The following is a 72,089-nucleotide window of genomic DNA, read 5'->3' as shown; positions in this document are numbered from 1 at the left end:
GGCGGAGGAGGAGGGGGGGGAGGAGCAGTTTGTCGAGTGCGCCTCTACCGAGGGGCAAACAGGCGACCGCCGCGTCAGGTGTGTCCACTGGCGGACAGCGGGCATCACTTACTGTCCACCCACTTCCTGTCTCCTCTCGCGAACGACGCCAGCAGGGACAGCAGGTGAAAAATGATTTAAGTTGATCATACGCCTGCGGTTTGTATCCTGTAGTGTTGACTTCGTTAGGCCCTGACATAGGCGGTATTTATGTGGTGAGCAGTTTGTTACGTCCACAGTGGAAGCTAACGGGTTGGGACATGGATTTATTACATTAGTCAGGTACAGAAGGGAATTCATACAAATTATGAGAATTAAGTAAAAATATTGCCCTTCATTGTAGTATTTGAATTTAATATCAAATGAAAGAACTAGGTGCACAAACTGCTTGAGTGCAACCTGAGTACTTTTCGGTCTCACTGATTCTCAAGATAATTGTCTTATTGAGGAGCAAAGCTAAGTTGATTGGAGGCTCTGAGCACTATGGGACTTAACAGCTAAGGTCATCAGTCCCCTAGAACTTAGAACTACTTAAACCTAACGACAGCAAACAACACGCAGCCATCACGAGGCAGAGAAAATCCCTGACCCCGCCGGGAATCGAACCCGGGAACCCGGGCGTGGGAAGCGAGAACGCTACCGCACGACCACGAGATGCGGGCAAGTTGATTGGAGCTACACTTTACAATCCTTATTCTGAAACAAATAACTGTCAATCCTAGATTTACAAGGGGAGGCCGCCAATTGTGAAATTCAGATTCGATTCATACTGCGCATAATAAAAGCTCATGACCAGAGGTATAATGTGGCAAAGCACCAAGATGCACTTTTCAGCCGTTGTCGAGAAAATCGACAGTTAAAAGAAACGGTTGCGGTGGAATACTCTCTACGATTACTAATTTTCTACACCGTCGTGGTGCAGCGGTAAGCGGTCGGATTCGTAATCCGAAGGTCGCCGGATCGATTCTCGCGCCATGCTACCTTCTTTTTTTAGTATTTGTATTTTGTAATTCATATATATATATATATATATATATATATAATTCCCGGCAATCAGTTGCAACAATTATGCATATAATAAGTTGTTGAAAGTCGTTTGTCGTGGAAAAACTGGCGACTTCGAACATCATTATGTTTTCCGCAAACAAAGTTGTATTTCACAAATGTTATTAATTATCTTCATAATGTTAACCACGTATAGTTAACGGAAGACGTAGAAACGATATTCCGAAACGAATACGTATAGCGTAAGTCAAACGTTCGAATTAGAATAGAGACCCCACGAACACAAACTTGCTGTGGCAGGTATGAAATATAAACTCCGTTACTCGCTCGTTACACTTGAAGGACAGATGTTGAATGGGCCGAAACGAGCCGCCGCATAACAGCGTAGTTGCCTGCTAACTTCGACAGAAGGTAGATGCGGTCCCTAGCGCAACTTATAACATCGTCGAAAATCAGTGCGGACGGGAGAGCTTTGGTACACCCTGTTAAACAAACGGAAAAATGGAGGCGGTACAATTGGAGAGCGATCCGCCTTCACCAACATGCATAAGCAATTCATTAATAGTTTATATATATATATATATATATATATATATATATATATATATATATATATATATATATATATTTGAATTACAAAAAACTAATAATAAAAAAAATTGCATGGCGCGAGATTCGAACCGGCGACTTTCGAATTACGAACCCGAGCGCTTACCGCTGCGCCACGACGCTGTAGAAAAATTAATAATCGTAGAGAGTATTTCACCGCAACGGTTTCTTTTAATTGTCAATTTTCTCGACAACGGCTGAGAAGTGCATCTTGGTGCTTTGCCACATTACACCTCTGGCCATGAGCTTTTATTATGCGCAGTATGAATCGAATCTGAATTTCACAATTGGCGGCCCCCCCCCCCCCCTTGTTAGATTAAAAACAAGAAAGGAAATTCTCATTGTATTAAGAATACAATCTTTCATGCTCAAAATTTTTCTCAGATGATTCCTTCAAAAGAAGTGTTTTACAGTCAATTTCTACTGCTGTTTCAGTCTGGAGCCGCGCGACCGCTACGGTCGCAGGTTCGAATCCTGCCTCGAGCATGGATGTGGTCGATGTCCTTAGGTTAGTTAGGTTTAAGTAGTTCTAAGTTCTAGGCGACTGATGACCTCAGATGTTCAGTCCCATAGTACTCAGAGCCATTTGAACCATCTACTGCTGTTTCTGAAAATTGCTTCCAATTTGTTCTATCATGTCAGGATTTTTCACAAAATAAGAGTCGTACTTGGATGAGTTAAGTAAATATCAAAGACACAGACATATTAAAGCTAAATGTCAATTAATGTCTAAATTTTTATGATTATTGTTTTATTTTCTAGGCTTATACAGGCTGCTTATAATTAAAATTTTGATACTTGACCCAGTGTAGACGGAAAACTATTTACCATATGGGTACCCAACATTACAGGAATGATGTTCAGACGGTGCGGTGCAAGATCTGCGTTGTTAGTAGTGTTAGTGTCATGACCTGCCAGGTCATGACACTAACACTACAGTATGGGCACGCCGTAGGGTTGAAACACAAACATCTGTATGCGACACAGTTGCCGATATGAGTCGGGGAAAGGTGTGCATAACTTTACCTGTAAACCTTGTTATTTGACATTGTCAAATCGAACGACAGGCGATCTGTAATGTTAAAATATGTGCATAAAAATCCTAGGTCAGTATCGCTAAAATTCCTTTATTGATTATTAGTTTCATCTCACTGATGAGCCATCATCAGATCAATAACAATTATTACTTAATTCAGTGTGAATCAACCACCAGGGATTAAATGCCGTCATAATCTGTTGAGCTGAATCGCTCTTGTTCTCTGGTACGCACTAAAGTAGGGCGCCATGGTTACATAATTTACAACGTTAGCCACTGGAGACACACATGGCTCACGCTGGTTCGAGCGTCCTTGAATACTGCTTCTCCATGCTGATTCTTGCTGTTTTCCACAGTTAGCGCCCTACGACGAGTCATCTGGAACGCTTCAGTGACCTCCATCTGTTGTAACGAGGTTGTAATAGTCGTGCAGGTTGCGTCGTAAGTTGACAAAAAGTGTGGTCTGTTGTGTAGCCACTGACTATGCAGTCCCTTGCCGGCTTGATTTACTTGGCTGTGCCATTGTTTAATCATGACTGTCTTCTGCTGGCTCCAAGACTCGTCTGTAGCTTTGTCCCTTTACACATGTAATGTGGCAGAAGACCAGTGGCCATAAAAAGATCGTAGCTGACAGAGAAAGGATGCATATGTCATGCCTTGTCAATGGCAATTAGTTTAAAATCGCACAGTAATTTCTGTTGCCAGTGACTGCCAGACCATAGTAACTAGTCCCCAAAGTGAAAATTCCGAAGGGAAGTGAAAGGCAATGGACATATGAAGTCCGGTACCTCGCAAAACGTCAGCGGTACTTAAAACAGTGGTAAATAAAATTGCATGTTTTCATTGGGCCAGACAACACAGAAACTGTACAGTAGCTGACTAGAGCCATGTACTTCAGTTTGCCAAGTCGCAATTTTGCGTCATTTGATTCGATACCAGGCACCGAGTGCACCAATGATCCAATGAAGTACGCAGCCGATAGTGTGAGGACGGTTTAATTCAGGTCCGAGGTAGCAGTGTGATCTTTTGGAAGTATTTTGCGTATCGTGGCTTGGGCCCTCTTATTCAGGCTACAGTCAGTATGAATGGGTATAGACCACATATTCGTGATGTGTATGCTGTGGACACCGCCGTCTTCCACCACAACAAGCATCTTCAGAATACATGTCAGGTCTGGTGAATACGCAGGCACTGAATCATATTTCACTGGCGCCAAATCGGTCAAAGCCATACAAAACGGCTGGCAGTATCTGGAATGGTGGGTGAAACGTAACAGTTTTGCAGGTATATGGAGCCAGACATCATCATCAGTGAGTGGCATCAGCTGGATATGGTACACCTGCAAAGTTTTGTGGACTCTTCTTCGGGCCATTGTTAAGCTAGAGGCGATGTTACACCATATGAGCGTGTTATCTCTTGAGGGTGACTAATTTTTGCCCATTATGTTTATTTTGACATATTATATGAAGAATTATTCAAATGAATATGACATCATTGATCATTCACGATGCTTTAAGATTTCACTTGAGACTATCTTACATACGTTTCAGTAGACTGGGTGACTCAGCTGCTCGTATCTAAAGGTTTCTTCCAAATACCAAAGGTAAATTTTCGTATTCTCTCGCTTGCTACTCAAGAACTATTAGCCCTACAGAATAAGTGTACAGGGCCTTTTTGTAGGAAATTTAGTTAAAAAGAAAGTACAGTACCTCAAACGAGTTTTCCTTGAATAACTCGAAAACCATGGCCTCCAGTGAAAATGTATCGGAGCACAAAATTTAACAATATTAAATTTTCTTCAGAAACCTCATTCATTTTTTTTCTGTAGGTCTGATGATTTGTGCATAGTGAGTGGGAGAATAAGTAAATCTCGCACATAGTTTTTGAAGGCGCTGTGGGTTGCATAAAACGCATAGTATAAAGGGCTGCTCAGTCATCCTGTATACAACATATCTTGTTCCCTACGACTTTCACAGAGTAACTGACACTTTCATGCTGTTAAGGTCAGATTTTTTCAATACGCTGGCAGTAACTCGGCTGTCCTGATACTTCATAGTAACCATCCTTTGAAGACATTGGTGCTTGTGCCCGTCTACTCACTTCAGTCACCTCTTGCAAGTAACTTGTGTTCAGCAGCCATAAGTGAGTGAAAGTAGTCTGGAGTTCACATTTGTATAGTTTCACTGATGATATGGCTGTAGATCACTGGTATTTTCTGTGGGGTTAGTATTTTTCCCTGACATCCCTCAAACAGTGTGTTTGGCAATTATTAACAAAAGAGACCTAATAGATACAGGCCCCGAAACAAATGGTTTGCCTGATATGATATAATATGTCTGAGTACATGAACAGCTTATAACACTGTCGCTGAGGACGCAAACTGCAGATATATATTTGAGAACAAACACATCACAACAAATGTTACACAGGGCCACTGTTCATGTGAGTGTAGGCTTCAGCATGTCGCCTTATCGATATCCATACACATATAAAAATCCTAGGTGTATTCTGAATGCACAGACAACCATCCACAGTGTGTTCAGGGTTTCATCGACACTATCAGTAGGGCTGAAATACACCAAAGCTTTTAAATGATCCCACATTACAAAATGTAATGCGTCAAGTTGAGGGACGTGGGATGCGATGTTATCGGTGAGCCATGACCGATTACTTGTTGAATATGCATTTTCCGCATTCCTGAACAGCCACATCAAAGAATGTTGTGCCACATTATGCATGTATGACACATGCGTCTTTTAACTGTAAAGCTGTCCTCACATGGTTGGTGGTCCTCATGATGAAGCACGCCAGACAAGTTGTTCATCGCGGATGCTGCACTCTCTGAAACGATCAACTACATCTCACGGAATGTGCTCCTCATCGTGATTTGCGACCTCAGCAATCTACAGCAATCGTCTGATGCGTCTGTCACTTAAATCACGCAGTGTCTTTACGAAAATGGATGCGCGTAAAATAGCTCCGCTAACTCTTGTCAGGGATTGTCGAATAAACATGGAGGAAATCGCGAAAAAGGTTCTGGGCTCATCGATGGCTTGTACAGCGAATAATGCTGTACATTTACCTCACATACGTACTTGGAAGTTATTTGTTGACTCAATTGAATCTTCATCCAATTTTCGCTTTTAAACTGAGTGTAGTTGAAGGATAGTGTATAATGTCATAATATCCATATTGTCGGTGTTTCATTGAACACCATCACTGATAAGTACATTATTTCATCACATAGATTTCAAGACCGAGATTCATTTCGTAATTGCATTTGAATGGAAGAGGTTTCTTCAAAGCTGCACACCAGCTGCCCACCATCACTGAAAAAGATATTTGCCAGCAAGATACTGATATGCGGCAGTGCAAAAAACCGACATAGTCATACATATATTTTATACGAAGTTTCGTAACAGTAAAACCTTCCAGAGTGTAACAGGTGGTTACTTTCTCACATAGACTGGCAGTAACGTTAAGATTTCTGGCCTATGTGGAAACATTCCAGTCGTTGGCATTTGCAATAAGAGTTTCTGCCAAAGCAAAGGATGGAAAGAAAAGGCTTTGAAGGAGACGGACGCAAACCTACTACCTTTCACTTCAAAGTTCACGACGCTATCATCTATGGTTTCGACATGTCACCCAGGTCTCCATATAGGGTATACAATGTGTAAAGACTGTATCTACAAATGATTTTATTTGAGACTTAGCAAAGGCAAATTACATCAAAACTGCACGCATTTGATAGAGCATCATTGTGTCGTAGCACTGAAATGGCATATTTTCATAACACTTAAGTTATAGCACTAAAAACATCTAATACAGAAAGCCTGTAACTACCGATTTGTAGCTTCCTATCATTTTACCATAAAAAATGTAGCGAAAACGACGCGTTTTTGCGAGATTCTCAGTATTCTGATGTCTCGAAACAGCTTACACTCATAACATATACTGGTGTGCAAAATTAAAGCAACAAATGGAAATGTTGCAAGATTGCGCTTATTTTGCCACAAAAGAATACAAACAGGTGACAGTAAAGTAGAAACAATACAAAGAATACAGAATGTAAAAACTGCAACATGCATAACAGTAGACAAAAAGTTCTTCATTTCTTCCAACTTAACGAATTTGCACACACATTCCGACAACTGATTAATGTGCTGAGTATGAAGCAATACGGGCCTGACAACGACGGAGCATGCCCCGAATGATGTCATCAGTCAATTGTTTGAGACACTAACGCCCATCCTTCTTGCAGAGCTGCACACAAGTCTTGGAGAGAGGTTGGTGGATGCTGACTTGAAGCTGCCCGTCTCCCTACTGCATCACAGACATATTCTTGAGGATTCAAATTGGGAGAGAGAACAGGCCGCGCCATGCGTGCATTATCTTCCGTTTCCAAGGTAACTTCAACCAACTGTGCTCTATGAGGCTGAGCATTATCGTCCATCAATAAGAAGTCTGGGCACACAGCATATCGCAACAACCACATGAGATCCCAAGATCTCGTCACGATACCTGACAGCAGTTAAACCTTGCCAATTCACATGTACAATTTCAGGAAGAGGGGTTCGAGTGGTCAACATAATGCCTGCCAACACCATTAAGGATCCTCCTAGACATTGGTCGTGTTCAACAATGTTTGGGTCCCGAAATCGTGTTCCACGTTCCCTCAAGATTCGAGTCCGTGGAGAATCATTCTCCATAGCAAATCAGGACTCATCTGTGAACAGAACGTTGGGTCACGTTTCGACCGTTCAGGTGGTACGTTGACAGCTCCACTCTAGATGTTCCCTCCTGTGAAGGCGCGTCAGAGGTACACAAGCAGCAGGTCTACGACAATAAAGGCACTCTCCCGAAATCTTATGTACTGCACCGTCTGTGACTGTGTACACACGATGATGGATGTGGGACTACCTGGCAAACGCCACCCCGTTTGATAGGTGCCCTGACATCATCGTTGGTATGATTGTCCGTTGAGTGGAATACCATCTTCCGTGCAGAACATGACTGTATGGACATCTGTTGACAGTTTGTATGGTTATGTCGTGAATTAGTCACAGGGCGGAGAAATAGCGGTTTGTTGCTTAATTTTGGACAGTAGTCTATATACGACGGTAAAGAAAACCCACCAAATACGCTGATTAACTCATTGCAACGTGGTAGCTTCTGAGTTCAGCTTGGGACGTCAAAACGATGTCACATCTCGTTGGCCACGTTCTTCTCCAAGAGTCAAGAATCTGAGATGTCAGATTCATCATTTCAAACTCTGTTGTGTTGTGGAATTTGGAATTCCACGCTGTGATGTCACCTGCTCCACATCCACGTCTTCTCACCGGACGTGAAAACACAAGTGGACGAGAAGCTGGTAAGGTCACAGCGTGGAATTCCAATCTCCACATTGTTTTACGTCAAAGCAGGAAAGAGGAGCTACCATACTATATTGTGTTAAATATCTGTTAAATATCTTATTTGGTGGTTTCCTTTCTCGTAGAGAACATGTTACGAATGTAAGCTATTTCAAGAGACCAGAAAATTGAAGAGCTCTCGAAAACGTGTCGTTTTAGCATGGTTTTTTCTAGTTATAAAATGACGGAAAACTACATATCGGCGGGTAACGGCTTCTCACAGGTGATGCTTTTATTGTTATAACTGGCGTGCTACGAATGTATACAGTTTCAGTGCGTGGTATAATGATTTATCCAAAGCGAGTTTTTTGGTACAATTTGCATATTAAATATGATTTAATGACATTTGAAATGAACATCTGTACACTTTGTATGCCATATACAGGAGCCTCCTTGGCATGGTGAACCTGTATGGCCGGCACAGTAGCTCGGTCAGGGGGCTGGCTGCTCTCTGGATATATACAGGGTGGTCCATTGATAGTAACTGGGCAAAATAGCTCACGAAACAAGCATCAAACGAAAAAACTACAGAGAACGAAACTCGTTTAGCTTGAAGGGGGAAACCAGATGGCCTTATGGTTGGCCCACTAGATGGCGCTGTCATAGGTCAAACGGAAATTAACTGCGTTTTCTTAAATATTTTTTATTAAATATTCGTGTAGTACGTAAAGAAATATGAATGTTTTAGTTGGACCACTTTTTTCGCTTTGTGATAGATGGCGCTGTAATAGTCACAAACGTATAAGTACGTGGTATCACGTAACATTCCGCCAGTGTGGACGGTATTTGCTTCCTGGTACATTACCCGTGTTAAAATGGACCGTTTATCAATTGCGGAAAAGGTCGATTTCGTGCTGATGTATGACTATTGTGATCAAAATACCCAATGGGCGTGTGGTATGCATGCTGCTCGGTATCCTGGACGACATCATCCAAGTGTTAGGACCGTTCGTCGGATAGTTACGTTATTTAAGAAAACAGGAAGTGTTCAGCCACATGTGAAACGTCAACCACGACCTGCAATAAATGATGATGCCCAAGTAGGTGTTTTAGCTGCTGTCGCGGCTAATCCGCACATCAGTAGCAGACCAATTGCGCTAGAATCGGGAACCTCAAAAACGTCGGTATTGAGAATGCTGCAACAACATCGATTGCACCCGTACTATATTTCTACGCACCAGGAATTGCATGGCGACGACTTTGAACGTCGTGTACAGTTCTGCCACTCGGTACATGAGAAATTACGGGACGATGACAGATTTTTTGCACGCGTTCTATTTAACGACGAAGCGTCATTCACCAACAGCGGTAACGTAAACCGGCATAATATGCACTATTGGGCAACGGAAAATCCACGATGGCTGCGACAAGTGGAACATCAGCTACCTTGGCGGGTTAATGTTTGGTGCGGCATTATGGGAGGAAGGATAAGTGGCCCCCATTTTATCGATGGCAATCTAAATGGTGCAATGTATGCTGATTTCCTACGTAATGTTCTACCGATGTTACTACAAGATGTTTCACTGCATGACAGAATGGCGATGTACTTCCAACATGATGGATGTGCATCACATAACTCGCGAGCGGTTGAAGCGGTACTGAATAGCATATTTCATGACAGGTGGATTGGTCGTCGAAGCTCCATACCATGACCCGTACGTTCACCGGATCTGACGTCCCCGGATTTTTTTCTGCGGGGGAACTTGAAGGATATTTGCTATAGTGATCCATCGACAACGTCTGACAACATGCGTCAGCGCATTGTCAATGCATGTACGAACATTACGGAAGGCGACATACTCGCTCATGAGACGAATGTTGTTACATGTATTGCCAAATGCATTGAGGTTGACGGACATCATTTTGAGCATTTATTGCGTTAATGTTGTATTTACAGGTAATCATGCTGTAACAGCATGCGTTCTAAGAAATGATAAGTTCACAATGGTACATGTATCACATTGGAACAACCGAAATAAAATGTTCTAACGTACCTACATTCTGTATTTTAATTTAAAAAAACCTATCTGTTACCAACTGTTCGTCTAAAATTGTGATCCACATGTTTGTGACTATTACAACGCCATCTATCACAAAGCGAAAAACGTGCTCCAACTAAAACATTCATATTTCTTTACGTACTACACGAATATGTAATAAAAATTGGGGTTCCTATTGAAAAAAACGCAGTTGATATCCGTTTGACCTATGGTAGCGCAATCGAGCGGGCAAACCACAGCGCCATCTGGTTTCCCTCTTCAAGCTAGACGAGTTTCGTTCTTTGTAGTTTTTTCGTTTGATGCTTATTTCGTGAGATAATTGGCCCAGTCACTATCAATAGACCATCCTATATATATATATATATATATATATATATATATATATATATATATATATATATATATTCATTTCATTGTTGCCCTTATGGACAGTGTTTGAACTCGAAAATCACAAGATGACACAATTTTCACTTCTTTCCTTTCTTCCTCTTCTCTTCCCAAAATCTCTTCATCCTTTGGCTGTGCTCCTGTTTCCTTTGGTCTGTCCATAATGTTCCTTTCTTCTTTCTCTCCTTTACAATAAATTTTGCACTCCTAACTTTGTTTCTGAAGTATTTCCTGTCTCCTATCATTTGCCTGTTGATCCCTATCTGCCTTAAGTCTTCGTCTATTTCATGATACCAATTTGTTTTCTTGCTTGAGTTGTTTACTACATCAAAAATTTTCTTTGTAAGTCGGTTGTTGTCCATTCTCTGTATGTGCCCATAGAAAGTTAATCTGCGTTTTCTGATCGCGTCTGTTAGTCTGTCAGTGTGCTGGTACAGCTCTTTGGTAGGTCGCTTCATCCATATGCCATCTCTGTGAATTGGTCGAAATATTTTTCTGAGAATTTTGCGTTCTATTTTTTCTGTGTCTATGATGCCTGATGCTCCAATTGTGGTTGTTTCTGACGCGTACAATGCTTCTGGTAATACAACTGTTTTGTAGTGCCTAAGTTTGGCCTGCCTCGATATGCTTTTCTTATTATAATGTGACCATGTGAGTTTGTATGCCTTCTGGAGTTTCTTCGTTCGTTCCATGTTAGCCGCCTTGTTTGATCCTCCGATTTGTATGTACTCCCCGCCTTGTTTGATCCTCCGATTTGTATGTACTCCCCTAAAAACTTAAATTTTTCGACTCTTTCTACGGATCCATATACCGTATGCATGGTGTGTACATTGTTGGTCTGTCGTTCCATATATTGTGTCTTCTCGTAAGATACCTGCAGACCTGTTTTGGCAGCTATTTCATGCAAGCATTCCAGTGCTTCCTTTGCCTCCTGTGTATTATTGCTGAGTGTGGCTATATCATCTGCAAATGCCAGACATTTTATGATTGTTTTGGTTTCACGTGTTCTTCCCAGCTGTATTCCTTTAACTTGTTCCTCCCACTGCTTGATAATTTTGTCTAACACCATGTTGAACAGGATTGGTGAGAGCCCGTCTCCTTGTCGGACACCTGTGTGTATGTGGAAGGGTTCCGAAATTTCTCCCATGAACTTAATCTTGGAGGTAGTGTCTGTAAGCGTCTGTTGTATAAGTGCCCTGGTTTTTCTGTCGATACCATATTCTTCCAGTACGTCAAAGAGTGTCTGTCTGTCTATGGAATCATATGCTTTTTTAAAGTCCACAAAGGTAACTACAGTGTTTCTTGCCTGTCTGACTTTCAAAAGTGTTCTCAAGTTCCAGATCTGTTCGATGCATGATCTCCCTTTTCTGAAGCCTGCCTGGTATTCCCCAATTTGCAGATCTGCTTGTGGTTCTAGTCTGTTTAATAGCACCTTAGAGAAAATTTTGTATGTAACTGGTACTAGCGAAATGCCTCTGTAATTGTTTGGATCTGACTTATCACCCTTTTTATGTAACGGATGGATCAATGCACATTTCCATTCCTCTGGCACTTTCTCTGTGATCCAAATTTCGGAGATAATCTTATGGATTTTTTTGGTGATGTTTTCATCTTGGGGTTTCCAGATCTCGGCGATAATACCATCTTCTCCGGAAGCTCTGTTATTTTGCATTTGTTTTATGATTTCCTCTATCTCTTCTATTGTGGGTGGATCAGAATCGGCATTAGATGTGGTCTTTTGGAATGTTAATTTTCCTGTAGGTTTTTTGCAATTAAGAAGTTTATCAAAGTAATGTTTGAGAATTTTACAGTTTTCTTTTGTGTTTGTTTCCAGGGATCCATCTGTTCTTCGGAAGCAGAGGCTAGGGGGTTGATAGTCCTTAATATTTTCTTTGAAAGTTCTGTAAAAATTTCTTGTGTTATTTCTTTTGAAATCTTCCTCAATTTCTTTTAGTCTGTTATTGTCATATGCTCGTTTTTCCCTTCTGATTTCCTTCGATGCTAGTTTCTGAACTTCGTGAAATTCTTTCCATATTTCTGAATTTCTGTAGCTACTGAACTTGTCCCATGCTTGCTTTCTTCTCTCAATGGCTTCATCACACTTTGCGTTCCACCACCTATGTTTGCGTTTTCTAGGTGGTTGTCCCCAGCACATAGTCTTCTGAACTGCCTTCGCCAGATCTGTCCATGTGTCTATTGAGTGCCTATTGATTTCTTCAACGATTTTATCCCTGTTTATCTTCAAGTATTCCGGATCAGGTTTGACTATTTTGTTTTGCGCTGTCTGTTTCAGTCTTGGGATTGGCCTAATCTTAACTTGTAGCAAATAATGATCAGACTCGAAGACTCCTTTACGTGTTCTGACATTTAGAATTTCCCGCGAATTTTTCTTGGATATGGCCACATGATCAATCTGAAATTCTCCCCACACTGTGTTGGGTGCTTTCCATGTTGTAAGTTTTCGTCTTGGTTTTTGAAATTGTGTTGACATGATTTTGAGGTTAAAGTTTCGACAATATTTTATGAGGTGTTTCCCATTTCTGTTCGTGCGAATATGTACTGAGTATGGGCCTGTTATTTCTCTGAATTTTCTCTCCTTACCAAGCTGCGCATTGAAATCACCCATTACAATTTTCACATGTCTTTCTGGTACGTTGTTAGTTACTTCCTCCATGTCTTCCCAGAAGTCTTCAATTTCTTGTGGCTTCTTTCTGTTATGGTCATTTGTAGGTGCATGTGCGTTGATAATTGTGTATGCTTTATTACCTGATTTGAAGGCCAGTGTCGAGATACGTTCTGATATTGAATTGAAGTCTATGATGTTATCCATGACTAATTTGTGTACTGCAAACCCTGTACCAAGCAATAATGGTGTTCCTCTTCTGACAGCAGGTTTACCTTTGTAAATCCTGTAATGTTCTGTGTCGAAATGGTTTTCATCTACGAAGCGCGTCTCTTGGATGGCAAGAATTTTGATGTGAAATTTATCTAGCATGTCTGTCAGTTGTTTTAGTTTTCCAAGTTTTCTCCTCATGATGTTCCTGGTCCCCCAGAATCCGATGACCAGGAAAGTCCAGTCCGTTGACTGGGGCCTGGGGTAGCGGATTTCTTTCCATTTGTTCCATCATGATTACTTCAAGTTGAAGTTGGTTGTGGTGACCTTCAACAAGATCACGGTAATTGCAGACTTGATATATATATATATATATATATATATATATATATATATATATATATATATACTGGATGAAATATTCAACCATCAACTAGAACAGGAGTCATATAACGTCCACCCCATCAACTGCACAGAAAAACAAGGGAAAAGGGAAAAAAGTAGCGTACGTCGTAGCATTGTGAGCATTTGTCCAATCAAGAATGATGGCAGTAGGTTTGCACCCACTTCCTTCCACTTACTTTTTTCTCACCTTTTGTTCTGGGTGTTTCTTATTCATTTAACAGAAGAATTATCTCAAAAGTCGACATTGTTTATTATAAATAGTTATTTTGTGCAATACTTGTTGCAAAGGCCAACCATTGGAATGTTTCCCCAGTGTCCAGAAAGCTTAACGTTATTGCCAGTCTAAGTCTGACAGGAACTGAAAGGTTTTGCTATTATGAAACTTTTTGTAAAATACGTATACCTATCTCTCGGTTTATGGACTTGTTTATGTTTGTATGCGTCCGGGTGGAGGTTCGAGTCCTCCCTCGGGCATGGGTGTGTGTGTTTGTCCTAAGGATAAAATAGGTTAAGTAGTGTGTAAGCTTAGGGACTGATGACCTTGGCAGTTCAGTCTCATAAGATTTCACACACATGTGAACATGTGTTTGTATGTTGCCGGTAAATATATTTGTCAACGATGGTAAGCTGCTTCCAAAAACTGGTCTTTTGCATTCGACTGAAATTACGAAACGAAAGTCGATCTTGAAGTATATGTGATGAAGCACGTTACTTCAGAGTGTTGGTGGGCAATGCAACATCGGGAATGTGGATATAACGCATGCACAAACTGCCATTGGAAACTATATCGTAACTACATTCAACTTAAACCGACAGTGGGAAGACAATTCAATTTAGCCAATGAATAACTTCCACAAATATGCATATCAGATCTTTGCACAGCATTATGTAGTGTTCCCCTACCAGTAGTTCACTATTCAAGCCATCGACGAGTCCAGAATCAGCTTCGCGATTTTTTCCACTTTCTGTGGACATTGGCTAACAGAGCTAACGCAGCTATTCCACGCGCGACCGTTTTCGTAAAGAAGCAGTGTGGGCTGCGAGCCAAATAAGGCCGACAAAGGCCGCTGGAGAGCGCTGAGAGCGCAAATCACGTTGAACACCTCGTCCCGTGTGCCGACAGTGCTGTCACTAGTTACTCGTCCGCATCTACGTTAACGTAACTGCCTCGCCCCGGGTGAGGCGGCTTAAGGAACGACACCCATACATAGCCTTAAGACATTAAATGTTGTAACATTGGCTGGATATCGGTTGTTTATACGTCGTATCGGAGGAGCTGTTGGCTTCTGCTTCTAATTGTATTAGAATTATTTGCTCGTTTCATTGTCCTATAGCCGCTGCTTTCGGTGTGTCTATAACAGTAAAAGCCCTGTAGGATCCCCTTGAGTTAACACGTTATTTTTCTAGGCGATACAGCCGTGCAATGGCGAGTGAACTTCTGCACTGTTAACCGCATTCGCCAGGAGACGGTGGCAGGCAATACGATGACGGGGGTGCCGCCAAAGCATGCGCTGGCCGACTTTTCGAAACGGGTCTGTGCTGCTCTGGTGTGAGTGCGTGCGTGGGCGGCTGCGTGCGGCCAGGCTAGCCTCGCAGCGGGTGCCGAGAGCGTTCTCGTGTTCGCGCCGCCCTAATGGCCTAATCCGGCTGGAGCCGGCGCCCAGGCGGACCCGCGGCGCTGGAGGCTGGAGCTGGAGCCGACTCTGCGGGGCGCCGCCGGGCCCTCCAGGAAGGCCGCGGGCGCCTCGCCGGCAGTCGTCAGCTTTTTGCGACTTGTTTCACCTGCCCCTGAGGCCGTAGCGGTCCAGATAACTGGCTGCAGCCACCAGACAGTCACACCACTCCAGAAGCTGGTTCTCCCTCCTGGAGGGTCCATATTCTACAATATCAAGGTATACCGTCAAGGGAAGCGGTAAAACGTCAGAAGTGCTTCGATTTTTAAAAAAAATTACACTGCCTGACAAACAAGTGAAGCGCTCCCAAGGGGAGGAGGAAACGAAATGAAACTTCGCGCGATGTGAGAGTAGACGACGTTACTTCAGAGATTAAGAAATGGAGTCAAATTTTCAAAGAGCTGAGCTGTATGAGCCCATCTGTGAGTAAGATGTTGCACCCCTCTGGCCATTTGCGGCTTACAGTGAGAGCTGTTCGAATTAGGGAAACCGGCTGGTGTACGGGGATGCAGCTGGCCTAACCGTGTCGCACTCTAGATGGCTGAATAGCGAACTAATATTCAGTATGTGTTGGGCAGCCTTCGTGACAGCGTGCGTTCTCTGTGGAAATTTGAGGAGATTCAATATGGACATATGTTTGTGCTGGAACTACTAGCCCCCCTCCCCCCATCCCCCTCCCATGTAAATTGTCCAGCTGAGTGCTTCTACACATTTCCTGTTCTCATTTGGTTGAGAGAACATCGATTGACAAAGGTGTCCTAAAGCTGTTGTATCCTCTCCAAAGACAAGTTGGCCTTCAAATGGTCCTTGATATCTTGGATACTGACATTGAGATGGAGTTAACATCCAAGTGGGTGTCACACTGATTCAATTCGGGACAGACACGGCCACCGTTTTGGTCAGAGGAGTATTCAACATCATCAGAGGAGTATTCAGCAACATGCAGACGGCTCATAGAGACGTGTGCCTTTATGAACGATCATTGTCCTGTTGAAAATGAGAGGTAACACATGACGACAGAGGATACGCATGTCGCATTTGAAGTATTGTGCACGCAGAATGCTTCCAAAAGATCAGAAGTAGGTAAACTTACCTTATAGAACAAGTTAACTTCCAATCCAAACAGTCTGCTGTTTCTCATGCAGTGCAACAAAAGAAAATAAACGCTCTCCAGAAATTCTTCATAGTAATGTGAAGGAAAAGTTCATCACACACAGCTGTTCTCCAACAAAACGAGAACAGAGTCTTTAGAACATAGATTACATTCTCTTCACCAATGAAAAGTCTGCCTTCAGAATAAAGTAGATACTCAAAGTTCTATCTCACGAGCAACACGACTTGCTAACGGTGCGGAACAGCAAGGCTCTGAGCACAGGTCGTGGAAGTGCAGCCGTCTGGGTGGCGACGTCCAACCCGAGGCGGTATCCAAACGGTGATGGTACACCAGTCGCTGGCAGGCGAAGACAGAACTGGCTCTAGCAGGCTCTGAATGGGGAGAGGAACTCGCGCAGCGAAAGGTATCAATTTTCATTTTGGCTATAGAAGTTGTGATGGATGCAGCAAGAGGTGTATGTCTGAAGTGACCCCTGTTGCTGTCTGCTACGCCGTCTGACTTCTTACCGGGAAGTCCTCTGTAGGATGAGCCAGGTACCATGGAAACCAGCCTGGACGCATGGATTGACCTGACAATAGTGCGCTAAGAACAGATGCATTGCAGGTTGGAGGCCTAAGTCTGGAGCTGAGAGGACGCCAGTACTAATACGCCACCAGAGTTCCGTCACTCACTACCAGCCATGACCTGTTCATACCCCATGATTCCCCACACCACCCCACACCAGCAGTAACATTGTTGTGCCTCTATAAAACATGAGAAGGATGGGATCTTTCTCCAGCTCTCCACTGTACACGACAGAGATGGTCATCCTGGATATTGATAAACACAATGTGACGCCATTTATTGGCATTCCATGCTTCCCAGTCATGACACCACTCCAAACTTAACAATTTATGTTGTGATGTTAATGGTATGCTACTCATGGGTTCAGCTGTTGCTAGTCTCCGACTAAACGTGCGGGATGACGCAGAGCGTCGCAGATAGTTTATTACGTGTTTATGGCAGGTGCACATGTAAAGAAGGTACGATTTTCTTGATGTACGATACGGCGGTTGCCCCTTATGGTGATCAGGCACGGCCGACTGGAACCCAGATGACTAGCTGTAATGTATGAACTTTCTTCACCAGAATAGGTTTTGTTATTTTAAATTAGTTTGTGAGAGTAAAAATGTTATTGTAGGAAGGATACATTACTACATTGGCAACAGGGAAAGAAACATATAATCATAAAACTGCCAAGAAATATTGGCTTTCTTAATCTTTTCTTAAGCTATGAAATGACTTGTAGGAATTTACTTTCATTGTAATGCAAAGAATCAGCGCCAAGCGGTCGTGAAGGTGATGCGAAACCATGTTATTCTTAACCAGTAATGCAAAAAGTTTATTTTGTATGATAATAATAATCACAACTGGACTTCGTTATAAATACACGCTGCAAGTTCGACTTACAAATGTTGAAATGTGAAGACAATAACATGCTTATGCCATGCAATCATCGAGTCACCGTACTGACTACTTATAACTAATTTACAGTCCACAAGTTATACAAAACAAACTTCATTAATGTGAGAACACAGGGTTTTGTATTATGTTACCAAAACAAAGAGGAAATAATTCAAACAACATTATTATTTAACAAAAAATGCTAGTTACAGGAGTGATACAACCTTATATCACTGATGCTCAAAGAAAAAGAAAAAAGGAGTATCATTTCTATTATTTCAACAAAAAAGGATCGAAAAACTCTGTCACAGATAATTGAAATACAAAGGTACCACACACCGCTCGTCTGAGACTAGCAAGGGTTGGAGTAGAAAATTACCATCCCATGACCAAGAGCAGCACAGTGGGCATGATTTTTTCAGTCATAAATTACCATAGATAACATAACTAATGAGGAGGTATTGAATAGAATTGGGGAGAAGAGGAGCTTGTGGCACAACTTCACTAGAAGAAGGGATCGGTTGGTAGGACATGTTCTGAGACATCGAGGGATCACCAATTTAGTATTGGAGGGCAGCGTGGAGGGTAAAAATCGTAGAGGGAGACCAAGAGATGAATACACTAAGCAGATTGAGAAGGATGAAGGCTGCAGTAGGTACTGGGAGATGAAGAAGCTTGCACAGGATAGAGTAGCATGGAGAGCTGCATCAAACCAGTGGCTCAGGACTGAAGACCACAACAACAACAAATTACCATAATCAAAAATGATAGTTATCGCTTGAAATTAAAAGCATAGAACACCTGAGTGAATATGATCCGACCAGGCCACCTTCTTGCCCATAAATTACAGTAAATATCGTGACAGTTATTGCCTATTAATTATGGCCTACATAAACAAAACGTGTGTCCAAGTGGAAAATCTGTTTGCATAATTATTATTAAATTAAACTAGTGTGAAGTGGCTGGTTTCTTTGCTTTAGGAGAACGATGCTCCCATATGGCAAAAACCGTTCTTGTCCCCTCACTCCTTCGAACCGATAATGCTGGCTGTAGGAATTTTTGATAGATCCCATAAAAGCTGTAAAAGCAAAAATTTGGCAGTTAGAAAAATTCCTATGGGCATAATTTTATGGAAAGGAAGTATGTTTAGCGCTGAGTAGAACGCAAATGTTTTATTTTCTAGGAAAAACTTCAGTAGTTGGTAGTTGTCCGCCGCGCTGATGTGGCCGCCCGGTTAGAGGCGCCATGTCACGGATTACGCGGCCCCTCCCACCGGATGTTCGAGTCCTCCATTGGGCGTGTGTGTGTGTGTTGCTCTTAGAATACGTTAGTTTAAGTTGTGTGTAAGTCTACGGACCGATGAACTCAGCAGTTTGGTCACTTAGGAATTCACACACACTTTTTGGTAGTTGCCCAAATGGGATGGTAGGGAGCAGTGTAATGTTTCATTCTGTAATCGGTCTGCAATCATTGTATTTACACATGCACCAAGAAGGTGTCATTTGTTTGTCTGAAAAAGCTCATCATGTTCACTGATCTTTTGTTACGTCCTTGCTGACAGACAGAATGCATCAGATAGTTATGGGGCAGCTGAAATTTAACTGAAAATATACAATATTTTTAAAAGTATATAAATTAAACGATAATTTTTAACTGCGCTGTTGGGATATTTACTGTTATTTTCAAGTTTAGTATTTATTTGGCGTTTGTTCTAACGAATAATTTTAAATAGTTTTCTGTATTAAGATCTGCTATATTCTTTTTCTTGTGCCTTTGTCCCCTGTTGATGCAGGATTGCCATGGTTTTGAACTGGTTTGGAATGGTTAATTTAAGGCGGAGACGGATGTTCTTCTTGCTGCACCACAGCTGCCCCTGTTCTGCTCCTGGAATAGAGTACATGTACCGTAAATGTATTGACTTAGTGTTATTTATGCGAAAGTGAGCGATGGTTTTCTAAATGTTTGTGAATCGTGTAACTGAGTCAGGACTTGGGTACCAGCCCAGTATTTATCTAGTAGGATGTGGGAAACCGCCTAAAAACCATATCCAGGAGTGCTAGCCTGCACACTAACCTCATTATTAATCATCTGGCCGGATTATATCAGGAGCTGGCGCACGTCCCAGGCCTATAAATGTCGTTTTAACATGCACACCTATGTTGGTGGGTCAGTATCAAGAGGTGCTATATGACATAGAATTTAATGATACTTTTGGCTTGTAAAGACATAGTTTCATGAAGTAATGTTGCCTAATGGCTATTCAGTTTTCTTTTTATAAAAAATATTTTAGTAGACACCAACTTCAGTGTGTAATTTTTACTCTGTGTCTAACAATCTTCCTGCAAAAATGGCAAATAATTTAACACATTGTGGGGCGGCGGGTGGAATTATGTCAATTTTATGTTGTTTATATAAATGTTAGGTTCGTAGAATGTTAAACCAGTTCCTATTATTTAGAATGTTATTTATGCTGTCTTTTGCCGTTCTCAACACTGGCCCTCTTAACTACAACATTGGCAACCAGAAAGCGATTAGCAAAACGTGAAGACTGTAATTAGAATTCCTAGTGCCCACTTCACCTGAGAATACACTTATAGTTACAGCTTACAGCTCTGATGAATTTGGAGATTGTCTGGGATTTATAATCAAAAACGGTCGTGAAAAAACGTTCTGTATTCTGAAAGTCACAGATGAAAACAAAAGAATCCATACAATCTAACTAACAGAGCAGTTCAGAGTCTAATGCGCTCATGCAACTATAAATGTCCAAATTAAATGTTTAAATGAATGCTCGCCACAATTTGATGATTAGGTTCATCAAACGCCACGCTAAATAATGGTAGAATGTTTGTCCCACGGCGGCACGTGAAAATACGACAATACGCAAACTGAAGATCGATAATTAAAGTCATACCAGGATTAACACTTCACTCGGAAATGATTTCATCGTTACGCATATCCCGAGTAACTTAATACGGCATCCGAAGCTGTTTGTAGCAATGATACCGACGCGACGCGACTACCGACACAGATGGCGTGCTATTCAGCGTCTGGAGAGAACTGGGGCCTTTTCCTCTCTCGCGCAGCGTTCTTGTATATAAAGCCGCGGTGCGGACGACTAAGGGAACGCCTGATCAAATCGGCTCTCCCGACTAGCCGCTGGGCTAGTAATGCACCACACTAAGTTATTGAATAAATCATAGCTGCTTTTGCTGAAGGCAAATGAAGCTCTCAATTTAAATGTGCATTCAGCACACAGGTAAGCAATCATAATAAAAGTTTGACGTGGCTAAGTTAAATATTTTGGGCGTGAGAATTAATTTAATTACACAGCATGCAGTAGACGAGCTCTGAACTTGCCCTTTGGAGATACGCTATCGCTATAGTTTTACAGTTATTCAAATGAAACGTCTCACATCTTTATGATCATAGCGGATCTCCATTCTACTTAAATATAAACATCCTAGCCTTATTTATTAGCCTACTTAATCTATCTTGCTTCCTTAAGTTTTAAGACAAAAACCAGAAAATTATGAATTTCAACTAAAATCTTAATTTGTGAGATCCAAAGTACTGTTTCTATTAAATTATTATTGAAAAGGAATCTAAGTATAAATTTTTAAATCTCTAGCTCTTTTCTGTTGCGCCAATGATTTTTACAGAAAAAAATCCAAATTTCGAAAATGGTTAAAGTTATTGAACTGATATTCAACAGATAGTAATTTAGTATTACTCCTGACATGCTAGAAACATTTTAGGTTATTTACTTGATTTTTAAAGTATTACGCAACATTTATGATGTCAGAGCTAGTTACAGCGGACTGGCTGGCACACAATGGAAAGACTGATGCGCATTTATTACGGCGTGAGTAGGCTGCTTCCCTGCAACATGATATTCTCTGCATGGTCGTAACTGCATCACTAAGTGTACTACTCGTGTCAGTATAGACTTACTGTCTTGCATGGCAGCCTGAGTGGCCGAGCGGTTCTAGGCGCTACAGTCTGGAGCCGCGCGACCGCTACGGTCGCAGGTTCGAATCTTGCCTCAGGCATGGATGTGTGTGATGTCCTTTGGTTACTTAGGTTTAAATCGTTCTAAGTTCTAGGGGACTGATGACCACAGCAGTTAAGTCCCATAGTGCTCAGAGCCATTTCAGCCATTTTTGAACTGTCTTGCATCCACGTGTCCACACGTCAATATCTGCGATACTACACAGGGGAAAATATTAATGGCTCGCTCATGCCACGTGAACTTGACAGTGTTAACGAACCTAAAACACACTACTCGTAATAGTATAATTATTAGTACGCAAGTGATATAAACACAGTCCTGTCACCAACGAAAGTGTCTTTACTTACACCACTAACACCCTATATAACCTGTGTAATACTGCTCTCAGTTTCACTGGCAGTTATTGCTCTGTCGTGGCCTAGACATTTTTCAGATCTTTACGTCTCCCGTACTGCACGGTATTCTTTTTTATGGACGACTGTTTAACATCATTCGTTTGGCGAGTTTTTTTATGTGCATTGCAGCTGGCGAAACCTGTATCAAGACACTCTGTGGTTATCTTGTCTTCATTTAGTCGTATTGGCAAAAATTTTTCATTTTTTCTTAAGTTTGACTGAACTTTTGGATGATGGGATAGCAAATTAATGACCGAGGTTTTAAGATGCGAAGAGATTTTCTGTGGGCCAAATTGAAAGCTCTATATTTCACACTCAATAATGGAGTCCACCTAGGTCTGTATTGTCAAATTTCAGGTGATTCTAACTTATTGTCTTATAAGACTATCTCTGTGCTATAACAGGAATTACTGGACACTGTTGCAACGAGGGAAGTTCGTACAGACAAAATAAAAAACGTGAACAGAGCACGTTCAAACTTAAAATTGCGAACAGGGGCATCGTATTGTCATCTCAAATAATACAGTGTTTTGCACTATAGAAAAAAAAAATGGTTCAAATGGCTCTGAGCACTCTGGGACTTAACATATGAGGTCATCAGTTCCCTAGAACTAGTTAAACCTAACTAACCTAAGGACATCCCTCACATCCGTGCCCGAGGCAGGATTCGAACCTGCGACTGTAGCGGTCGCGCGGTTCCAGTCTTGCACTATAGATAACTAACATTTCCACTATGTGTTCTGTTACCTAACCATAATTTCTCCATATCTCCTCAGGTGTGACTCCATCTACTAACATGTTTGTAGTAATGAAAAATATTTCTTTGATACAACTGTCTTGCAATTTCTGCACATCCATCTGCAAGCACAAATATGTGGCACACATGGGTTTGTTTTACGTCTACATCTACAATAATACTCCGCAAGCACCGTACGGTGCGTAGCGGAAGGTATTCTGTACCCCTACTGTATAGTCATCTCCTTTCCTATTTCACTCGTAAATAGAGTGAGGCGAAAGAGACTGTCTATTTGCCTCCGTATGAGCCCTAATTTTCTTATCTTATATTCGTGCTCTTTTCGTGAACTGTACAGAATCGTTCTGCAGCTTGAAATTCCGGTTCTTTCAATTTTCTCAGCAGTCCTCTTCCCTCCAAGGATTTCCATTTGAGTTCCCAAAGCATCTCGGTAACGCTTGCACATTGTTCGAACCCACCGGTAACAAATCTAGCAACTCACCTCTGAATTGCTTCGATGTCTTCTTTCAAACCGACCTGGTGCGAACCCAAACACTCGAGCAGTAATGAAGAAAAGGTCGCACTAGCGTACTATATGCGATCTGCTTTACGGATGTATCACACTTTCCCAAAATTCTCCCAATGAGACAAAGTCGAACATTCGCCTTCCATATCACAATTCTCACAGACTCATTCCATTCCACATCGGTTTGCAACGTTACACCCAACTATTTAATCAGTGTGGCTGTGTCAAGCGGGACGCTACTAATGCTGTCGTCGAACATTACGGGTCTGTTGTTCCTACTCATCAGCATTAACTTACATTTTTCTAAGCTTAGACCTAACTGCCATTTATCACAGCAACTAGAAATTTTGTGCAAGTAATCTTGTATCCTCCTACAGTCATTCAGCTTCGACACCTTACTGTACACCAGGGCACCATCAGCAAACAGCCGCAGATTGCTATCTACCCAGTCCGCCAGATCATTTATGTATACAAAAAATAATAACAGTTCTGTGATACTTCCCTGGGGCACTACTGAGGACACTTTTGTCTCTCCTGAACACTCGCCGTGGAGGACAGCATACTGGATTCTGTAACTTAACAAGTCTTCGAGCCACTCACTTATCTGAGAACCTATTCCGTATGGACGTAGCTCCGTTAACAGTCTATAGCGGGGCAGCGTGTGAATTGCTTTCCGGAAATTTAGAAATTTTATCACGCGAGAAAAGGGCAAGCTGAGTTTCGCACGAACGATGCTTTCTAAAACAGTACCGATTCGTAGACTTAAGCATCTCGATCTCAAAAAAATTGTTATATGGGAATTGAAAATATATTCAAGGACTCTGCAGCAAAGCGATGTTAGGGATATTGGTCTGTAATTTTGCCGGTCCGTTCTTTTATCCCTCATAATTACAGGAGTTGCCTGCGCTTTTTTTTCCAGTCACTTGGAACTTTGCGCTGATCGAGAGATTCGCGATAAACGTAGACTAAGTAGGGGGCCACTGCTGTAGAGTCCTCTTGGTAAAACCGGATTGGGGTGGGGTGGCATTCAGACTTGGCGACGTATTTGTTTTTAACCCTTTCAGTTGTTTCTCTACGCTTGCGATGCTTATTACTAAGTCGTCCATGCGGGAGTCTGTTCGATGGTCAAAAGAGGATATTTATACGATTCTTCTGCGCGAACAATTTCTTAAACACGAAATTTAAAACTTCGTCTCTCGTTTTGCTACCTTCAACTGCCGCACCAAACTGGTCAACGAGCTACTTTATGAGAGTCTTAGACCTGGTTTCTGATTTTACATACGATCAGAATTTTCTCGGATTCTCGACCACATCTTTACTAACGTATGATGGTGGTAGTTGTATTTTCGCTCATAGATCTTTTCACAGACGCACGAATCTGTACCAGCCTTTGCCCGTTATTATTTGCGGTTTCGGTTTCGAACCTAGAGTGCAATAAACTTTGCTTCCTCAGGTTTTTAAGAATTTCGTTGTTAAATCATGGTAGGTCTTCCTCATCCTTAATGCATTTACTGAGCAAATAGTTCTCCAGAAAAGATTTGCAATCTGTTTAAACTTGCCCATAATTCCTTTGCGTCCATATCACTGGAAGTAAGTGATGAAAATTCACTATGTGAGTTGCTAACAACTGCTTATCTGCTCTTTCTAGCAGAAACACTCTACTAGCCTTCTTGACTGATTTATTAACTTTCGTAACCATAGTTGCTATAGTGACATCCACGTCACTATACTGACGCTGTCGATGAGGTCGAGCCTGTTTGCAGCTACAACGTCTAAGATACTTTCTTTGCGTGTGGGCTGCCGATCTAGGTTCTCAGGACAGTTTTGAGAAAACGTGTTGAAAGGTATTTCGCAAGAATGTCTGCCTGTACTCTCTGCAATGAATGCGTAGCCATCCCAATCTCTAATCGGTCTTCTCTGTCCATACTCGGTGTGTGTCATGAAAGTAGCACTGAAACAGTTTCATTATAAGCTGCTGACATGGCGTGTATTTGTTGGAGCGAACAGATCAACGCTACTGCGGACATTTAGTGTACCACGTTTTCTTCCTTAACTCGTGGGATACTGGTCTCGTTCACTGTTCCAATTCCAGACTGCACACACTATTAACGCCGTTGACGCACAAGTTCTTACGCAGACTGCTATGCAATGAGATGAGACGAGCCTCTGAAAACACACACACACACACACACACACACACACACACACACACACACACTGACGTCCAAAAACATTACGACATTGTCCACCACGACACGTGACGCGATAAGGAAAGTCTATAAACGAGCAGAGACGAATGAGAAATCATTCTTGCGACGATATTGGCCAGAAAAGGGCTGACATGAGCGACTTAGACGAACGGCAGATCGCTAACGGTCCAGCGCCTAGGAACGGAGAAGCTGTTCAGCTGTTTGGTGCTTTTATCGTAATCATCTATGGAGTAGGTGGCAACGGGTTGGACATTCACATGTCATCAGAGAATGTGTAGGTCAGAGGCTTACTGGTGTTGTCTTGGCTACCAAATTCGCCCACGGCTAGGACGCCATCTGGCGCTAGCTTCACACCCACAAACCTCCGGCCTGTAATTTACGGGAACAGAAGTGTTTTATCGTCTTTGATCTTTAGAGTGTATAAGAAACTTTGAAGAAAACAAGTCTCTCTCTAACACAGTAGATGTCGTGGGCGTTGGGGAGCTACACCTGTGAAAGTGGATCTGCGATGAGACAAATGTTACGCCTCGAATTGTTTTTTGTACGATGCTTGTAGCCTGTTCAGAATGGAGATTCGTCTGCATCCATCTTCTAATCAGTGTAATGGTGCAGTCCAATGCATAATCTTGGAGACACTGGTTTAGCTCACCCTAAATATCGAGCTTATGAGGCGAAACTGACATCCTCCGATGGCTGGTCGTTAGCTGTTAAGCAGTGACCTGACAAACTGAGTGTTACTGGATTCTTTTATACTGGTAACGGAGATCAAATCACGTGTTTCCGTTTCTGGTGGAGGGTAGGAGCGTTGAGAAAGAACGCAGAATCCATATGGTGAACATGCTGGTTCTTGCGAAGGATAAAGATTGTATAAGTAATATTTGTCAGAAGAAAGATGGAATAATCACTACAAAAGATGTAAATAGGATCAAACTACCATAAAATCTTCTGAAAGCTGACGCAGTTGTTATCCTGAATGCGACATCAGAGCAACATTTGACTGTGAGACCTTTAAATAATGCTCGCCGTTTAAAATTTGCTTCCAGAAAGAAGTGGAGTGTTCTTCCTTCCGTGTCTGCGTACTGCAGCTCGCATTAAATGTGCATCTCGTCTTTCCTAATGTGCTGTGTGTTGTAAACCTGTTACAGGTACAGCAACAGCATTTGTGACAAAACAGCAGTTATGCAAGAAGTTCTGTTACTTTATTATACACTTTTACACATTGTTAATCTACATTGTAGAAAATTAAGCGCTGTCATTAAAATGTATTCAGTACTGTTATCCTATATCTACCACATTTAGGTCAATTCTTGATATGATAACTGCGATTACACCATGATCTTAACACATCCTTCAGGGAAGATAAAGCTGTCCAGCATTAAAGAATCCTGATTTCAGTATCAAACAGTAGAACTGTCAGACAGGACCACTGCTCTTTGTTGTGGACAGTCTCCCATAGGCTTAAAAACCTCCATTTTATTTCCCACAGTACTATTGTCAAGACATTTAGGCCTTTACAACGTACTTCCATATCACCGTCTATTAATAAGTGCTTTTCAGTGCGAAAATAATACAGAATTCAGACTGGTTTCAACACAATTGCCCCACACTCCAGCCGAGATGGGCTCTCATGATTGGTAGACAGCAACTAGCATAAGGAGGGACTACGTGTATATAAGCCTACCAGTTCACTTACTCGTCAGTGTTATGTTGCTGTTCTGAAGTATGTTTTGTTTGACCAGTTGTGGATGACAAATGTCAATGTTGGAATTTCATCAGACGTTGAATCTGAAGTAGTAACTGAGGTAAATAATGTATTACATCATAGGTAGGTTCAGATCATTCAAATAGAGTGGGAATGCGTGTGAAACAGATTATCATACATCGGGAGCAGTCATCTAAGTGCCTTGATAGTTAATATACTTGGTTGTACAGCACTTAAACTACTTGCCTGGGAGGCGATGCATAGTATATTGTTAAAAAGACTGAGTCATAAACTTCCAGAAGTTTTACGATGTGATGTGCTTTGTTGTTGTCCAAATATATCAGGCAAGTGCAAATGTGAAAAATATATTCAACGACACTGAGAGAAGTATAATACAATATCACCTACGTGTGGGTTCTGAGTATTTCATAGCTACACATGGCAAAGATTACATATACGCTCAATTTAAAGTTTGTGAAAACGGTTAGTAAACAGTATTGTCACATGACAAACGGCTCTTATGAAAGAGGAAGGAAAATGGACATATATTAAAAGTTTGTACATATGAAAAAAGTAATAAATTATTATAAAACAATAGAAAATCCAGGAGTGAATAATGGCAATATGTCTGTGTATGAGTTGCATTTGCAAGATGTGTATGCTGTCTAATTCAGAAAAAGGTCTTTTTCTGAAAGCTTACTTGTTAAGCACTCTCCTTGTTGTGCCTGCCTGCGACTCTTCATCTGCACTATATGGTGAGTAGTAGTAAATTATAATTACTGTTTTAAAAGTTACGACGTCTGTGTAACTTTCTATTACACATACTACTATACTTTTCCCAAGAACAGATGTAATTAATTCATACCTTTTGTTTACAGATACAGTTTCTAGCCCTAATAAACCTTCCAGTCAGTGAGGATTAAGGAAAACCTATAAACTGTGCTCTGTCCGTTTATAGCTGTAATTACTTCCCTGTAAGCCACGTGGAAATCTATGTCACACGCCCGATTTTATTGTTATGCTGGAGTACTGACTATTCTTTGTAGGCAAATTGCATTTCAATGTCATGAGAATGGATGCTGGAAGCTTATATGCCATATAAGACTATAGTTTTAATGGGATATCCATTAATGGTGTGAGGCAGTACCACACAGCGATAATGACGTCACGTACTTCTACTTTAATAGAGGGAGAAGACTAAACATTCTAGAGACATTGTGCAATGATAAACGATACTACAGCATTAAGAGCCATATTAGGAGAAACTGGTATGCAGGCAGCAGTAATTATTTCAAAGAAATGTTATTAATCAATATAAAGTGAAATTAGCTTATGTTAAAGTGGACTATTTCATTATAGGTGACTATTAGCTTATGGATTCGGATACTGCGCAAGTTAGGTATCACTACCTAACATCAAACCTCGACTACTGTCTGTGGAAGGGGAAGACTACCAGTGTTATAGCATTGATGATGTAAACAACAATAAGCCCATTACATCTTACTCCACTAGAGAACATGGTTTTAAGCTGTGATTTATAACTATGGAATAAATTATTCGAGTTTGATCCTGTGAACAACTATCTAAATGTATTAAATGCTAGCAATACAGAAGTGTTATATTGAATGAGGAGAAACATATTTTGCATCACGTTACCATTAAATATAAATACTACCGAATCATGATTGACTCCTATAACAAAAGTTCTTCCGCAAATTTAAAGGAAAAGAACCAGTGTGTAGAACAGACTTAAGCCTCACCATATTAAAAGATTTAGAATATAGAAACTTTTGTATCACTGCAGAGATATCTTGATTATCCTGTAGCAGTCGGAAAGAAACAGACATATGGTATCATTGGGGTAGCGAGTGACAGTGCGTTTACAGTGGTAAGCAGAGTGTATGCGGCCTCTCTTTAATAGATTTCTTGCAACCTCTAAGTATTCTGGCAACAAAACACTTCTGCACTGTATGGCAATACACACACAGTGGACTACATTATAGTTCAGATATGGGAGATAACTATACGTTTTGGGTACTCTGTATTAGAGATAGACAATTATAGACACTATAACAGAATTAGAATGAAATGATGTATAATTATATATATCCATGGGATGTAGCTGTTTTTCTGTTAACGTGATACATCAAAAGTTCATATTGAGACACTATACCTAGATACACCAATTATTAATTTGATTTCATCATTGTCCTAACATTCCCATCGAAAGAACTGACCTTACTACAAACACTGTTCTATATCACTCATTATCAAGTGTGGTTTGCAATGTTGGTAATAGCATGGCAAATTCAATTAATCCACTCCGCTAAGCTGTATCATAGTGTACTGTAAGAAAAAAATCGGTTTCGTTAATATATGTTACATGGCTATTACAGTTCATTGCCTACTCATATACGTCACATTATATTGACATATAGATACATGTAGAAAAGAGGGAGTTTAAATTTCTAACAAAACAGGAGAAGCTTTTTTAATATGTAAATGCTCCATATAATGGGGTATGACATCATTTATGTGTACTTTAGTAGGCAGATGACAGAGCATTTTAAACACCACAATAATTTTAACAGGAAAGAGGAAGGCTTGAAGTTAGATAAGATATGGCGATCGACTTTGTACCAAAGATGTGACAATCGATTACCTTCGATCGAGAGTAATGACTCCAGCTAGAGATAGTTTTACTGTTGACAACACGTGACGAGTGGTGGCGCCCTCTACGCGCTCTATATAAACAGGACCTCCACGGCCTAGCAGCCAGTCGTAGACTCACCTCAGATGATGTTGCCCACAGCTGGCAACGAAACGTCAGGGAGAAGTATTTCTACTATTGGACCAGGGCCTCTTAGCCCGGAAGTTTTAATTACTGAAGACGCCGGTCGTGAAAGCCTACACGCTATGATTAGAGCATTCTAAGTTATACATCAAATTACGGAGTGCTTGGGTCGAATAAACTATGTAAGCACAGTCTGTGAAATAAGATTATACAATAAATATTGGTGGGAAATGACATTACATACAGGAATGCAAGTATGGATTAGGTAGTGTGTACTTCTCTAAGGAGTCATAAGAAAACATCGCCAGCGAGTCAATAATCACTGGGTGTGTGGGATCATGGTCATCAAAAATATAGCAACTCTGGATGTTCTAAGAACTGATTGGTCGACTGACGTGTAACACGTGAGTGGCTCTAAGTCCAGTCCACATGTCACCTAGAGGCTCTAACACTAGAATTCAGACTAAAGTAAAGATCAGGATTTGTTCCTAGATACCAAACACATGTCACCTAGAGGTTCTAAACTACAATTTGCTTCCATCTTCAGAAAGAAGTGGTTTCTTTCTAAATTCGCTACCACTATACACACATATACTGTGTGAGAAGATACATGCCACCCTACCTTAAATCTCTTGTTGGAGGTCTCTGGCCTTGGGAGCTACCATCGAGAGTGCATGAAGTTTTACAACAGATAGAGTTTCTTTTCTGTCATGCAGAAGTCATAGGAAAAGTCAATTTTGTAGTTGTGGAATGAGTATAGCGCTATTGAAAAATAACGATAGATTAGTATATGCTTGGATGATTGCCCAAATATGATGATGTTGGAATATATCGAAGATTGTAGTTTCCACAGAACATTTGTTAATGGCGAGAATATTGTAAGCAGTACTGCTATTTTTGATGTTGCTATGTACTGATGTTGTACTCCTTGCTTATAGCCTTAAATAAAGAAGTCATTGTTGCCATACTTCCTTCCTACTACTACACTGGGTGGTACATCTACACCTACATCTGCATAGATACTCCGCAAGCCACTGTGCGGTTCGTGGCGGAGGGTACAATGTGATCATATATGCGGTAATTGTTAAAGCAAAGAACCATGTGCCATCAGTGTTATTTTAGCTATGTGTTACGTGTGTGTACATACATGTCGACTTACAACTCCATAGCAATCTTTTAGCGTCAGACGCTCTTACTTGACTTAATAGCGACATCACACACTAATGCATTGAGGTGATAAAAGTCATGGGATAGCGACATGCAACTATATAGATGGCGGTAGTATCGTGTATGCAAGGTATAAGAGGACAGTTCGTTGGTGAAGCTATCATTTGTACCCGAGTGATTCATGTGAAAAGATTTCTGGCTTGATTATCGCCACATGATGGGAACAGACAGAATTTGAATGCAGACTGGTAGTTGAAGTTAGATGCATGGAACATTCCAGTTCGGAAATCGTTAGGCAATTCAATACTGTGAGATCCACAGTATCAAGAGAGTGCCGAAAATATCAAATTGCAGGCATTACCTCTTACTACGGACAATGCAGGGCATCCACTTAACGACCAAGAGCAGCGACGCTTTCATACAGATGCCAGTTCTAACAGACAGGCAACACTGCATGAAATAACCACAGGAACCTATGTGGGACGTACGACGAGAGTGGGACAGTGTGACGAAATTTGGGGTTTATCGGCTATGGCAGCAGACAACCGACGCGAGTGTCTTTTCTAACAGCACGACACCGCTTGCAGTGCCTCTCCTGTACTTGTGACTATAGCAGTTGGACCCTAGACGACTGGAAAACCGTGGGATGGTCAGATGAGTCCCGATTTCAGTTGGTAAGAGTTGATGGTTGGGTTCGAGTTTGGCAAAGACCCCACGAAGTCATGGACCCAAGTTGTCAACAAGGCGCTGTGCAAGTTCATGGTGCTCCATAATGGTGTGAGCTGTATTTACATGGATGATTGACTCGAAGTGGTTAGGGTATTTGGAGACCATTTGAAGCCATTCACGGACTTCACGTTCCCAAAAATTGATGGAAAGTTTGTCGAGGACAATATGCTGTGTCATCGAACCACAATTGTTCGCGGTTGGTTTGAAGAACATTCTGGATAGTTCAAGCAAATGATTTGGCCACCCACATCGCCCGACATTAATCTTATAATACATTATGGAAAGTAATCGAGAGGTCAGTTTGTGCACAAAATCCTGCGCCGGCAACACTTTCGCGGTTAGGGACAGCTATGGAGGGAGCATGGCTCAACATTTATGCAGGGGCTTTCCAACGACTTGTGGAGTCCATACTACGTCGAGTTAGTACAGTACACTGGGCAAAAGGAGATGCGTTACGATATTAGGAGGCATCCTATGACCTCTGTCACCTCAGTGTACAGTAGTGATGAGTTCCTTACAGTGACAGTGAAGAAATGTAGCTAGGGTGCTAATTTTAAACATTTAACTATTGAGGTATTAGTCGAATCTGTTTAAATATTGCACTGTGGTGGTATTAGACTCTCGTATTTATGTGAGTCTTTTTAAAAAGAGGGAGAAAATCGGCAAAATTGCAACGAATTTCCCAACAACTGTAAATTACGTCATACGGTACACTGGTGTACTTGCTGGGCATGCATTGTGGTGGTAGTTGTTGAACATTGAAACTCCCATATTTACGTGCATCTTCTTGAAAAATCGGAAAAAATGGGTTGTATTGTAACAAATAACCCCAAAACTGTGGGAAGCTTCACACGTTGACATGCTTGTAGACAATACCATTGGGTGCAATACTCTGCTGGAAATCACGAGTATTATCTGAATTTGCTGCTGTTGATTGGCTTAGGGACGGAGCACGAATGCTAGGTTAGTCTCATGATGTTGGGCACTTGAAGAGTGGTGGTGGTGGTGATGGTGGTGGTGAGGGTGATGGTGATGGTGGTGGGAGGGTCAGTCATCAGTGTCAATTGGTGAAGCACCAGGAGACTAGCAAGTCACTTTCTTAGCTTCTTCTGTTTGTTCAATTCTGAAGTCATTAATTGCTGGATGGATAGGGTGTGTGGATACTGTGAGCAGATGCAGGAGGAGCTGGCCAGAGTTCGAAAACAGCTGAAGATGCTTATGGCCATGATCAACCATTTGCAGTGTGTGGCGGCAGCAGAGAAACAGGCGTGTCGTATTGGACCCTCGGATGTCTCTTGATTCACCCATGGGCTCTACTACCGAGGCACGCTTCACCATACCTGATGCAGGGCATCAGCACTCACAGCTAAGAGACTGGCGAATTGTTACGAATTCGCCTTCACCGAAACGGTGAGTCAGTTTCTTGCTGTCTGGCCTCACCCATTTACTCTTTGAGTGGACTGATGACACCTTTAAAAGGGTCCAAGCAGGCATATGGGAGGAGGGGTTTGCTAGTTATTTTGAACTCCAATGTTATGTGCATTATGGAGCCCCTTATGAAAGTAGGTTCCAGGGGTCATTGTCAGTGTGTCTGGTGGAGGGGAGGGGTGCTCTCCCTAGATGTGGAGAAGTCTTGCCTGTGGCTGTCGAGGTTGCAGCGACCAGTAGTCTGCTACTTCTTCCTCATGTCGGCACTGAAGACGCCTGTCGCTTGGGTTTGAGGCCATTCTCAGTTCCTACAGGCGGCTGGTGAAGTGGTGAAAACTACTGTAATCGCTCGCAGTGTGCAAGTAGAACTCGCAGTTTGCGGCATATTACCCAGAGTCAATAGAGGTTCTTTAATCTGGAGACGAGTGGAGGGTCTGAACCATAAGCTTTGTCGATTCTGTGATTTTCATGGCTACAGATTTCAGAACTAGCGTTATATAGTGGAGAATTGTAGTACTCCCCTTGATAGTTCAGGGGTACACTACACGAAGGTAGCAGCTGCTCGGATGGTAGAGACTTGTGGAGTTCACATGTACCCCTTAGCGGTATTTTGAGGCCGTCTGACGAACACTCATCAGTCGATACCCCTAGAGAGTAAAATGAGATCTCGTAAAAAGTAAAGACACTTCCACTGTCAAAATTTTAGCAGTAAATTGTCGAAGTATTTATAAGAAATTTAATTAACTTACTGCCCTCGAGGAAACTTGCAGCGCTAGAATTATTATCGGAACCGAAATCTGGATGAAACCCTAAATGCAAAGCTCCGAAATATTTAGTGAGATGAGTTACGTATATCAAAAAGAAGATTAGACGCCACAGGAGAGTGAGCATTCTTTGCTGTTCACATAAACATTGTGTCTATTGAGTTCCAAATTAGGTCGGTCTGTGAAGTTGTCTCTGTGCAGGTAGCAGGCCTAGTTGAATTCAAATTAATTATCGGATATTTTTACCGGCCACCCGATTCCGCCGTAACAGTTGCAGAATCACTCGAAGAAAGTCTACGCTTGGCAGCGTGGAAATATCCAGATCATGTAATATTAGATGGAGGTGACTTTAACCGATGGAATATAGACTGAGTCGTTTGTGCGTTCATTGCAGGTGGTATGGACAGACAGTTTTGGAAGTATTCGAACACGTTTTCTGAAACCTGCCTTGAACAACTAATTAGACAACCGACATGCAATGGAAATGTTTTAGACCTTGTGGCTACACACAGCCCTTACTTTTTCGTCAGCGTCAGTATAAGGACAGGAACTACCGATCATATCATTCTAGCGACGATGGTAAGTCCATGAAGAATGCCAGGAGAGTATTTCTGCTAGAAAAAGCAGATATGTAGTTGTTAGCATCCCACTTAGATAATGAATGTAGGCAATATCTTGGATGGAGATGAACTGGAGAGGAATTATGGGCTAAGTTTAAACTGATTATAAATCAGGCTCTGGAATCGTATGTGCCCAGTAAGTGCGTTAAGGGTGGAAGCACCTGCCGTTGTTTACTAATAAAATTCAGAAAATGTTCAGAAAGCTGAGATTGTTCAAAAAAGGACGCGCAAATGTCGGCGGGGAAAAGTTAGTAGAAATTCGTGCGTTTGTAAGAAGACCGATGTGCGAAGCTTACAACATTCAGCGACATACTATACTTTAGCGAACAATATTGTGAGAATATGAGAAAATTCTGGTCATACGTAAAATCACTAAGCGGTTAGGATAATTGTATCCAGTCAGTCGTCACCCAGTCTTGGGTGACAATAAAATACAGCCAATGGAAAACTGAAGCTCTAAACTTCACGTTTAGGAAATCATTCATGCAGCAGGATCGTACAATATACCGTCGGTTGACCATCGCAGAGACACCCACATGGAGGACATAGAAATATGCGTCTCTATCGTGGAGAAACAGCTGAAAGAATTGAAAATAAATAAGTTCCCAGGTCCATATAAAATCCCAATTCGATTTTACAGAGAGTACTCTAGGTCACTGACTCCTTGATTAATGTGCTTTTATCACGGATCCCTCGCTCAGCGCAAAGTCCCAACGACTGGAAAAAAGCGCGGGTGACTCCAGTATATAAGAAAGGTTAACGAAAGGACCCATATAATTACAGAGCATTACCCGTAACATCAGTTTGCTGCAGGATTCTTGAATACATTCTAAGTTCGAATATAATAGATTTCCTTGAAACAGAAAAACTTCTGTCCACAAATCAAAACGGATTTAGGAAGCATCTGTGGTGCGAAACAAAGCTTGCTCTAACAGTCCACGGGTGTAGTGCCGGTCCATAGTGTCCAACGGGCACGGGCTATGGAGCGGCAGTACACCCGTGGACTGTTCGAGCAAGAAATACGCCGGGAGCAACTGAAGAATCACAAAGCTTGCCCTATTCTCAAATGATATTCTGCGAACCATGCACGAAGGGAATCAACAATATTCCATATTCCTAGGTTTCCGGAGAGCGTTTGACCCGGTGCTACACTGTAGACTGTTGACGAAGGTCCGATTACGGATTAGGTTCCCAGATACACGAGTAACCCGAGGACTTTTTAAGTCATAGAACGCAGTACGTTGTCCTCGACGACGAGTGTGCTTCAGAAAAGAGAATATCGTCAGGGGTGCTTTTGGAAAGTGTGATAGGACCGCTCTTACTCTCTACGAGTATATACCAGGTGATCAAAAAGTCAGTATAAATTTGAAAATTGAATAAATCACGGAATAATGTAGATAGAGAGGTACAAATTGACACACATGCTTGGAATGACATGGGGTTCGTTAGAACAAAAAAAAAAAAAAAAGTTCAAAAAATGTCCGACAGATGGCGCTTCATCTGATCAGAATAGCTATAATGAGCAAAACAAAGTAAGACAAAGCAAAGATGATGTTCCTTACAGGAAATGCTCAATATGTCCACCGTCATTCCTCACCTATAACTGTAGTCGAGGAATAATGTTGTGAACAGCAATGTAAAGCATGTCCGGAGTTATGGTGAAGCATTGGCGTCGAATGTTGTCTTTCAGAATCCCTAGAGATGACGGTCGATCACGATACACTTGCGACTTCAGGTAACCCCAGAGTCAATAATCGCACGGACTGAGGTCTGCGGACCTGGGAGGCCAAGCATGACGAAAGTGGCGGCTGAGCACACGATCATCACCAAACGACGCGGTCAAGGTATCTTTCACGCGTCTAACAATATGGGGTGGAGCGTCATCCTGCATAAACATCGTACGTTCCAGCAGAGGTTTATCAGCCAGGCTGGGAATGATGCGATTCTGTAACATATCGGCGTACCTCTCACCCGTCACGGTAACAGTTACAAAACCAGAATCACGCATTTCCTCGAAGAAAAAAAGGCCCGATAATGGTAGATGTGGTAAATCCAACTCATACCGTGACCTTCTCGTCGTGCAATGGAGTTTCCACGACAGTTCTAGGATTTTCGGTAGCCCAAATTCTGCAGATGGCGGAGCGTGAAAAGAGCTTCGTCGGCCCACAACAGGTTACTCAACCAATCGTCATCTTTCGCTATCCTTTGAAACGCCCACACCGCAAATGCCCTCCGCTTCACTGAATCGCCAGGTAAGAGTTCATGATGCCGATGGATTTTGTACGGATAGCATCGGAGGGTACGCCTAAGTGCCAACCAAACAGTAGTGTATGGAATGCTGGTGCGATGTGCGACTGCACGAGCGCTGACTTTCCGTGCATAGACGAACCCGCTACAGTCTCCATTTCGTCCTGAACTGTCTCAGCAGCATTACACCTTGTGCTCGGTCGGCCACTACGGGGTCTATCGTCTAAACAACCCATGGCTTCGAACTTCGAAATCATTCTCGCCGCATCTGCATTTGTCAACGGACCTTTACACGTTAGAATCCCCTTCCTATGGCGATAGCATCGTAACGCTGAACTAGCTCATTCCCCATTCTGATAATACAGCGCCTTTTCAGTTAGCGTCAACATGCTGCGACTGCTGGCGCATCTGATTGTCTCTCTCATTACAGCTCCTTTTATATACGATTGCCACGCGCAGTCATTGACGTTTTGCTGTCCAGCGCCATCTGTCGGACATTTTGTGAACTTTGTTTTTTTTTTTGGTTCTAATAGAACCCCATGTCATTCCAAGCATGTGTGTCAATTTGTACCTCCCTATCTACATTATTCCGTGGTTTATTAAGTTTTCAAATGTATACTGACTTTTTGATCACCTCGTACATAAGTGATATGCAGACAGGGTGAGCAGCAGCAATTTACGGTTGTATGTTGCTGAAGCTGGTATGTGCGGGAGAGTGTCATCGTTTAGTGAGTCTAAGAGGATGCGCGATGACATACACTCCTGGAAATTGAAATAAGAACACCGTGAATTCATTGTCCCAGGAAGGGGAAACTTTATTGACACATTCCTGGGGTCAGATACATCACATGATCACACTGACAGAACCACAGGCACATAGACACAGGCAACAGAGCATGCACAATGTCGGCACTAGTACAGTGTATATCCACCTTTCGCAGCAATGCAGGCTGCTATTCTCCCATGGAGACGATCGTAGAGGTGCTGGATGTAGTCCTGTGGAACGGCTTGCCATGCCATTTCCACCTGGCGCTTCAGTTGGACCAGCGTTCGTGCTGGACGTGCAGACCGCGTGAGACGACGCTTCATCCAGTCCCAAACATGCTCAATGGGGGACAGATCCGGAGATCTTGCTGGCCAGGTTAGTTGACTTACACCTTCTAGAGCACGTTGGGTGGCACGAGATACATGCGGACGTGCATTGTCCTGTTGGAACAGCAAGTTCCCTTGCCGGTCTAGGAATGGTAGAACGATGGGTCAAATGACGGTTTGGATGTACCGTGCACTATTCAGTGTCCCCTCGACGATCACCAATGGTGTACGGCCAGTGTAGGAGATCGCTCCCCACACCATGATGCCGGGTGTTGGCCCTGTGTGCCTCGGTCGTATGCAGTCCTGATTGTGGCGCTCACCTGCACGGCGCCAAACGCGCATACGACCATCATTGGCACCAAGGCAGAAGCGACTCTCATCGCTGAAGACGACACGTCTCCATTCGTCCCTCCATTCACGCCTGTCGCGACACCACTGGAGGCGGGCTGCACGATGTTGGGGCGTGAGCGGAAGACGGCCTAACGGTGTGCGGGACCGTAGCCCAGCTTCATGGAGACGGTTGCGAATGGTCCTCGCCGATACCCCAGGAGCAACAGTGTCCCTAATTTGCTGGGAAGTGGCGGTGCGGTCCCCTACGGCACTGCGTAGGATCCTACGGTCTTGGCGTGCATCCGTGCGTCGCTGCGGTCCGGTCCCAGGTCGACGGGCACGTGCACCTTCCGCCGACCACTGGCGACAACATCGATGTACTGTGGAGACCTCACGCCCCACGTGTTGAGCAATTCGGCGGTACGTCCACCCGGCCTCCCGCATGCCCACTATACGCCCTCGCTCAAAGTCCGATGCTACCAGTGTTAAAGACTGCGATGGAGCTCCGTATGCCACGGCAAACTGGCTGACACTGACGGCGGCGGTGCACAAATGCTGCGCAGCTAGCGCCATTCGACGGCCAACACCGCGGTTCCTGGTGTGTCCGCTGTGCCGTGCGTGTGATCATTGCTTGTACAGCCCTCTCGCAGTGTCCGGAGCAAGTATGGTGGGTCTGAAACACCGGTGTCAATGTGTTCTTTTTTCCATTTCCAGGAGTGTAGATAGAATTTCTAGGTGGTGAGATGAACGGTAGCACGCTCTAAATGTAGAAAAATGTAAGTGCACGAGTATGAGCAGGAAAAGCTGTTGTGTAACATTCGAATACAGCATTAGTAATATGTTGCTTGACACAGGCATAAGCGATATGAAGCGGAACGAAATTGTAATGGTTGTAATAGGGAAGGCACTTGGTCTACTTAGTTTTGATATGAGGATTTTGGGAAAGTGTGGTTCATATGTAAAGGAGACCGTGTGTAGGACAATAGTTCGACACATTCTTTGCTACTGGTCGGGTGTTTGGGATCGCCACCCGTTCCGACTAAAGAAAGACACCGAAGCAGTTTAGAGGCATATGCTAGAACCGTTACCGATAAGTTCGACCAGTACACGAGAATTACGGAAATGGTTTGTGAAGCCGAATTGGAATCCCTGGAGGGAAGGTGACGCTCTTTAAGCGAAGCACTATTGAAGAAGTTTAGAGAATGGACATTTGAGTGCGACTGCGGAACGATTCTCCTGCCACCAACACACACTGCGCGTAAGGACAACGATGATAAGATGAGAGAAATTAGGGCTCCCTAACTCTATTTGCGTCTGGAACGGCAAAGGAAATAACTAACAGCCGTGGTTGGTAACCTCCACCACGCACTGTGCGGTGGGTTACAGAGTACGTGTGCAGATGCAAATGTAGAATATTGTATTTCGGCCGTAGAGGATTGTGTCTCCTACTAATCCACCTAACTTACCTTTCTCTGCGTTTAGAAAAGGCTGCCATCCGTCGCACGAAACAGAAATTGTGTGTAAATCATCCTGTTCCTTCATACAATCACTCAAAGACGACACTGTAATGTACACCGTTATCAGCAGACAGTCGCAGAATGCTGCTCATTCTGCCCGTCAAGTTGTTTATGCAGGGTGTTTCCGCAAGAGCGCGCAAAAATGTAACAGGACATTGAGAATGCTCCACTGAGAAATTCGATGTAGGAAACCTGGCGTCTGAAAGTCAGCTTAAGGAGATATGGAAGTAAACTTGTCTACCGCTCTGTCTTAGCATTACTGTTTTCCATCTTATTTACAACTGACATGCGCTCAAGTTTACATGTACTGTGGTGTTTATTTATAAGTACATTCTTTCTTTCCTGCAAGAAAACAAGGAGGACGAGCCTGACTACTAGGAAGTCATGATGCAGCTTTTTTTTTTTTTTTTTTTTTTTTTTACTTTACTTATCCATAAGGTGGTTCTGTCGTATCGTGTTTACATTGTCCCATGACAGACCCATTCATTTACTCAGTGCTATTCAGAGACGTACAGTACAGTACGATGGAGCAGTACCAGTGCAGTATTTCCTGGTCGCTGTATTGGAACGGGAGGTCTTATTCCATGGCCTGCGAGGTCACCTGTCCTGAATCCCTTGATTATTTCCTATGGGGACATCTAAAGTCATTTGTATATGAGACTCCAGTGGATACGGTGATGGAATTAGTTTCCAGAGTTGTAGCTGCCTGTGATGAGATTCGAAATACACTAGGGATATAAGACGGTGTGCCGCAAAATCTTATTCGCTGATATCATACTTGCATGACCGTCGATTTCAGCACATTTTGTAAGTACAGTGCAAATGGTACGTTCATTGTGTCAGTGATGGTATTTGCAGTTAACTAATGTAAATAAGAAAGTACACAGTAATTTGATTTTATTCCTGTTATATTCTTAAGTTGGCTTCTCCGTCTGCAGGTTCCCCACCCCAAATTGTTCAGTAGAGCACCCTCTATGTCCTGCTTAATTTTTGTACGCTCTTACGCAAACACTCTCTATACACAGAGAGCAAGAGCATTCCCAGCACACTACCCTAGGACGCTCCTGATGATACGTTCGTCTCTGGTGAAAACTCGCCAACCACGACAATATACCGGGACGTACACTGAAGAGCCGAAGAAACGGGTACCCCTACCTAATATTGCGTAGGGCCCCGGCGAGGACGCAGAAGTACCTCAACACGACGTGGCATGGACTCGAATAATGTCTGAAGTAGTACTGGAAGCAACTGACACCATGACTCCTGCAGGGTTGTCCAAACATTCGTGAGAGTACGAGGGGGTGGAGATCTCTTCTGAACAGCACCTTGCAAGGCATCCCAGATTTGCTCAATAATGTTCATGTCTGGGGAGTTTGGTGATCAGCGGAAGTGTTTAAACTCAGAAGAGTGTTCCTGGAGCCACTCTGTAGCAATTCTGGACATGTGAGGTGTTGCATTGTCTTGTTTGAATATATCAAGTCCGTCCGAATGCACAATGAGCACCAATGGATACAGGTGATCAGACAGAATGCTTACGTACGTGTCACCTGTCAGAGTCGTATTTAGACGTATCAGGGGTCCCATATCACTCCAGCTGCACAAGCCCCAAACCATTAGAGAGCCTCCACTAACTTCAACAGTCTTCTGCTGACATGCAGTGTTCATGGATTCATGAGGTTGTCTCCATCCGTTCGATACAATTTAAAACGAGACTCGTCCGACAAGGCAACATGTTTCCAGTCATCAACAGTCCAATGTCGGTGTTGTCAGACCCAGGCGAGGCGTAATACTTTGTGTAATACACTCATCAAGGGCATACGAGTGGGCCTTCGCCTCCAAAAGCCCATATCGATGATGTTTCGTTGAATGGTTGGGAAGCTGACACTTGTTGATGGTCCAGCACTGAACTTTGCGGAAGGGTTGCACTTCTGTCACGTTGATCGATTCTCTTCAGTCGTCATTGGTCCCGCTCTTGCAGAATCCTTTTCCGGCCGCAGCGATGTCGGAGATTTGATGTTTTACCTGATTCCTGATATTCACAGGACACTCGCGGAATGGTCGTACGAGAAAATCCCCATTTCATCGCTATCTCGGAGATACTGTGTCCCATCGCTCGTGCGCCGACTACAGCACCACGTTCAAACTCACTTAAATCTTGATAACCTGCCATTGTAGCAGCCGTAACCGATCTAAAAGCTGCGCCAGACTCTTGTCTTATATAGGCGTTGCCGACCGCAGTACCGTATTCTGCCTGTTTACATATTTCGGTATTTGAATACGCATGCCTAAACCGGTTTCATTGGCGCTTCAGTGTATCACGTAACAAGTCTTCGAGGTGCTCACGCATTTGGGAACCTAATCTGTAGCTCGGACTTCGTTAGTTGGAATTTTGTCGGTGGCGTTGAGATGCACACTGTAGACTCGCGGATCGCGGTCTGGTAGTGGGGCTGAGGAAGTGTTGGCGTTGTAACTTTGTTCCTGAATTCTTCTGTTACTGCTTCCAGCGCTGCACCCCTGGCGACCTAGATGTGAACCCCACGTTAGACCGCGACGTTCCGCCGTCGCTTTGACGCCGGAGCAGGGACCGCGGCGTCTGCTGGACGACTCCGCCGGCTCCGGAGGGAACCGTGGGAGGCGGCGCAGCTGGCGGGCGTATCGCCTGGGAAACCGCACCTGCTTATCGCCGCCGCATTCAGCGCCCCGCGCTGTCGCCCATTCGCGATTACGGCGCGTCGATGCCGGCCAGCAGATACCGCACCGCCAGCCGGGACGGCGCGGGCTCCTTCCGAGCTGGCGTCGCGCTATCGTCGGTCCGATCCCCCCCCCCCCCTCCCTCACCGTCGCCAGCATTCTCTCACATACGTGCTACACTCTCTCTGCGGAAGGCACACACTTATCTATTTCATAGCGACCTCCCCTGACTCCAAGCTCGTTTGCTGGTTACATTGCAAGATAAAAATCGATCTGTCGTATTTTGCCGGAATGTTGTAAGAGTTTACCTTTATTTGGTGTCTGAATATTATATTTTAGCTGAAAGCAGTGACATACACGATAATGTATAAGGGATGCATACTTCCTCGAGAAAGTTTTGACGACTGACCACTTTGAGGAGCATGGAGACCAGACCATAACTAGGAGAAAATCATCATCATCATCATCATTGCAGACTGATTATGCCTTTCAGCGTTCAGTCTGGAGCATAGTCCCCCTTATAAAATTCCTCCATGATTCCCTATTCAGTGCTAACATTGGTGCCTCCTCTGATGTTAAGCCTATTACTTCAAAATCATTCTTAACCAAATCCAGGTACCTTCTCCTTGGTCTACCCCGACTCCTCCTACCCTCTACTGCTGAACCCACCAGTCTCTTGGGTAACCTTGCTTCTCCCATGCGTGTAACATGACCCCACCATCTAAGCCTGTTCGCCCTGACTGCTACATCTATAGAGTTCATTCCCAGTTTTTCTTTGATTTCCTCATTGTGGACACCCTCCTACCATTGTTCCCATCTACTAGTACCTGCAATCATTCCTGGCTACTTTCATATCCGTAACTTCAACCTTATTGATAAGGTAACCTGAATCCACCCAGCTTTCGCTCTCATACAACAAAGATGGTCGAAAGATTGAACGGTGCACAGATAACTTAGTCTTGGTACTGACTTCCTTCTTGTAGAAGAGAGTAGATCGTAGCTGAGCGTTCACTGCATTAACTTTGCTACACCTCACTTCCAGTTCTTTCACTATGTCGCCATCCTGTGAGATACATCCTAAGTACTTGAAACCGTCCACCTGTTCTAACTTTGTTCCTCCTATTTGGCACTCAATCCGTTTATATCTCTTTCCCACTGACAATACTTTCGTTTTGGAGATGCTAATCTTCATACCATAGTCCTTACATTTCTGATCTACCTCTGAAATACACTCCTGGAAATGGAAAAAAGAACACATTGACACCGGTGTGTCAGACCCACCATACTTGCTCCGGACACTGCGAGAGAGCTGTACAAGCAATGATCACACGCACGGCACAGCGGACACACCAGGAACCGCGGTGTTGGCCGTCGAATGGCGCTAGCTGCGCAGCATTTGTGCACCGCCGCCGTCAGTGTCAGCCAGATTGCCGTGGCATACGGAGCTCCATCGCAGTCTTTAACACTGGTAGCATGCCGCGACAGCGTGGACGTGAACCGTATCTGCAGTTGACGGACTTTGAGCGAGGGCGTATAGTGGGCATGCGGGAGGCCGGGTGGACATACCGCCGAATTGCTCAACACGTGGGGCGTGAGGTCTCCACAGTACATCGATGTTGTCGCCAGTGGTCGGCGGAAGGTGCACGTGCCCGTCGACCTGGGACCGGACCGCAGCGACGCACGGATGCACGCCAAGACCGTAGGATCCTACGCAGTGCCGTAGGGGACCGCACCGCCACTTCCCAGCAAATTAGGGACACTGTTGCTCCTGGGGTATCGGCGAGGACCATTCGCAACCGTCTCCGTGAAGCTGGGCTACGGTTCCGCACACCGTTAGGCCGTCTTCCGCTCACGCCCCAACATCGTGCAGCCCGCCTCCAGTGGTGTCGCGACAGGCGTGAATGGAGGGACGAATGGAGACGTGTCGTCTTCAGCGATGAGAGTCGCTTCTGCCTTGGTGCCAATGATGGTCGTATGCGTGTTTGGCGCCGTGCAGGTGAGCGCCACAATCAGGACTGCATACGACCGAGGCACACAGGGCCAACACCCGGCATCATGGTGTGGGGAGCGATCTCCTACACTGGCCGTACACCACTGGTGATCGTCGAGGGGACACTGAATAGTGCACGGTACATCCAAACCGTCATCGAACCCATCGTTCTACCATTCCTAGACCGGCAAGGGAACTTGCTGTTCCAACAGGACAATGCACGTCCGCATGTATCCCGTGCCACCCAACGTGCTCTAGAAGGTGTAAGTCAACTACCCTGGCCAGCAAGATCTCCGGATCTGTCCCCCATTGAGCATGTTTGGGACTGGATGAAGCGTCGTCTCACGCGGTCTGCACGTCCAGCACGAACGCTGGTCCAACTGAGGCGCCAGGTGGAAATGGCATGGCAAGCCGTTCCACAGGACTACATCCAGCATCTCTACGATCGTCTCCATGGGAGAATAGCAGCCTGCATTGCTGCGAAAGGTGGATATACACTGTACTAGTGCCGACATTGTGCATGCTCTGTTGCCTGTGTCTATGTGCCTGTGGTTCTGTCAGTGTGATCATGTGATGTATCTGACCCCAGGAATGTGTCAATAAAGTTTCCCCTTCCTGGGACAATGAATTCACGGTGTTCTTATTTCAATTTCCAGGAGTGTATTACTTTCCAAACTTTCAATCGAATCTGCCATCACAACTAAGTGATCTGCATATGCCAGAGTGCTTATTTTGTGTTCACATATCTTAATCTCACCCAGCCAGTCTATTGTTTTTAACACATGATCCACAAATAACATGAACAACAGTGGAGACAGGCTGCAGCCTTGTCTTACCCCTGAAACTACTCTGAACCATGAACTCAATTTACCGTCAAATCTAACTGCTGCCTGACTATCTATGTAAAGACCTTTAATTGCTTGCCGCATGGGATTAGCCGAGTGGTTTAGGGCGCTGCAGTCATGGACTGTGCGGCTTGTCCCGGTGGAGGTTCGAGTCCTCCCTCGGGCATGGGTGTGTGTGTGTTTGTCCTTAGGGTAATTTAGGTTAAGTAGTGTGTAAGCTTAGGGACTGGCGACCTTAGCAGTTAAGTCCCATAAGATTTCACACACATTTGAACATTTTTTTAATTGCTTGCAAAATTTTGCCTCCTATCCCATAATCTCGTAGAACAGACAATAACTTCCTCCTAGGAACCCGGTCATATGCCTTTTCTAGATCTATAAAGCATAGATACAATCTTCACAATTAAATTTTCACTCTTCAGCGTAGTGTGCACTGACATTAAACATCCTGGCAGATTAAAACTGTGTGCCGGATCGAGCCTCAGACTCAGGATCTTTGCCTTATCTGGGCAAGTGCTTAGGCAGCTCAGCCAATAGAGCACTTGCTCCTAAAAGAAAAAGGTCCCAAGTTCGAGTCTGGGTTTGGGATACAATTTTAATCTTCCATGAAGTTTTGGAGAAATATTTCGTATGGACAGGTTAAAGATACAACCATCTATACTTACAGGCGGATTTTCGTTGGCTTCCGATTAGTCATTTTGCCGTAATAATGGAGGTTGTAGATTGCCGCAATTTACCTAATGCTGATACGTATTGTTTGATGACCCACTTCTGACACCAGCTGTTAGATGACCCATGGGTCGACACCTGTGGAGAGTGAAATGAGACGTCAGAACGACAGTAGATATTCTTAACTGAGCTCTTTATTCTAGCCCTCGGCTGTAATACATCAAGAACTCTTTGGTGGAGGCATCCAGTTGCCTCTCATGCGAAACAATAGACACCTGGCATTATTGACAATGCAAAGAGCGGAGCCAAGCGTGGGGTCCCTTGAATGCCGCTGTCAGTGATGTCTCCGAGTGCGTCCGTGATGACAGCGTGGCGGTACAGCTGACAACACTGAGAAGGCGGCTGTGACTTCCCTCCAGCGAGTGGTCGGCTCTCTGCTCCAGTGGTGGCTGCTCTCGTGACTCAGGGCAGGTTGCCCCGTCCAATGGTCGAACATCAGACCCCGTACTGGATTCTGGGGTGTCACTCTGGGTGTCACGGGAATTAAACATTCTCATGGTGGCAAATGAGGAACGGCTTTTGTCCTTCTTCTAGCATGTTGTAGCGTCGGCTGTTACTCTGCTTCACAACACCTATTGGCGGTGTTTTGCTTCGCAATGCATAACATTCTTGCCTGCCTGCAACTAACTGTTGCACCTCACTTCCACTCTGGCATACTTTTTGACTGCAAATGGTCGATATGCTACAGTATGAACAAGACACAAAATGTAAATACTAGCTCTGTTGTTGTTTCAGAAATCTTATACGAGGTGGCAGCACCGTACGACAGATGGAATTTTACCACCAGCGGCGAGAATGAGAACTGTTTTAAATACTTAAAATGGCGACGTTTTCCTTACTTGAACAGCGTGCAGTCATTCGTTTTCTGAATTTGCGTGGTGTGAAACCAATTGAAATTCATCGACAGTTGAAGGAGACATGTGGTGATGGAGTTATGGATGTGTCGAAAGTGCGTTCTTGGGTGTGACAGTTTAATGAAGGCAGAACATCGTGTGACAACAAACCGAAACAACCTCGGGCTCGCACAAGCCGGTCTGACGACATGATCGAGAAATTGGAGAGAATTGTTTTGGGGGATCGCCTCCAGAGTTGGCATTTCTGTGGGTTTTGTGCACACAATCCTGCATGACGACCTGAAAATGCGAAAAGTGTCATCCAGGTGGGTGCCACGAATGCTGACGGACGACCACATGGCTGCCCGTGTGGCATGCTGCCAAGCAATGTTGACACGCAACGACAGCCTGAATGGGACTTTCTTTTCGTCGGTTGTGACAATGGATGGGACGTGGATGCCATTTTTCAATCCAGAAACAAAGCCCCAGTCAGCTCAATGGAAGCACACAGATTCACCGCCACCAAAAAAATTTCGGGTAACCGCCAGTGCTGAAAAAATGATGGTGTCCATGCTCTGGGACAGCGAGGGCGTAATCCTTACCCATTGCGTTACAAAGGGCACTACGGTAACGGGTGCATCCTACGAAAATGTTTTGAAGAACAAATTCCTTCCTGCACTGCAACAAAAACGTCCGGAAAGGGCTGCGCGTGTGCTGTTTCACCAAAAAACGCACCCGCACATTGAGCTATTGTTACGCAACAGTTTCTTCGTGATAACAACTTTGAAGTGATTCCTCATGCTCCCTACTCACCTGACCTGGCTCCTAGTGGCTTTTGGCTTTTTCCGACAATGAAAGACATTCTCCGTGGCCGCCCATTCACCAGCCGTGCTGCTATTGCCTCAGCGATTTTCCAGTGGTCAGAACAGACTCCTAAAGAAGCCTTCGCCGCTGCCATGGAATCATGGCGTCAGCGTTGTGAAAAATGTGTACGTCTGCAGGGCGATTACGTCGAGAAGTAACGCCAGTTTCATCGATTTCGGGTGAGTAGTTAATTAGAAAAAAATTCGGAGGCCTTAGAACTTGACTGCACCTCGTATTTTTATGCACTTAAGGCCACATAAATTGCTAATATCATGTGTTTAATTTATTTGATTTTGCGTCTTTGTGCCCCATTTGCTTGCGTATGCTACCGCCGAAACTGTGTGTGTGTGCCGGCCGCGGTGCTCTCGCGGTTAAGCCGCTCAGTCCGGAACCGCGCGACTGCTACGGTCGCAGGTTCGAATCCTGCCTCGGGCATGGATGTTTGTGGTGTCCTTAGGTTAGTTAGGTTTAAGTAGTTATAAGTTCTAGGGGACTGATGACCACAGATGTTAAGTCCCATAGTGCTCAGAGCCATTTGAACCATTTGCCGAAACTGTGAGCAGTATTTCTCCATTTAAATGTTCATTGTGGCAGTGTTTCCAGTGGGGTACCCCGTCAGATAGGGAAAAGTCATGCTGTCATTTGCTGTTCTGTACTCGTGTGAGACAGTCTTCGTGAGATATTAGGTTGTCTCGTGCTTATGTAGAACGACCCATCATTTACACAGTTGTGCTTAGCTTGAGGCCGGAAAAGAATAGGGTGTGAGTAGTTCAGTATGCTGGCCAGTAGAGAGAACTTCTGAACGTCTCGGTATTAGTGGAAGTACAGTGAAACGAATTTTGTGAGAATACGGACAAACTTCACGTCTTGTATCAGCAAAAAAAGAGTACTGGCAGGCGACAGAGGTCTGCATTGGGTGAGTTTACGCAGGGAGTCATAGCAAGGAAATCCATGATTTGAGTGTGGAAAATCAGTTTTCAACAGTAGCAACTGTACTGAACAAGTTGAGTACTGAAATCAAAAACTTTCCTGATATGATTGAAACAATCTTTTAGCGTACTTTTCGGAAACTGGCCTTCAGATGCAAAACGTTAAAAAAAAAAAAAACCGGTGCTGACGGAAAATAACCAAGTAGCAGGAAAAAGAGAAGAGTACTTGCGAGAAGAAAGACAATTGCCAAACACTGAAGGGAGTATTTATTATACTGATGAGAAATGGTGTAGTGCAAATAATTCCGAAAAGTTTGGATTCCAAAAACGAAAATGCCTTTCGCAGCAGAAAATGTATACGATTATCACAGAGAAAGTATTCAAGAGTGGAATGGCTGGAAAGAAAGAATTAAAACTCTCTCTGGGCCTGGAAAAGAGGACTGTAATGCGCAACACTGGAAATGAAGATGGATTAGTGCAAAATTTCTACAAAAATGAAGTGCAGGTTATCATTCTGAGATGAAGACCAGACACTACGAAGACTGATTTAGGAGCATTCTCTAAAATTACCAAGCAGATCTGCGACTGTTATAGATTATTATCCATACGATATCACGATAAATCCATTATCACGAAATACATCTGCGAATTGGAGGAAGAGTTCTGTTACTGAACGGATGGAAAGCAACAATGTAGAGCCTCCATCCAAAATCACCTCATGCGAGGAATTTACTAAACCTCGCCAACTGGAACATGCGCTACCGCACTTCAGACGACAAAATTTTCTTTTAGAAAGTATATTGCGCTTAGTGAACTTTTGTCGCTGTCTGAGGAGCACTGCAAATTCAACGCCATTGAACGTATTTGTACTTTTATCAAGAATAAGGGAGGAAAGAAGAAAAAGAATTTTAGGATAAATGATACTTTACAGCTGGGAAAATGTTCCCCAAAGTGTCTGGAAGAATTCAGGGAGTCACGTGCACACCATTCGCAACGGATAAACACGAAGAATCCACTGTCTTCACGTTGCAATAGGAACACTGATGAGCCAAGCAGGCCACTGCAAGAACAGCAGCGACACCTTAGGCAGCTGCGGAATTTATTAAGTTGTTTTTTTTGCGTTCGTCCTTGTTTCCTGCCAAATTCCAAATTTATTCCAGGTAATAGATTTTTCATTTACTAATAAAATGTACAGTATCTTTCAGTGGTCATTTATTGAGAGCTGTGAGTATATCGAGCGTTCTCTTGGAATGTCTCATTCTGTTGTCTCCTACTTGCAACAACAAGAACGCGGCAATGATATATTGGAATGGTAGAACGAAGTTGCCGTTCTTCGATGGTAAATGGGCACTGGGAGCACGCTGATACTGTATGACAACTACACACATCTTCAGGCGAGCCATCGAAGACTGTGGAAGACGGTCTCCCCTCCGCCCTATATAGCGCGCTGGAAGTATTGCCGCGCATGCGTCAGAGTCACGGTGACAGATGGACCACACTGCCCGGCGGCAGCGCCCTCGCTGGTGGAACTGCGAAGATCAGCTGTCTTCGGCATTACCACTTGCCGGCGCCATCAGAGTATTCTGGCGTCTTCGTATGAAGCAAATCTCTGAGATGACGCACTATCCAGATGGTAGCCGTTGTCATGGTTCACTAGATTTTCCATAATGCGTATTTCAACGAATTCTTTTATAATGGAATACCAAAAAGATGTTCCTGTGTGCAAAATTAATGTTTTGTCATATCCATTACATGTCCTTTGGAGATACTATATTCCGTAATTGCAGACTTACTGAGTTGCAAAAGGCAAAAGGCGAGTCCACTGTGTGTTGTTTGTCCTACGACGTGTGACAATAAAGTAATGAGACTGATTTTCTTTGCAAGATGTGGCAACCCTGCAGGCTTGCGTAGGCACCATATCTTTGACCTTAGTCCAAGTGGCACATCGATGCAACTGCTCAGTCGTGAGTTGTGCAGTAATAAGTTAACACGTGTTTGGGTCTCTCGTCACGGAAATGGAACCGTATAACATTGAGCAACGGTATGCCATTTCTTTTTGCATTAAACAGGGTGATAACGCGACGACAACGCGACGACAACTTACGGCGAGCTACAGAAGACTTTTGGAGAGGAGGTTATGTCAAGAGTTCAAGTTTTTCGTTGGCATAAAATGTTAAGGCACAACGAATGTTGAAGATGAAGACCGCAGTGGACGACCATCAACGTCATGGGCGGATGTCAACTTGGCCAGGGTGCGTGAACTCGTACGATCTGATCGAAGGTTATCCATGAAAATGATTGCAGAAGAGCTGAATATAAATCGAGAAACGGTTCGTCTAATAATACCTGAAGATCTTGGTATGAGAAAGATTTGTGCAAAAATGGTCCCTAAAATGTCACACCACAACAGCGAGAAACACAGAAACAGTACAGTAACTTTTAACCTCAAAACAAATTTCAGTATTACCACAGCCACATTATTCACCAGATATCGCTCCGTGCGACTTTTTTCTATTTCAAAGAGTCAGAACAGTGGTCAAGGAACACCATTTTCAAACAACACAAGATGTCCAAAAAGCTGTGACGCGGGTTTTGGAGAATATTACAGAAGATGAGTTCCAGAAATGTTACCATCAATGGCAGAAGCGCTGGAAAAAGTGTGTGCAATCAGAGGGGAACTACTTTGAAGAAGACAACACTAAACTTGACTACTTTATTGTCGCACCTCATATATAGGGCATACCACACTGGCCAGGTACTTTATAAATTCCCGCCTTTCGCAATAACAAATTATCTTTCACTAATCCCAGCAGGTCCGATATCTTAGATGGTGCTCGGAAAGTCACTTTAACCTGAAAATTACTAAGGATTCTTGCTATTTTGAAGGAAATATTTCCAACGAAGGGAAGAAAAGCTAGGGACTTTGCTGGCGTGTTCTGCTCTTTACCCACTCCCCGGTTCTTGGTTTCAGCTGAGAATGCCCCGTTAATTTGCCAGGTAGAGCATCCATTCTCTCTGGACACTGTCTTTAAATACGCATCGCGGAAAATCCAATGAACCGCGACAACGGCTACCAGCTGGATAATGCGTGGAAGCCTGTCATCTCTGAAATTTGTTCCAGACGAAGACGCCAGAATACTCTGATGATTGCAGCGAGTGGTAAGCTGAAGACTGCTGATCCTTGCAGTTCCACGAGCGAGGGTTCTTCTGCCAGGCTGTATGGTCCTTTTGTTGCTGTGACTCTGACGAAAGGGTGGCAAACCTCTCACGGTGTTATATAAGGCTGAGTGGAGAACGTATTTGTCTCACTCCTACCCTGAAATACCTTGGCCTCACCCTCGACTGTCACCTCACCTGGACTCCCCACCATCTTAGGATCCAACATAAATCCAGCAATAGACTCCACCTCCTGAAATTCCTGTCTGGCTGAACGTGGGGACTGCATCCTTCTACCATGCTCCATAAGCCCCGTGGGGTAGCCGGGCAGTCTGAGGCATCTTGTCACAGTTCACACAGCTCCCCCTGTCAGAGGTTCGAATCCTCCCTTGGGCATGGGTGTGTGTGTGTTGTCCTTAGTGTAAGTTAGTTTATGTTAGATTAAGTAGTGTATAAGCCTAGGGACCAATGCCCTCAGCAGTTTGGTCCCACAGGACCTTGCCACAAATTTCCAATTTCCATCCATCACACCTACAAATCCTTGATCTGCCCCAACCTTCGTTATGCCAGTGTCATATGGATTTCCACACCTCCCAAATTTATAAAGCCCTCCAAATCCTTGAATGCCATACACTCCACCTCGCCTTTTGTATCTGCCTCCTATCCCCCATGCAGATCTTCTACATCATCATCCCCTTCTCACATCTCCTTTTCCTTGAACACATCTGCACCCTGTACATCGTCTGCTGACTCGATCCCCCCCATCCCATGGTATCTTCTATTCCCTCTACCCTCATTCCCTCTACCCTCCGGCCATTGCCACACCTTTAGCATTGTGTCCTGCTGCCTATCCACCTCCACACCCTCCACCTTCCTTCTCAAAGCAACTTTCAGCACCTATCTCTCCTGGATGATGAGCTTTTGAGCTTTGCCCTGATCTTCATCCCTCCGACCAACTCTAATCCTACCTTCCCCTCCTACTCCTCAGGGTTCCCATTCCCCTCCTATTCCCTTCCCCTGAGCAGTTTTCCTCCCTCCTCCAACCCCCTCCCTTTCCCGTGCCCCCTTCTGTGTCTCTACACTCCCTCCTGACTTGCCTTCCCTCTCCATCTTCCCCCCCCCCCTTTCTCCTGCCCCTTGGTGCGCCCCCTGACCCTATTTTTCTTTTTCATCCCAACCACTCCAGCTGCCCTCCCCACTGCACCTTCCTCTCACCTCCTTTTCCCCCCTTCTCAGGCCTCCACCCCACCCCCTCAGCACGTCCCTCCTGGTAGCTTTTGTTCTTCGTCAAGTCATCTTGTACAGAGGTTTTAAAGTGTCTTCGTTTTGGAGTGTTTTAATACTGTGGCCACCTTTTATCTGGTGCATGTAACTTCAGTGTATTTTATGTGCTCCATGAATCGCCAACTATGTTTTTTAACTCTATGTCTACTTTTTTAACTCTCCCACAAAGAACGTCTCCATGTCAGTCTTTATTTTAATCCTGATTTTCTCCTCCTATTATGTTCTTACATCCCCATTTTTATCGCCTTTTATATGTATAGTTGCCTCTTTTTTAACTGTAATATCACTAGGCTGAAGAGTGCAACCCTGTCCTGGCCATATGGTGCAGGAGAGTGAAATCACAACAAAGGAAAAATAAGTCTTTGTCAGTCTTCGATGGCTCACATGAAGATTGACTGGCAAATGTCCAGTCGAAATATCGTGGAATAAGGTTTATGACGACTGGTTGCAATTCCGAATCTCTTCAAACATTGAATACGCTGGGAAAATTTTAAATTTCACAGCTATGCACAACCACAGCCTGCTAACACAATTGCTTTACAAACTCTTAGGTGACAAACAGTGGGAGTATTAATTTGTAATAGCATGTAACACATTCAACAGAGGTTCAAGGTTTACACCCCTGCTTTTTCTGTGGCAATTGCTATAGTGGTAAGCTCAATCTCAGCGTCTTGCGTTTGGCATTATAGTGATGAAACAACAAATCAGAAAATAACGAAAATCCGTCTGTGAATAATAAAAGGTTGTATCTCTAAACATTGCTGAGGATAAATTTCTCCCAATTATGGTCCTGTTTCTATGACTCCTCAAAGCTGACAATCAGAAAAAAATGCTGGAAGAAAATCGTGCCTTCTCTTAAATATTACCACGAATGTCACCCCTTTTTAATTAAAATGTGATATTCATAAAACAAATAATAGTAGGCATTTCCACAGTTCCGGAAAGGTAGAACACATCTCTATTCCTCCTGTGTTGTAACCACAATATGAGCTCAAAGTCAGGGAGGGATAAATTGTAGGTGGAGCTCGATACTCTTTCCATCCACTGCACATGTATTATCTCCTAAAATTTCACATCTGGTAAACTGAACCGAGCGAGGCAGCGCAGTACTTAGTACACTGGACTCGCATTCGGGAGGACAACGCTTCAGATCCTTGTCCGACCACTTAGGTTTATGTTTTCGGTGATTACCTAAATTTTGTATCTTTTTTGTATACGATATAGTAGCAAGAATGTGTGATTAATTTTGTAGGTGATTTGTGGATATAAGGTAGAAGGTAAAGTTCCGCGTTCTGCTCCTAGACGGGCTAAACGAGGCCGACCGACCGCAACGTCGTCCTTTGCCAATGGCGTCATCGGATGCGGAATGGAGGGGCATGTGCTCCGCACACCACTCTTTCCGCCGTTTCTTGACATTGGAACCGCTACTAAACCGTCAAGAAGGTTCTCAGTTGGCCTGACGAGGCTGAGAGCACCCCTAGCAGTTCTACTACCAAGGAAAAATCCCTAGTTGCACCTGGAATGACCCAGGTCCTCCGCATGACTGTGAGCCGCGCATACTACTCAGCTACGGAGGCTGACTATTTTTTATTGCAGTCTTCAGTCCGAAGATTGGTTTGATCCATTTCTCCATGATACTCTATCCCGTGTATGCCTTTACATCTCCAAATAACTGCTGCAATCTACTTCCGTTTGAAACTGCGTACTGTATTCACCTCTTTGTTTCCCTCTAAAATTTTAACCTCCCACACTTCCCTCCAGTACTGAATGGGTTATCCCTTGATGTCTCAGAATGTGTCCTACCAACCGATCCCTTCATCTAGTCAAGTTGTGCCACAGTTATCTTTCCTCTCGAATTCTGTTCAGCATTTCCTTTTTACTTACGTGACCCACCCATATAACTTTCAGCATCTCTTGCAGCCTCACATTTCTAAAGCTTGTACTCTCTTCTCGTCTAAACTGTCTATCGTCCATGTTTCCCTTCCACATAAGGCTACACTCCATACAAACTGAATAAAATCAGGATAGGCTGCAAACGAGTCTCACAACCGTCTTAACCACTGTTTCCATTTCAGGTCCCCAGAGTCTTACAAGTTATAAGTAGCCTTTTGCTTCCTCTGTTTTACACTGCTAGATTCAGAATTTCAAAGAGTATTCCAAACAACCGTGACAAGCGGCCTCCGCACGGCTACCCCGCGCGGCTACGCCAGAACAAAAGAAATGATTGTCGCAAATACTGACTCAGTATATACAAAAGTCAAAGCAACCTTCGGTGAAATTAAAAGCAAGGGCAGTAACATTAAGAGTGCAGTGGGAATTCCGCTGTTAAACTGGAGTCGACAGGAAAGAGATGGAGGATTCAGTATTAGAATCATAATTTAAAAACGCTTTGGAGTACTTAAGACCAAATAAGACAAAAAGGACAGATAAAATTCTATCTAAATTACTAAAATCATTTGGAGGGGACGGGGACGGCAAAAAAACGAATATTCACCTTGGTACGCTGAATGTATGAGACTGGTGATATGCCTTGGGGGGCGGAACCACCTACAGAGTTATGACGACTCCAAGAGCTGGTAAGTGCAACAACTGTCACACAATCCGCTTATGCATCCAAGCTCCTGATAATAATAATATACAGAAGATTGGTAAACAAAATTGAGGAAATGTTAGATGACCATCAGTTTGGCTTCAGGGAAGGTGAAGGCGCCAGGGAGGCAGTTCTGACGTTGCAGTTGATAGTGGAAAAAGGACTGAAGAAAAATCAAAACCCAATAATAGGATTTGTCGGCTGTGAAAAGCGTTCAACAATGTAAAGTGGTGTAAGATGTTCTAAATTTTGAGAAAAATAGTGAAAGGTCTCTGTTGGATTCCTTTCATGTTAATTTCTTAAATCTGTTGTCATTTACGGCATAAATTCCTCTTCTAAATTTACTGTGGTGTTTCTGACTATTTGGGAGGAGACTGAGCAGTGAAACATGTTACTTTTACACATACACAAGAACGATCTGTCACATTACTACACTTTAAAACACAGTTTATATGTAATTCATGTCACACAGTCTCATACGGAACCTACATCCGCTTTCTTTTATATACTGTATATGATAAGATACTGTCATCCCCCTTCCCTTCTGTGTGAAAGAATGAATGAGCAAATGTATTTCTAGTTGCATGCTTTATGGTAGCAGACAAGCCTGTCTGCTAGAGAACAGTAGGACCAACGTCGGAACAGGTAGCTACGCTTCCTAGAAGCAAAGAGGTTTCTATTCTTAGTATGGTCCTGTCCATCCCTTGTCATGTTGGTATAGGAAGCTACCTCTCTGGTCACTTCCGTTTGTATTTGTGAGGCACCCCTCAGGTAGGAGCCAGGGCAGTCTGTCCGCAGCGAGCGTCTGAAGTGGTAAGATCTCCGGCTAAGCACGTGTATGCTAAGTCTGTAGGACAATGGATTTCTTAAGTTCAGCCTAACTGAAAATTTAATCACCTTTATTTCGGGTTTAGCTCTAAAATATCTAATGTTATCTTAAATTGCAACGCAGTGTAATTCGAGTCACAGTTCAGACTATCTTCTGGTAGTTGCTTTGTCACTACTTTATGAGTAAAGTGGAACCACGTGTTGATCAGTAACTCTAACGAAGATCATCAATCTTAAATGCGGATGTGCGTGAGATTATAACGTCTCGTCTTGACAATATTTTTCAATATAGCAACTTTTCTTTATGTTCAACCCACGTGGGGTGTACTTTGTGAGACCAGTACCACGTGCTTATACAATTGTTTGACCCATAAGGTTAATAGTAAGACGATAGTAACCAGTTAGAGGTTTTTGTTTTGTAAATTGCTTTGCGATCTAATTTATTTTAATTATCAAAATTATTGTGCAGTTACACTCTTTGTGTAAACCAAGTTGGCCACATGAAGCATGTGGTGTAAGCATCAAAGTAGCCCTCAGCTATTCTTTTCGGGAAGATTTCACAGAGAGTTAGTATGAATTTAGTATACCAGTGTGTGGTAATTACATGACGGACAGGATTGCGCTACGAACTTAACATTTTTGGGTGAAAATTGAATCGGTTGGTTGTGGTTAATTTCCTCTTGCATATGTTTCAACGTTCTTCGTGTGTTATTTTATGAATGCAGTGTTGTATGCAGTCTCCCAATCTTGGCTCCCTATTTGATGTGTTCCACAAGATTACAATCTCACATTTTCACAGTCCTAAATAAGGCACCAGTTTAGTTATGAATCAAGTTTAATATGCTGAAATTTCAATGATCAATGTTAAAATAAATTTCCAAATATAAACTGATTTATTTCTTTTTATTTAAATTCTCTTTTATATATATCACCAGTTGTCGTAAGACTATTAAAAGATTATAATTAATGTTAGTCTGGTTGGGAATTTGGTAAGCTGGACTGGATACCTGGTGAAACAGTTGCTCAGTAATGCAAGGTTAACTGCCGGCCAGAGTGGCCGCGCGGTTAAAGGCGCTTCAGTCTGGAACCGCACGACCGCTACGGTCGCAGGTTCGAATCCTGCCTCGGGCATGGATGTGTGTGATGTCCTTGGTTAGTTAGGTTTAAGTAGTTCTAAGTTCTAGGGGACTTATGACCACAGCAGTTGAGTCCCATAGTGCTCAGAGCCATTTGAACCATTTTTTTTTTGCAAGGTTAACTTCCCCAGACAGCTCACAGCTTTTAAGCTTCCTTTATTGTCTATCAGCACCGCTTATACCACAAATTAATGCAACAACATTACAATAGGGATAAGCTATAGGGTAAGACGTGTAATATACAGTATGTAGAAGAATCAAGTACGACAAAAAGGCTGGAAGACTAAGAACGAAGTGTTCGGATTAATAATGCTGTAGGACAGAGATGTAGCCTTTCGCCGCTACTGTTCAGTCTATACATCAAAGAAGGAGTGACGGAAATAACACATAGGTTCAAGAGTAGGATTAAAATTCAAGGTGAAATGCTATCAGTACTAAGATTCACTGTTGACACTGCTATCCTGAATTTAAGTAAAGAAGAATTACGGGATCTGTTGAATGGAATGAACAATCTGATGAATAAGGAACAGGCATTGAGAGTAAATCGAAGAAAGACGAAAGTAATGAGAAGTAGCAGCGGGAAACCTAACATGTGAACTGGGAATCATGAAGAAGTGGAATTTGAGTCCATGACGGACGGAGCATGGAGGATATAAAAACCGGAGTAGGACTGGCAAAAAATGTATTCCTGGCTAACAGAATTATGCTACTAGTAGCAAACAATGGCTTTAACTTGAGGAAGATATTTCTGAGAATGTACGATTGGAGCACAAGGTTGTGTGGTAATGAAATACCAAACACTGAAGCAAATAAAACGAATTTGCAGATTCTTCTGCAGGAGCTAACTCTACGTGGTCGTTTTACATTTAATGTTATCAAAACGAGTCTTAGGTAATCAATTTCGCATAGTCTTTTTTGTAAGGCAGCAAAACACCATACGTACAAGCCGATCACTTTAACGGAGTGTTTATTTACGTAACTACAACAACGCGGCGGTCAATGATATCATATGAACATGGGTAAAAATTCAAAATGCTCAGTATAACGATGCACAACGTCACTGATATTCTACAAAACTGATAGTTCGGTCCGTGAGGTTAAAGGCGTTGCAGTCTGGAACCGCGAGACCGATACGGTCGCAGGTTCGAATCCTGCCTCGGGCATGGATGTTTGTGATGTCCTTAGGTTAGTTAGGTTTAACTAGTTCTAAGTTCTAGGGGACTAATGACCTCAGCAGTTGAGTCCCATAGTGCTCAGAGCCATTTGAACCATTTTTGATAGTTCGGTAATTTTCACACCTGTCAGCATCTGCTTTGTTTTGAATTTGAATTATTGCGCTCTTCTTAAAGTCTGAGGATATTTCGCCTGTCTCAGATATCTTACACATTCGCTCTCCCAAAGATACCAGTAGTTATGACGGAAAATCACCACTCCAGCGGCCTTGTTTCGACTTGGATCTTTCAGTGCTCTGTCAAATTCTTCTCGTGATGTATCCCATCTCATCTTTATCTACGTTCTCTTACTTTTCTGTGACATTGCCTTGAAGTACATTTTCCTTGCATAGATCCTCTATACAGGGTGGTCAGAAACAGCCTAAAATGCTTGTAACGGTGTTTGCTGGGTTGACTGTGCTGATAAATAATTGTTAAAAGAGATCAATACGTTACCTGCTTCCTAGGTAATTAGCGTTGAAATACCACGGTACGCTAAAATTCAACGTGCCTGAGAAAGATGATGTCCTTAGACGTGTTCTTCGTTTGGTTTCCTAAAATCTAACAACAGAGTGATACGAAAATTGGACGTGGAACGGTAGTAAGGATAGAATCCGAGCCAAAGGCGGAACAGTCCCGGCGCTATCACCTGCACTGCGAGAACAACTGACACTAATTGTATCTGACGGGCCGCTGGAATATGCCAACGCAACGGTCTGATTGGCTAAATTCGATGCTCGATAACGGCCCATCAGAAAGTCGAAGTTTTTCTTAACAATTATTTGTCAGCACAACCTATCCTGCAACATCCTTAGGAGTTTTTCAGATTGTTTCTAACCACCCTATACATTCTTTCAACGTTTCAGCTTTCCCTTCATTGCTTGATAGTGGTTTACCATCTGAGCTCTTGATATTCGTAAAGCCACTTCTCTTTTCTCCAAATGCCTCTCTAATTTTCCTATTACTAATTCGATAATTCTATTTTATAAGCAAATGCTGATATTTTTATTATTTGCATAGATGTGTTATATGCTACGTCATATGCAGAAAACAGACCTATGTATTAAAACCTATTCTTTCCCTGAGTTCCTAGTTGCAAATAAACGTGTACTTACGCGTTTCATGACCAGTTAAATTCGAAGCCTTTAATTTTATCGCACCTATGTAAACCTATTTCGGTGGTAACTCCTATTTTTGCCTATTTTAACTTTGAAATCCTGAAATGTATCTATTTCTTTAATGTAACATAAAATTCTTGTCGTATCGAAACATTAGAATTGCTTTCAAGGACGGAAGATGGGATGACTGAAGGAGATATTTGAAAAAAAGGTGAAAAAAAAAATCTGCTGCTCGTAGAATCATAGACAGCTGGCTGATTCCATAAAGAAAGATTTTCGCAGGCCTTGAACTGATCTCAGATAATAGAAACAAACACAAATGGAGAGTTGTAAAACAACCTAGCTAGTTTTTGTTTCTTTTATTTATCATTTTTTTAATGAATGCGAGACCAAACTACTACTTAGCATAGGTCTAAAGTGTTAGATGTTCATTGTTCAAAATCTGTTATAGTTTTAAGTGTACGCTAGTTCAATGTCTTGTCGTATAGCACTGTGACTGCCAGAGTTTTTGCACTATGTGACAGATGGAAAAATTATATTCTGCCAAGCATGAAACGAAGAAATTAGTTGTCTTGTTTCTATGCTCCTAAAATTGCTAAACTGTATTCAACGTTTTTCTTTATTTTATTTCTTTATTTGCCTTAAATTAAGTGCCAGTGTCACTTAACAACACCAAATACTTTTTACATCCACTTCTGCGTAGCATATTTTCTCTTTCTTGCATCAGTTTTCGGCTGATAAAAAGTCCCACTTAACTCAGAATGCAGATGAAGCGTTACATAATGCAAATGTTGAACAAAAATCATAATTGAAGCAAACCTTTTTAACAAAGACATCTGACGAATCCTCCAAAAACAACCAATCCTGCAGTGACATGTGTCATGCTGCTGTAGTAGCAAACTTCCCTTTTAGAAAACTATACAAATCTATATTCAAAGGCGTTCTTGAGAAGTATTGGCGGCAGAGTCAACGTTGCGAAAACTTTGTGGGGATTTAAGTCACACTGACGCGTTGCACAGAATCCAAAAAGATATTGGTGAGCAATACATAAGGATTTCTGTTGAAGAAACTACTGGACGCTCTTGGTCAGTAGACTGAAAATCTGATTGTTGGCAAGTTGAACCCAGACACGCAATCCACGGCTTATCTGATTTGTTGAAAACAACTTCCATAAACTAATCAGCAAACAATGATGCACTTTGTCAACGATAGATGAAACAAGGCGCTTCTGGATTTCACAGATATCACTGCATATATTATTGCAGCGTTTCAGTTACTTCAAGTATTCTACCCTTTGATGCTGCATGTAACTTCTGTAGCATATGGTATTAACCGTGTATCAGAGCAAATAAGATCAGGATTCCCTAAAGTAAATAAATTAATCTCCAAGGTAAAGAAAGATTTTATTAAGGCACTGTCAAGGATATAGGCATTCAAAGAACAACTTCCAGATGTCCTCTTGCCACCTGAACGTGTTGTCACCTACTGGGAAACGTGGTTAGAAGCAGAGGAATACAACAGTAAGCATCTCCCAGGAGTCCAGAAGGTACCTCAAAATCTCTCAGAAGATGCTCTCTCTATAACTTCAGCAAAAGAAAAAGTGCACAAGACTTGGCGTATATGAGATCCATCTACACATTTTTGAGAAGAATTATTATTTCCGAATCAGAAGACTCAGGGAGAGCTAATCACAAGATCGTTCCTTTACTGGAGTAACCTAAAAAAATTAATGAAGCGTCTTGTGAAGTGGGAGTCGAAATACTGGCAGTAATGCTAAAGGTTTTGCAGAACACTACAAACTTAGCAGAAAATCCAGCTCCTGTGACTGCAGTACTTTGTCCAGCATATGCCGATGGTGAAGTACGTCCCTCCCACATCTGTTGATGTAGAGCGTTCTTTTACGGCATATAAATTAATACTAACTGACAAGCGATATAGTTGTTGTCTGGAAAATCTAGAAAATGTTATAGATCCAGAATGAGATTTTCACTCTGCAGCGGAGTGTGCGCTGATATGAAACTTCCTGGCAGATTAAAACTGTGTGCCCGACCGAGACTCGAACTCGGGACCTTCGAGTCTCGGTCGGGCACACAGTTTTAATCTGCCAGGAAGTTTCAATGTTATAGATATCTACCAATTTAGTTATTTAGCAATTATGGCCTGACTGTCTGAAACTACTGGTTTATCTGGCATTTATTAAATTACATATTACATGTGTTTCAACATAAATCTGGGTATATGTGTTTCACACTGCATTTTTATCTTGAAAAACTAAAAATGTTTGGGATCAGTTTGAACATGAAAGTATTATATTGACTGTTGTGTAGTGCAACTGTGCATATTTCAATGTTTTCTTTTTTTAATGTATAATAATATGCTCAGTCATGAACAATGTGTATTATACATTACGTTTAGCTTTTCTACGTAATACTTTTAGGGCCTATTTTAGTTTTTATATAGCCTAAATGAGGTACTAAAAGAACATATTTTATTTACCTAAGAAGCACTTCTTAAGACCTAACATTCCATGATATAGTTACATTCTCATTCCAATTACTTTTTTTTTTTTTAATCATCAGTCCTCTGAATGCTTTGATGCAGCCCACCACGAATTTTTCTCCTGTGACAACCTTTTCATCTCAGTGTAGCGCTTGCATCCACTTTCTGAACTACTTCCTGGATGCATTCCAATCTCCGCCTTCCTTTACAGTTTGCAAGACTACACTGGACTTGTAGTATGATTTGAAAGGCTAAAGGGGGCTGCGGGTTTACACCGTGACAGCACCCACTTTAACTAGTAATTCTTACACTTTACTAGCTAGGCCATGCCTCTGCTAAATTGATTTCGCCCTTTTACTTTGTTTGTTGTTGTTAGCGTGTATTTGAGGTTATCACATGTATGAGAACCTAAATGAACTTGAGTGCTGAAATAATGTTATTGAAAAGGTGGCCTTGTAATTATTTTACTCAATTGTTGATGGGTGATTAATATAGGAACACAGGACTGATACTGTATAAACGTTACGGCAGAAGTCTGTTGATTAAAAAAAGAGGACAAACAAGATAACAAATAAAATGCGAACTGTCGGCAGCACAAACAGATGCAAAAAAAAAAAAAAAAATAATTGGCAGTCCGCTGGGTGGCGACTGGTGAGGACTGGTTGGCAAAGACTAAGGTTTGTCTGACTGCACTATTTACTCTGGCTCAAAACATGGATAACGCAATTTTTGTTTTTATTTGTTACCAAATTATAGAACTGTTACCTGATGTTTTAAAACAGGTCGTACATCTTACAATTTTCGTTTTTCATCTTTTTGCAGTTTTCATTCCTTTTGTTTTATCTACAACATTTACAAAGAATAATATTTTTCAAAATAACAATAATTTAAGGTTGAACTATAAATAAAATTTTGTTCTTTTTAAGAAAAATGTATAAAGATGATATGATAGAGGAGAGATTTATTAGTACCATGAGCGAATGTGACTAACGGTGAATACCTCGGAATGATTTCTTCGAGGCGTTGACCGCTAGTCACACACACACACACACACACACATACACACACACACACACACACACACACACACACACACACACACGCACAGATGGTGGTTATTAGTAGAGAAATAGTATTGCTTATCCTATTTATTACTAATCCTATGTATTAACTTTAGGTGCCCATACATGTACAGCATTTGGGGATTTCTTGGCTAGATCGCCATCACCTTACGCTTATCTACTGTCACATCTCGGCTTCCTCCTCCTGTTCCTCCTCATTGTCGTTGTTTTCGCCGTCACTGTGTGTATCGCTGTCCACCTTCTGGAGATTGTTGTTACGTTGCACTTAGGCATGTGTGTTATGTCGCGTCCACATGTACTCTTCATGTGTTGTCTTTGAAATACCGTTTGTCAATACATTTAATTGTGCCCATTGTTCTTCGTCTCTTATTGCTGTGTATTTATCTATGTCTGTATCTGTGTAGTCTAAGTATATCCCGCAGAAAAAGACAGTGCGTTCTGGGGAACCTTCTTCCCCGCATGTGCATGTAGGTGTCTGCCTCAGACTCACGCGGTTTAAGTTCGTGGGAAAAGGACCGTGTCCGGTTAAGAAATGTACCATACCGCGGCTGGGACTGATATGTTTCATTCTCAATCGTTCCCTTATGTCAGGGAGGAAGTTGTGCAGTCTACGTCCCTTATCACTTACATCCCATTCACCTAGCCTTGTATCCAAACGCCAACTTTTAAGGTGACGTATCGTCTCCATCGGCACACCAGTTGTTGTGTGTACCATCTTTAACCAGATATCTATGAGGCATGAGGCATATTCCGAGCACCACACACAGTGCACCCGGTCAGGTGGTGCCTTAGGCTCCAGATGGGCTAAGTAGGACACTTCTCTGCCCTCGTCTGACCGATACTTTGTTGGTGATCACGTTCGGTCTATGTGCCCACGTGCTAGCTGCGAAGCTGACTACTGATTCTAAGAGGTGACAGTGATATGTCCGTATGACTGGTAGAGGTAATCTGTATTGTTTTGAATTCAGCTTCACCAGTTTATGTAGTATTTTTTCTGATTTGCCTGTTGTTAGCCTTACGTGTTCGTGAAAATTCAATTTTTCATCTATGTGCACCCCAAGATAGCGCGTAACGTGTGCTCGTTTGATGTTTGTGTCCCCATTTTTAACAGAAGGATTCCTTTGGAGTGATCTTTCCAGTAATGTGTATTTTGTTTTGTTTTTGGCTATCCTGAGTTTATTGTTGTTACATCATTGTGTAATTGTTTGTAGTTTTCCACTGGATTTCTCTTCTAACTGGGCTCTGTTGTTTGCAGTGACTACACCTAATAGTTCATCTGCGTAGGTGACAATTCCGTCTGACCTGTGATCCCCAACAGAAGTTGTAGGAGGTGCTCGATTGTTATGTCCCAGAAGATGGGGCCGCAGATCGACCCTTGAGGACAGTCTTTGGTAATTCTTTTAATTACTTTCCGGCTGTCCATCCATTACTCAGGCTTTACAGTAGTCTAAGAAACTGTTGCACAATGACTGCGATACCTCCAGATGTCTTAACCTCTGAAACAGTGCGAGCTACCAGAGATTATCGAATGCTCTGGCAATGTCAATCATTATTACCATTACGTATTCCTGTGTTGTAGTATCAACTATGTATAGGGCCTAGTTGTTGGCGTAATCTATTGATCTGCCAGTTCTGAAGCCGAACCGGTGTTGGCTCATACCCCTGAGAGTTCTGTGTTTGCAGGCACTTACACAGCAGCTTCTTCTAAATCTTTGCTAGGGTGTTTATTAGGCATATTGGCCTGTAAGTCTTTGGATCTGAAGGATTCCTGTCCGCTGATTTCTTAATAATGACTGCTTTGGAGGTTTTCCATAATGTAGGTACGCTGCCCAGCCTAAGGAATCGTTCAGTAACGTTGTTAGGTACGGGGTGATATGCAGTGCTAGTTTTCTCAGTGTTTCCATGTGGAAAAAAAAAGGTTCAAATGGGTGTGAAATTCTATGGGACTTAACTGCTAAGGTTATCAGTCCCTAAGCTTACACACTACTTAACCTAAATTATCCTAAGGACAAACACACACACCCATGCTCGAGGGAGGACCTGAACCCCCGCCGGAACCAGCCGAACACCATCTGGTCCAGGTGCTTTCTTGTTTCTGAGTTCTGAGAGTGCTAGCGCAACCTCTTCTTGCGTAAAACGTCAGGTGACAGGTGCAGTTTGTATAGTGTGTGTAGGTTTTCTCTTAGTGTTGTATATATTGTGTGTCTGTTTCGATAACGTCTCGTCATGGAGCAGTTTGTACAGCAGAAACTCCAATGTATTCCTCCATCCTCTCGTCATCGTGCCGTCACCCTGTCTTAGCGTTACCAGAACTAGTGGGGTTTTAAATCTTCTCTGTCAGTATTTTGTATGGTTCCCCCTATATATTTTGCTCTGTTTGTGTTGCTACAAACAGCTCCCATTGTTGTCTACGCGTGTTGTGTAGGGCCTGTCTGTATAAGTCTTGTGCATGCCTATATGCTTCAAGTCATATGCGTCTTTCCCTATCTGCTATCGCCCTTTGGTATAACTTTCGTTTCCGTCTGGCATCTTATTTGAGTCTCGTGAGTTCGTTAGCCCATGGTACTGATGAGCGTTTTGTGTTCTTTGCTGTCGGTATTGATGAGTTTTGTGCATCTGAAATTGTCTAGCACTGAACAGACTTTGATGGATTTATTCTACACAGAAGTTATACTAAGTCGGTGCAGCTGAGAACAAGTGGCGAGACAGTGATTCTGTTTCCCCTAACAAGCCAGATCAGCAATGCTGTACCCCTTTCTCGATGTGTAGCGCAGTCTCAGGTGACAGTCATGATTCAAGTGTCTGCAGAGCAGCGATGTACAGCGCCTGTAATTCGTTATCACAGGCACGAAATATTCAAAGGCTCGATTGGCGATCTGTTAGACAAATCGCAATTACCGTCTAATGGAGCCCTGTAATCTCGGCAGAATCCACTGTGTGACACTCCCGTACACTGGTCATACAATAGACTAATTTGACTTACTTATACGGCAGTGCGCACAAGAAGAGCAAACGTCAACGTGGCAGACCTGTAACGAATAAGATAGCCCTCAGCACAGCCAGTTGTCTGAGGTCTGAACTGTCAGTAGAGCTAAGTCCTCATCAGCTAACCTAGTGTGAAGTCACGCTCGGGACAAATTTCGCAAGTGCAGTCCACTTTTTATAAAAGTCAAGACCAGAGTCCTCTCCAGATTGGAGTCTGAATCAGAAGACTAAGTTACTCGTCTCCTCCCTTTCCATCAAACCTCAGTATGTTCCACCAAAGCACCCACGCAACTGTCCCCACTAGAGTTTTGTGCCAGTCACAAGACTCCACAAGCTCCATATCTCCCCTCTAACTTGTCTGCTCCATCTGTCGGCCAACCCTAGTCAAAGTCAACGATGTTGTTCTCCTGTCTGGAGAAGCAGCCAATCCGTGACTTCAAAATTCCCATGCAGAGAGGAGAAGATATTGTCCTCCTGGCTTGTTTTTTTCCAATGGCAGTTTATTTTGAGCTTCCGTGTAGCTCTAAATTGAACAAAACATTTATGACAGGGATCATTATCTGGACAGCATGAAAGACATAGTGTGTCCGACCAGGGGCCTAACTAAGAGAAGTGCTTTTGTGTCCCAACAAAGACCGTTTCAGAGCCGCCATAAATGCTACGTTTATTTAAAAATTGTTTCAAAGGTCTGATACTTCCCAAAAAATTCTGCCGCGAGAGGGCCGACAACACCTGATAACTCACTACATAGTGTCCGGTCCGCAGTGAATATGGAAAGTCGCGAAATTTTATGGGTACCATCCCTGTTCACAAAGGGCGTTTACAACTTTGTCGAAATGCCCTGGCCACGCGAACTACATTTCTCTCGCAACCCTGCCCCTGCCGTGGCTAGAGGCGCCTGACAGGTAAGTCCAGGCAAGCAGTTTTTCCGCCTTTTCGGCCGAAAGCTTTGTCTACATATCAGAATGAGTAATTCTTGGGACCAGCATTCTGTCCTCGGTAAGTGCTTCGAGATGCTCCTTACGCTAATAGCTGCATGTGGCTTCCAAGGCTCAAACGTCCACTGCAAAATTTACTGTTAAATGACCAAACTGCCTGCTTATTCTCAACTCCAGAAAAATACATGCTGATAGCTTCCTTTTGCCTCACAAAAATGATTTCTTGGGTGCAAAATCAACATTAAAGAGCAGTCCTGAATGTGATAACTAGTGAGAGAGTGAATAGTCCTCTCTCAGGTTTTTACTATCTGCAGCGCCCTCTAGCATCATGGAGGTTATTCCCTGATGTCTTAATACATTCACATTGTCCTGTCCCTTCTTCTTGTCAGTGTTTTCTATATGTTCCTTTCTTCACCAGTTCTCCAGAGAACTGCGTCATTCTTTAGTACTTCGGTACTAATGCTTCCTGACTAACCTCTTAAGTTTCAACCTATTCTTCATCACTACTAAATTGTGATCTGAGTCAGTATCTGCTCCTGAGTATGCCTTACAATCCAGTATCTGATTTTGGAATCTCTGTTTGACCATGATGTAATCCACCTGGAATCTCCCCTGCCCTTGGGTGTTTTCCAAGTATACCTCCTCCTCTTGCGGTTCTCGAACAGAGTATTAGATACCAGCATGTGAAGTTGACTGCAGAACTCAGTTAGTCTATTTCCTTGACAGATGGCAGACGCTTTCCATCTGTCCATCTCCCAGATGGCAGGTCCTTCGGCTCCTCCATCTCTCATTTTTGTGAATATCATTTAACTATGTTATGTAGGATGATTGGGTGTACGAACACAGTGACTGAGCTCACGATATTTGCGGGTTCTGGGATTACAGTTACTTGGGGTGCTGGAATTTTTTTTAACTTTTTTTTATTTATTTAATGTTCCGTGGGACCAAATTAAGGAGAAGTCTCCATGGTCATGGAACGAGTCAATACATGAAATTATAACACAATAGTAGAAACAGACAAAATGAAATATAAGAAACATATTCAGGCGACAAGTCGTAATTTTAAATAAAGAGAATCAACAATGTAACACTGGAATTTACTTAATTTCTCAGCTGTTCCAGGAGCTCCTCGACAGAATAGAAGGAGTGAGCCATGAGGAAACGCTTCAGTTTGGACTTAAAAGTGTTTGGGCTACTGCTAAGATTTTTTAGTTCTTGTGGTAGCGTATTGAAAATGGATGCAGCAGAATACTGCACTCCCTTCTGCACAAGAGTCAAGGAAGTGCATTCCACATGCAGATTTGATTTCTCCTAGTATTAACTGAGAGAAAGCTGCTAACTCTTGGGAATAAGCTAATATTGCTAACAACAAACGACATTAAAGAAAATATATACTGTGAGGGCAATGTCAGAATTCCCAGACCATTGAATAGGGGTCGACAACAGGTTCTCGAACTTACACCGCATATAGCTCGAACAGCTCGTTTTTGAACCAAAAATACCCTTTTTGAATAAGAAGAATTACCCCAAAAATAATACCATACGACATATGCGTATGAAAATATGCGAAGTAGTCTAGTTTTCGTGTTGAACTGTCACTTATTTCAGATACTGTTCTAATGGTAAATAAAGCAGCATTTAGTTTCTGAACAAGATCCTGAACATGGGCTTTCCACAACAGCTTACTATCTATCCGAACGGCTAGGAACTTGAACTGTTCCGTCTCGCTCATAATATGCCCATTCTGTCTGATCAAAATATCAGTTCTTGTTGAATTGTGAGTTAGAAACTGTAAAAACTGAGTCTAATTATTTTCCACAAGCCACGAACTTATTTCATGAACTACATTATTTGATACTGTTTCAATATTACACACAAGATCCTTCACTACCAAGCTGGTGTCAATAGCAAACAGAAATATTTTTGAATCACCTGTAATACTAGAAGGCATATCATTTATATAAATAAGAAACAGTAATGGCCCCAGCACCGACCCTTGGGGAACGCCCCACTTAACAGTGCCCCATTGGGACTGAACATCACTACCACTCTCAATATTGCGGAGAATTATCTTCTGTTTTCTGTTCTTAAAGTAAGAGGCGAACCAATTGTAAGCTACTCCCCTTACTCCATAATGGTCCAACTTTTGCAGTAATATTTTCTGGTCAACACAGTCAAAAGCCTTCGTAAAATCAAAGAAAACACCTAGCGTTCGCAACCTTTTATTTAATCCGTCCAACACCTCACAGAGAAAAGAGAATATAGCATTTTCAGTTGTTAAACCATTTCTAAAACCAAACTGTACGTTTGACAGCAAATTATGTGAATTTAAATGTTCCAGTAACCTTGTATAGACAACCTCCTCGATAACTTTAGCAAACACCGATGGCATAGAAATAGGTCTAAAATTGTCAACATTATCCCTGTCTCCCCATTTACGAAGTGTCTTCACTACCGAGTACTTTAATCGGTCAGGAAAGCGACCACTCCTAAAGGAAAAGTTACAGATAAGGCTAAGTACTGGGCTAGCATACATAGAACAATACTTCAGTATCCTGCTAGATACGCCGTCATATCCATGAGGGTTCTTGGTCTTTAGTGATTTAATTATTAATTCAGTCTCCCTCTTGTCCATATCATGGAGGAGCATTTCAGGTAACAGTCTCGGAACACTTTTTTCTAAGAGTGCTATATGATTCCCTGTTGGGACTAGGTTTCTATTTAGTTCATCTGCTATATTCAGAAAGTGATTATTAAATGCTATACATATATGCGACTTATCAGTAACACGCACATTCCCACTACGCACTGATTCTATATCCTCGACCTGTCTCTGCAGATCAGCCACTTCCTTTACGACTGACCATATGGTTCTAATTTTATCCTGAGACTTAGCTATTCTATCTGCATACCACATACTTTTTGCCTTCCTAATAACATTTTTAAGCACCTTACAATACTGTTTGTAATGGGCTGCTGCATTTAGCTTTTGACTGTTTCTAATGTTTTGATATAATTGCCACTTTGTTCTACAAGATATTCTTATCCCTCTAGTGAGCCGCCTAGGCTGCCTGTTTGTGCTAGTACCCTGTTTTGAAAGTTCTAACGGAAAGCAAATTTCAAAGAGCACGAGAAAAGTCTTGAGGAAAGCATTATATTTGTCGTATACTGTATCAGCACTATAAACATCTTGCCACTATTGTTCCTTGATAAGGTTTACAAAGGTCTCTACAGCAACTGGATCAGCTTTCCTAAAAAGTTGATAACTATATTTAACATGTGTTACAGCACAAAAATCTTTTAGTGTTAAAATTTGGGCATCATGATCTGAAAGGCCATTCACCTTTTTGCTAACAGAATGCCCTTCTAGTAATGAGGAATGAACAAAAATGTTGTCTATGGTTGTTCTACTGTTCCCTTGCACTCTCGTTGGAAAGAATACAGTTTGCATAAGATTATATGAATTAAGGAGGTCTACCAGCATCCTTTTTCTTGCACAATCACTAATACAATTAATACTGAAGTCACCACATATAACTAACTTTTTGTATTTCCTATAAAGTGAACCAAGAACCTCCTCTAGCTTTAGCAAAAATGTTGTGAAATCTGAGTCTGGGGATCTATAAATAACAACAGTTAGAAGTTTAGCTCTACTAAATTTAACCACATCTGCACAACATTCAAACATCTTTTCAGTGCAGTACTTTGAACATCAATTGACTCAAATGGGATGCCATTTTGCACATACATGGCTACCCCCCCATACCGCAAAGAGCTCCTAGAAAAGCTGCCAGCCAACCTGTATCCTGGAAAAGGAAGCCTCTGAATTATCTCCTTATTTAAGAAGTGTTCAGATATACCAATAATTTGAGAGCCAACATCCATAAGCAGTTCGCTAACTTTATCTCTAATACCTTGTATATTTTGATGAAATATAGTAATTCCCTCATTACTCGGATACCAAAGCTTTGTCGAAAGTGGTTCCTTTGTTAGAGAGACTTCCCTTAAGCAGGAGTACCTATCAGCTGACTTCAATCTAAAAAAGGTGCATCTCTAACACCCACTACTACAGGAATTTTCCCATGAGTGATTCCACCACCCCCACCTATGCTGTCACCTATAAGCTTTGCAAACCTCCCCTTCCCATACCCGTTGAGGTG

This window comes from Schistocerca americana, chromosome 5 (genome assembly GCF_021461395.2).
Source record: "Schistocerca americana isolate TAMUIC-IGC-003095 chromosome 5, iqSchAmer2.1, whole genome shotgun sequence".
Taxonomy (NCBI): domain Eukaryota; kingdom Metazoa; phylum Arthropoda; class Insecta; order Orthoptera; family Acrididae; genus Schistocerca; species Schistocerca americana.
This window is presented reverse-complemented; position numbering follows the sequence as displayed.